The sequence below is a fragment of the Taudactylus pleione genome, unplaced genomic scaffold, assembly GCF_031769625.1.
Source record: "Taudactylus pleione unplaced genomic scaffold, aTauple2 ptg000592l, whole genome shotgun sequence".
NCBI lineage: Eukaryota > Metazoa > Chordata > Amphibia > Anura > Myobatrachidae > Taudactylus > Taudactylus pleione.
In genome coordinates, this window is record NW_028284994.1 from 4,695,813 (window position 1) to 4,767,901 (window position 72,089).

The window sequence follows — 72,089 nt, forward strand, 5'->3', positions numbered from 1 at the left end:
AGTGGCTCTAGGAGTCAGTAATTGGATGCTATACTGAGTACACACACTGGTGATCCAGATGCAGGACTGGAGCAGGAGAATGACACTAGGGGTAAATTTACTAAAGGTCGATTTGCTGCTCGATTTGAGAAGTGATTTAGCACTTCGCAAATCGACTCAAATCGAATGCAGTGAAAAACGTTTTTTCACTGCATTTACTATGATGCGATTTGTTTTGTGATTTGCAAAACAAATTCGATTTGAGTCAGTTTTGAAGAGTGATTTGCAGTTTCAGTTGGCATGTTCATGTCCAAATCAAATGGCAAATCACCCTTCAAAAAGAACTTCAAATCCCCGACACACGAACTGCTTCATGCTTTCACTTTCAGCATGAGCAGTTCATTCTCACACATATACATGCAGACATCAGTGATATGCCTGCATGTATCTGGCTGTTAAAAGTGTGTAAAAAGTTCCAAAAAAAAAAGTGAAGTCACTGCCCAAAATAGAACCAGCCCCAGACTGCTGAAACCCAGGTCTGGTTGACTAAGTACAGGGATAAATGATGTAGGGTCTCCCTGTACTCAGTACAACCAGCACTGGGCTATGGGAAGCAGGGCTGGTTCTAGATTTACAGGGAAAAATTTGAGTAGGGTCTCCCTGTAAATCACAGAACCAGCCCTGGACCCTTTCTAATGGGTGACTGATGCCACAGCCAAGGGAGCCCTATCACCAGGCCCCCCAGCCACAGCATCAGCCCTGACAACAAGTTAGCCAAGGCCATCAATCCCTGGGGAGTTGTAGACCCTTCAAAAAAAGGGGTCACCATCTCCAGTGCACTTCTAGCCAAGGCTGAGAGCCCAGGTCTATCCCTGCCATACCTGGGTGGTGGGTGGCATGTTGATTGTGTTAGTGTTGTGTAAAATTAGAAGTGATAAAACATTGGACCTCATTCAGAGTCTCTCGCAAGCGTCCACATGCTCGTACATCGCCAATGTTAACAGACCACGCATGCGTGTGCTTCGTTTTCCGCATGTGCGTATGAGTCCTTGCGATCACAAAATCCATCGCTTGTATGGCTTGCGAGCTGGAGGTGACTCCCAATAGTTGATTGATAGGAAAGGCCATTTGTGGGTGGTAACAGGGGAAGGTGCTTGTGAACGGGGGGACTGGTGCTGCAAATGCAGGTGTGTCAGGTCACGAAGGACATGCCATTTAAAGGATGTGCATAATTTACAAAGTAGCATCATTGTACATGTCACATGAATGTATTTTAGCCAGCACTGATCACAGTGCTTGCGGCAGGCTAAGGCAACCCCAAGGGCTGCGAGCAGCTCTGATGGCTCTCGATGGTCCCGATTAATCCTTCATTTCCTGGAGATGATGTCTGTTGCAAGTGGCAAGGCGGTGTCTTTAGACACTTGCGAGCGCACTTTGCAGTTAGAACATAGTGGGTATTGTTACGAGACGCAGTGTGAGCACTTCATTATAATATCTGGCAAAAAACCCGACCATCACATTCAGGAATAATAGGAATGATTTCTCCTTCCCAAATGAAGCACAACGATGCGGCTTCCTCCTTTGAAGCTTCATGTCTGCACGTTCATTGGCTGAGAGAGGTTAGGCCCCACCTCTGAGCCAATGAACGGCTCCTCCATTGTATTCAATGGTAGGAGACTAAAGTTTATACTGTGGCTCCCACCATTGAGTACAATGGAGGAGCCATTCATTGGCTGAAAGGCGGGGCCTGACCTCTCTCAGCCAATGAATGCACAGACACAGAGCTTCAAAGGAGAAGCCGCATCTGTGTGCTTTATTCGGGAAGGAGTAATCATTCTGGTTAGAATTATTTCTCCTTAGTGCGAGGGTCTGGTTTTTTGTTTTATTATTTTAACCAATGGATTCCTACTGGACAAGGGGACTACTGGAGGTAATATAGGTGAGTATGTGTGAGTGTGTTTGTATGTATGCATTAAAGTTATACTGTGTAAGGTGTGTGTGTGTTTCTTTCAACATTTCTTTACAGGTGAACTACAGGTCCCAGTGGGCCCTTAATGTCCCGCATGCTGGTACTTGTGGTTCCCCAAGTACAAGCATGTGGGGGAGGCTTGCTGGGACCTGCAGTTCTACTGTAAAGACAATGTTTTATAACTTCTAATTTTACACAACACTCACAAAATCAACCTGCCACCCAGGGATGGCTGGAGGGGATAGACCAGGGCTATCTGTCTAGGCTAGGGGTGCCCTGGAGAAGGAGACCCCTTTTTTTGAAGGGGTCTCCAACTCCCCAGGGATCCCTGGCCTGGGCTGACTTGTGGTCATGCCTGATGCTGCGGCTGGGGGTCCCGGTGATAGGGCTCCCCTTGCTGTGGCATCAGTTCTCCATCAGAAAGGGTCCAGGGCTGGTTCTGTGATTTACAAGGAGACCATACTCTCATTTTTTCCTGTAAATCCAGAACCAGCCCTGCTTCCCATAGCCCAGTGCTGGTTGTACTGAGTACAGGGAAACCCTTTGTCATTTTTTTCCTGTACTTAGTCAACCAGAACTAAGTTTCAGCAGTCCAGGGCTGGTTCTGATTTGGGGGGGGTTCCTCAAGTAATTTGTTTTCTAACTTTAACTGTTTAATTACTTTTTACAGCCAGATACATGCAGGTATCTCACTGATGTCTGCATGTATCTGTGTCAATTCGACCTGCTCATGCTCAAATTGAAAGCATGAAGCAGGTCTATTCTATTGGGGATTTGAAGTTCAATTTGAAGTCTGATTTTGAGTTCGATTTCAAATCGAATGATAGTAAATAAGGGTTTTGTGTGTTGGGCTATGTAAAAGTACCAATATTTGTATGATGGTCGATTTGAGGCCGATTTGACTCAAAATTTGATTTGAAGTCTGATTTTACATTCGATTTGGTTTTAGTAAATACCAAAAAGCAAAATCGAATCCAAATCGAATGAAAATCACACCTCAAATCCCTCAAAATGCAAAATCAATTATTTAGTAAATTTACCCATAGGAGTCTGTACACAAATGCTGTACTGAGTACACACACTGGTGATCCAGATGCAGATTAGCAATGAAGTTATAACTAGAGTCTCAGCACAAAGACAGCTGCTTAAATAATCACTGGATAAGTCTGATGCTGGTTAGTGCTAAAGTTGTTTAACTGGTGTTTAGCATACAGACAATGACTAAATAAATCACTTGAGAAGTCAGCTGCTGATTAGCACTGGAAGGAGTCACTGGAAATAAATATTATAAAGTCTGGAGCGAATCCAAACACTATTATATAACACTGTTAGGAAAGAAAGTCAAAACTGGGAAGCTGCAACAGCTAGTATTCACTGGAAGTAGCGAAGTTGAACAGCACCTTCCTATTCCTGGAGCCAGACTAAATATCCTAAGGTGACGGTCCTTTGGTGGATAGTGTCAACTGACAGAAACCATTGCTACCTTTGGGTGGAGGGCTGATCAGACTATGTAGACAATCATGGCTGTGTCCATGATGGTAACCACAGGAACCGAATCACAGAGAAACACATTCATGTCCTAGCAGACCCCAGGCATAATCCTCAGCTCATCACTTGCCACAGAACCTGTTGTCTGACTGCTCATGAGGTCAGGGGAAACATGCACTGAGGTTCAAAATGGCCAATCCCAGGCCACAACCGGACACCTACCTCTACTTACCATGATTTTTGCAAATGCTTCAGGTAGCTTAACAATTCTAAGAATTTGAGTAAAAATTATTCCACACATAAAGTAAGAGATAAATTTGTTGGATCTTTGCCCAGGCATGACAATGGCCTTCCTCTTATCATGGCCAAGAGCTGCTTCCACTGGTACCTGACATTAGTGCTGGAGTCATATTAACAAATAGCCCCCTCAACCTTTGGCTCTTTCTCAGTATCATCCTTAATTTATATGCCATCACCTATATTTGTGCAGCTCATCCCCAGATTTGCAGAGGGAGCTGAAATGGTGATGGTAGCTTTTCTGCAAGTACAACAGGAAGGCCAGGCTCACACATAGCACTCGTGGACACACTAAAACTCTCCTCATGGATTTGTGACATTTCTGCTTCTAAAACCGTTTGTTTTACTGCCTTAGTGGTTTTAATTGTTTTACAACTTTTCTACACTCAGAGTGAGAAGTTATTGCAATGTCATGATTGGCAGAGGAAGAAATCCTGACTGACAATTGTAGAACCACCACTTCTAAATAAAGGCCAAGGCCTCAGTCTTTCCTTGCCACTGCGTGTGTTGAATGGCAGAGTGGCAAATTTGTGTTTCTATGCACTACACTTTCCCTTTATTGGATGTGTTTTTTTTTTCTTTAGCACTGTACAGTATATTGTTTTTTTATTTTACATACTTTGAATTAGACCCTCTATGCCTTTGAGCTTTAGCTTTAGTAGATTATATTGAAGGACTAGTGTCATCATCATGACTTGTGGCAGCAGCAGCAGCAACAGTATTTGGTTGGTCTTCTTTAAACTGAACATTATTCATTTTTCAATTTCATAGATCACTACATGGATTATATATGCATGTAAAGAAAGTGCACTAGGGTAAAGTACACCAAACAGTACTAAAAATAGTTTATAATTTAATTTATTTTGTTTTTTTGATGTCGCTGCTCAATTCAAACTGCGTAGAGCCATAGGGCTTATACAGTATATGCATGTGAACAAAGCATATTAGGGCATAGCGCACCAAACAGTACAAACAATATAATTTAATTAATTTTTTTTATTTTCATTTTTTGATTTTGCTGCTCCAAAAAACTGCATGGAGTCACAAGGCTTTTATATGAATATGGACAAAGTGCACTAGGATAAAGTGCACCAAACAGTACAAACAATAGAATTTTATTTATTTTTTCATATTTAGATTTCTTCATGTTGCAGATCAATTCAAACTGTGTGGAGCTACAGGGCTTATATATACAAATGGCAAAGTGCATGAAACAGCACCAAAAAGTACAAACAATGGAACTCAGAATGAATATATATATATATATATATATATATATATATATATATATATTATTCTTAATGAAATAGCTCAATTCAAATTGCATGTAGTCATAGGGCTTATATATGCATGAGAACATATTTACTGAAAGACACAGCACAGCCAGTTTACAACAGAGTACAGCATAAAGCAGCATGTACCACCTAAAGGTTTTGACTAAGAGCATCACAGCCATTTGTAAGTTTGGACAAAGCACAGCTTATATAGCTGAGCACTGTGCAGCATACAGCAGTTTGCCCAACTATACACATTAACTAAGAGCAGCACAACCACGTGTGAGTCTGGACATACTGTAGCATTTCCTATATAGCAGAGTACAGGGCAGCATACAGAAACATATTTAACTTGCCTGATGTATAACTTGGATGGACATTTACATACATATCTTTGACACTAACATGACACTCCCACAAGACAGGGCAGGTCCATGGTCTCATCTTGTCACCACCCCAAAATGCCAAATATTACATAAATACAGATGCAGCTAAATTCTGTCTGTCTTAGAAGAGGACATACATAAGGAAATATGTCTTCCCATGTGCTGTATTGCAAAAACTCCCCATATCATAGGTGATGAGGTTATCTACCCACTTTGGGTGGACTCCGACATCAGTTGGAAGTAACATGAAATTATGGGGGCAGGAACTACAGAACATACTGATAGGACTTTTATATATTAAATATAACAGGCATTAATGATTCCAGCATACACCAAACATTCTATTACAATCACAGATATGCATGTATTAATAAAATATTTATGTTAATGAAACACTCCAACCATATATTCTTCACACAGAATCTAAATCCTTAATATGGGGTATTTCCAACTATATATACATCTACAATGACATTAGTATAAAAAAAAATGGTTATTTCTGATAAATTCAATTAAATATTATTGTCACTGCAACATTAAAAAATGCATTGAGATAATTTACGTTCTGATCTTACAAATCCTCCAAGTGTTATTAAAGAGCTAAAACAAGATGTTGTAAATTTAAACTACTTATTACAGAAATGGAACTATTATTGCTTCAAATGATAAACTTACATTAAATAGAACAAATTATGTGATGTATTAATATAAAAACATCTCAATCCACACTTGAAAACAGAATATTTTTAATACATTATATTCTGATTTATATGGTGTTTTATTCACAAAACCATGTTTGGTAGTAACTAAAGATGTGTGGGTTAGATTTCCAGATAACTGACTACAGACAAATTTAGGGGTTCTGATTCTAAGTTTGGAACTCAGATTTTAAACCAAAGTAAAGTTTTGGATTGCATGTAAACAGGTCAAAATTACATAAATTTGGGTTTGTTTTTTTAAATACAGATCCAAAACCAAAACATTTGAGAGTGGTTTGAAAACCCCAAATCCAAAGATAAATCAAGATCCAAAACCAAAACATAGGGGTCGGCATATATATATATATATATATATATATATATATATATACTGTATATATATATATACACACACCTATATATATACACACACACATATATATATATATATATATATATATATACAGTTTATATACTTACTGCATTAGTGATTGACTCAAAGCAGCAGCTGGGCATTCGCAACCAGTTACTAAGTGCCCGAGTGAAGAGTAGATGAAATTATATGTAAAGATAAGCACAGGAGAATAGAGGTCTCTACTCGTGAGAGCTTATATTCTAAAGGGTTGGGACAGACAAACAGGTGTGACACATATGGGTATAGACAGGAAGCAAGGAGCAAGTAGCAGCAGGTTAGGATGAGAGCTGGAAATCTGATGAAGTAGTGGGTTTTGACAGCCCATTTGAAAATTTTTAGAGTGGTGGAGAGTCTGATTGAAAGAGGGTAAGTGTTCCAGAGGTAAGCACAAAATGTTGTAGACATGAGTGAGAGGAAGTAATCAGTTGGCAGGAGAGGCAATGAGCATTCTTTGAGCGATGTGGGTGGGCAGGAGTGTGAAGGGAGATGAGATGAGAGATGTAAACGAGAGAGAAATGGGTGAGGGCTTTGTAAATGAGTATAAGAACCTTGAAATGAGCTCTGAAGGGGAAGGGAGCCAGAGGAGGGCTTGTAGGAGAGGGGAAGCAGATGTAAAATGTTTTGAGAGAAAGATGACCTGAGCTGCAGCATTAAGGACAGATTGGTTTGGAGAGAGGTGGAAGTCAGGTAGGCCAGATAAAGTGAGATTAAAGTAGAATAATGTGGAGATGACCAGCTAGTGGATAAGGATGTTAGTAAAATCCTGAGTGAGAAACAGTCTGATTTTCGAAATAATTTTGAGACGGAAATTGCGGACTGCAAGAAGTGATAAAGGTGTAGTTTGAAGGAGAGGGAAGAGTCCAGGATAACTCCAAGACAGCACACTTTAGGGCTATAGGAGATAGTTGTGCCATCAATTGATAATTAGATTGTGGGAAGTGAGGTTACTTGGGAGTGTAGGAAGATGATCAGCTCAGTCTTAGACACATTCATTTTAAGAAAGCACTGGGACAAACAGGAAGTGATAGCAGACAGACAGTTGGAGATACGAGTAATGAGAAAGATCAGGGGAGGAAAGGTAGATCTGACTATCATCAGCATAGAGATGATACTGGATTTCAAAGGAGCTGATGAGTTCACATAGAGAGAATGTATAGAGGAAAAATAGGAGAAGTCAAAGAACAGAGGCTTGGGGAACACCTACTGTAAGTGGAAGTATGGGGAGTCATGACAGGAGACATATAATGAACAATCAGAGAGGTAGAATAACAGCCAGAAGAGAGCAGTGTCATGTAGACCAAGGGGAAAAAGGATTTTCAGGAGGATAGGATGGTACACATTGTCAAAAGAAGCAAAGAGATCAAGGAGTATATACTAATTGTGAATTAGGAAACCTTAAAATACTATGAGATCTTTATTTGATACAATGCAATTGGCTTGACTGGTCAATATATATATTTAGTAACAATTTCACTTAAGGTTTACAACAGCATACTAACTAGAGTTGTGAATGGATCCCTTAGTTTTAATTTTTGGTTTTGGTTTTATTTCTGAATTTTCATTGTATTTAGGTTTTTCAAAACAACACTCAAATGTTTTATTTGTGGATTTTTAAAAAAACATGTATAAGAACAGCTAAAATAAAAAAGAAGAGACAAGAACACATTCCTCATACTTAAGATAATAATTGTTACATGGTACTAGCAGTCACCAACCATTAGTATGGAGTTGGATGTTTTTGTCCACTTGCTTCACCAAAGTGTCCTCAATTCCATACAGTTTTTCTATCAAAATATGTTTGCCTAATATTAAAGTTGTTTGTGGTTTCTAAATAAGGAATACAAAAATAAAAGTACAACACTTACATGTGAGATATCTCTAAATGAGAATTTGTCGGACCTGTCTTCCCCTCTGTTTTCATCACATAACATAGAAAGCTGACCCTAGACTCATCACTGTGATCCTGATTCAGAGGTGGATGGTGATCCAGCTATTACTGTGTCTTTGTATGCAGGGTGACTGCATTTTTATGCTAATGTCACAGGTGATCTGATTTTTACAGATCATTTGCTGCTTCACAAATCTACTAATTTGCATAAAATATTGTTCCTTGTGAACCATTAGACACACATCAGTCACACTTTAGCCCTTTGTTTGCTCAGGATGTTTGTCAGAACATGACTACAAGTGCCAGTGCAACTGCATAAAAAGATGGAGTAGCCATGACCTACTCATGTCTGACTAACCACCTACCTGTCACCAACCTGGAAAGCTTGTTTCCAATTCATGCTACTTCCCTCAGTGGTACCCATTTGGATGCAAGCACATTGCAACTTAGATGCATGATCAGAATGAAAACATCAGCTGACTGTGACTGAAAAAGCCACTGCATCTGCCTCTGAATCAGGCCTTGTGCTGATATAGCACCTTGGTCCAGCCAAGGACTGTCAAGAGCAATGACGAGCCAATATAAAGGGAGGGAGCATGTCTAAATTACAGGCTGTGAAGGGGGAATATTTTTACCCCTAATCCAGGAGACAGATTCAGGGAGCAGGTGATAAGTGTGATTGTACACCCCCTGTAACACTTGCAGGGAGAGAAAGGAGGCTTCTGCTTCAGTGCTCAGAGGCAGCAGCCTCCCTGGAATCTCCTGAGCAGCAGCAGTAGTCTCATCATTCTTCCAGCCAAATATGCTGCTGAAAAAGGCCCCCAACAGGCCTCTTTAGGCTGTCCTGGATAATTAGTACCTGCTCCCCCTCTTGGTGCCCCTGGTTTAGCCAACTTTGCAGCAGAAATATAGTATGCAGCATACAACAACTTACTACAACTTCTGACACATTTTCATGTAAGTAAGGCAGCTCCCCACCAGATTTATCCAAACACTTGAACCTGCTTTTCAGAAGTCCCAAGGTTCACTCTACCAAACTCTTAGTGGATATGTGTGCCTCAGTATATTTCAGTGTGTGAGCTTCTGTGGATCCAACAAAGGTCTCTTAACCCTAGAGTAACATCAAAATCCTGCCTCATCTAAAAATATCCTGGCATTTTTCCATTCTCAACCCTCTCATAAAGAGATAACTGATTCAAGTTATAGGCATCATAGTAGGATCTTGGGAAACCGATGTCCAAACTCATTATTTTGAGCTCTAGGTCTCTAACTATCTGCACATTGAAGGAGCAGTAATAGTAATGATTCATGTAACCTCCAGCCTCTATTATAGGTTTCTCAGTGCAATATTAGTGCAATTTAAGTTGTCCAAGGCCTTGTTAATTCCAAAGATCCTATAGAAGGCTACCTTAAGCTTCTGCCACTCAGTTTCCTCACTGTTAAAAGTGGCCAGCATGAGTTGTCAATCTCTATCAACCCGGTGACCTCTTCTACCACTTCCGCCTTCCTTACGGGAACATTTCTGGCTGTTGCTAGGTGATCTGGATGCTGGATGACATCATGTGTTACTGGGAACATGGGATGATCTTCCTTGGTGGTAATTTGTTTCAATACCTTTTTTATGCCTTGCAGCTTCCTCGCTGCCTTGCCGGCTATAGCATCTCCATGCATGTACTTCAGGTTCCTGTTGTGGAGATTCAGCCAGTGATTTGCCTACACTGACTGTAGCATCATTTACCTATCACTGTCTCAGCCACATCATTGCTAACCAAAGCCGCATCTGGAGCAAGCCAGGCCACATCAATTACCTACGGTTGTCTCAGCCGCATCACAGCTAACCATGCCGCACCTCGGCCACGCCAGGCCATATAATTTACCTCCGGCTGCCTCAGCCGCATCACAGCAATCCAAGCCACACCTCAGCCAAGCCAGGTTGTATAATTTACCTCCGGCAGTCTCCAGCACATCATTACTAACCAAGCTGCACCTTGGCCCACTATCTGCACTGGGGCCCTCAAGGCCATAATATTTATACACCACCTCCTCTGCTCTCCAAACCACATCTCGGCTCATTTGCTACACCAGGGCCTTCAAGGCCATCATCCATCTACACCACCTTCTCGGTTCTTAAAGCCACATCTCGGCTCGCTAGCCACACCACCACTGTCATAACCACATCCAGGCTCACAAGCCACATGGGGGCTCTTATAGCCAAACTCAGACTTCTCACTCACTCCATTGGTTCAGTGTCACATAAAACCTTTTGGAACTTCTGGATAACTGTGTAAGCCTCAACTATCCAGAGTTTAAGTCCATGCGGCCACCTAAGTACCGGTGAACATACTCAGTTCTATGGGAATAGAAGGTGACTGTTATTGGCAGAATACCTCACCTCAATGGTTCAAGAGGTCTTACACGGTGATTCCTAGGAGACCGTAATAATCACATGGAAAGGAGATATGTGTATGCAACATTCTTAATAGTTGAATTAAATACCTAGAAATTGTTGCTTTCATAATGCTTAAGACTCTTGAGCTCATAAACTGAAAGGAGTCTGTGGCCAGAAAGTGAGGGGCACACCTTATTTTTTGCAGCCCAGACATTGAATTATTTCTCTCCGCTTTAGCTTCAAAATCATCTACCAAATGCACATAGAGATTCAGCAGGTTGGTACCATTCAAAATAAACATTTGTGCAATCTCCTGATTAGAGAGGGAGTTCAGGACCAACCAAAATATGAAGACAGGCCTAGTGCACTAACAATTGTTTCAGTGTATTGAACCTCCAGGCACGTGCACAATGCGCCCCACCTTTAAAAAATGTGAACATTCAGTAACCTAGTGATGAGTGTGATAAGCAAACAATAACCCCTACATTGCAGAAATATTAAGTCCAGGGTTGGGGTAGATTTCTCCATTCCTAGGTGTGATAACAAGTGTCCCATTTTGAAATTATGTATCTCTTTAGTAGTTATTATCTATGAAAACTTGCACTGCAAATATACCATTATGTCCAGTGCATAAAGCAGGCGAGGGAACGATCCTCTTCCTTCCTTCATGCAGTTACATCCTTTTTGAAAGATAGGAGTCCTAGAGACTATAGGACTTACAGTAACTAAACATTGCAATTATTTTACATTAGTAGAAAAAGGCATTAATTTGTTTATTTGCTCATAATAAAATCATTTGTTTCTGACTATTTATGTTCTATGCTGGCTTACTAGAGGAAACTGAATGGACAGAAGTTGATGTGTAGAAAAACCTCACACATACATTTAGTTAGTTTCTGAGAACATGGTAACATATACAGTATTTAGAGTAACAAGTGCAACTAGTCAGAATAGTGGTTTATATGCCCACAGGTTAATATACAGATCCATACCTCCTCTCCCAGAGAAATGAAATATTGTGTATGTTACTATATAGTCACTATAAAATATAATTTATGTACATTTTTTTTTTACAAAAATGTTTTTGGGATTATTTGCTAGTTGTGTATTACACCTCAGTATTGATAGCAACACATATAACTGAACAAGTGCCCTGACAAAATATGTAGGTTAGAAGTGTGTTGCTACTCTACACTTGTTTTCAAGATTGGTATTAGGACACTTTGGGGTCTATACACTAAGCAATGTGTCACAGCTGCTGACACTTGGGACTCCTGGGAGGAGTCAGGCCTACTAGGCACAATAAACTGGGGTGGTTTTAGGAATGACCTTTACATGAGATCTCGGTAGCACAGAATAAAAGTAAATAGAATTTATTCACATGAGAATTATAATAGCAATGTCTCACATAAAGTCTCAACAACACAGAGGTTCACATAAGCAATAATGAGTATAGGAGAAAACCCCCATATATATATATAAACAATCTTTAACACAGAGTAGCTAATATGGTAGGGAACCCCGAGTCCAGTATGAGGCTAACACCTCTGGATGGTATAGAGGAGCTTTACGATGGTGGAACCCTGTAGTGATGGAGATCCGGAGCAGAGTGAGCCCTGTGATGCGGTGAAAGATGGAGCAGGGCTGAGCCCTGTGATGCTGTGAGGTTGAAGCAGGGTTGAGCCCTGTGATGTGATGAAAGACAGAGCAGGGTTGAGCCCTGTGATGCGATGAGGTCTAAGCAGGGTTGAGCCCTGTGATGCGGTGAGGTTCTGGAACAGGGTTGAGACCTGCGGTGTAACCAGAATCCGGAGCGGGGCTGAGCCCCACGATGCAATGAAGTTTGAAGCAGGCTTGAGCCCTTGAAGCGGTGTGATTCCGGAACAGGGTTGAGCACAGCGGGCTGACTAGAATCTGGAATGGGGTTGAGCCCCGCAATGCGGTGATGATAACTGTAACTGTGCAGTTGACAACTGTAATGAAGATGGGTTCGATGTCCACAGGAGTAAGAGACAACAGACAAAGTAAATAGTGCAGCAAAAGGTGAAACCACAGCAGTGGAGCAGAAAGCATGGGCTATGCTGCGCTCTGTAGTGCGGCTGGTAACTGGCATCAGAAGTTTAGCTGGAACATGAGTGGAGATATAGCAAAGTCCACAACAACCCACAGGCACAGCAGGATCTGGCAGGGGTCCAAGAAAGACCTGAAAGTAACATTGCACAGACACTGAGACACAGGCCCTCATTCAGAGCAGGTCACAAGAAGCGATCGCTCTCTCTGAATGAGGGCGGCCGCTTCCTTTTTTTTAGTGTGGCCTCCTGGTCATTAGCTAAGCTGTGGGTGGTAACCCACAGCTGATCATGCAGGAAACTCTCCACTGACATCACTGATGATGTCAGTGCGGCCACCCACAAAATGGTAGGCGTTCCTTAAGGAACGCCTCTGTTTTTGAAACCACCCCCCCAGCCCACTTACAAAACGGGGCGAGCTGTCGATCAACATTGACAGCCACCCCTTTTGTAGAGAGCTCCGGAGCGAGAGAGTTTCTCTCTCACTCCGGGGCTTGTGCACGCGCAGTGATAACAGTTGACCTGGTTGTGAGCGCATCGGCACTTGCGACCGGGTCTGAATGAGACCCACAGTTAGTAACAGGCTTTATACTAGAGGTCTGTGATCCATAGGAAGTTCAGAACATGTGACCCAAATGAATCAGGTTTGAAATAATGAGCAATCTAGGAATCCCACAACCTGACAACACCTTGGAAACAGATGATCGCCTTAACTCTCTATCCCCTGTATATGAAGAATGCCAGCAAGCAGGATAGCTCCTCCAATGACAACAAATTAACTTTGGAAAAAGTAATCTATCTTTATGTACTGAAATAGTCGCAGTCCTGACACAGTGTTAAGAGACAGAGTGAAAAGTGATAAGGTGCCAACCAATCAGCTCCCAACTGCCATCTCACAGGCTGTGTTTGAATAATGACAGTTGGGAGATGATTGGCTGGTACCTTATCACTTTTAACTCTGTCTCCTAACACTGCTTAGTAAATAGACCCCTTTGATTCAATATGGATCACAACTGCGATCATAGTTGCAATTATACATGCAGTCTCATTGCAAATATATTCTAATCACTGCAATCACAATGCAATAGTAGCCAATCATCAGGACACTCCTTACACGCATTCATAATACTTAGCAAGCCTGTGAAAGCATTGGGAACATCAAGTACCATCGACTCACTTGCACAAACCTTTCTCAGAGATTTCTAAACCCCTCACACACTATAAATGCTCAAGCTGCGTATGGCATTGCAGTGGCTAATTTATGCACGCCCCTGTAATGGTGTTCAAACGCACTGGCACACCTGCATTTTGCTGACTATCCCCCTGGCACCACCCCAAATGCTCGATTCCTGTCAATAACAATGTAAAGGGTCTGCATAGTGACTGTGATCACAGTCCGATTGCAGTGAGGAGTTTGCGCATGTGCATTTCGATGCATTTTGGCCGATTGCATGCGTAAGCGCTGTTGAGATCCTTGCAGAGTCAAGCCCTCTATCCTGAATATTAGATGCATTTTGAAAGGCAGGTTTATTGAGGGGCTAGTAAGCGGTCACTCTGTCAGGGTACAGTATCTAAACTTGGACTTGTTACTAGAGTTACAGATAAACTTAAGATAGTGATTTATGTAGTAGTTAAAATAGTACACTACTTTTAATTGCTTATGATCTAAAGTATATGTTTCACATTTATTTCTGAGTGTTTGATGAATAAAAATTGTTGACATCTGCAGAGTTAATTGGTTGGAAGTGATTCAGTATTCACCTAATACAATCTCTATCCAGGATCCAAGGAATAAATCAGAATATTGATATGTTCAGTGCCATTTCTATAATGGCTGCAGGTTGTTGCACATGAGCCTCTGAGTTCAGGGGGTCCACACTGCTCAGCATGCACCCATGTTGTTCAATACTTAAATCTTTGGAGTCTGTGTTGGCAGCAGAGTCACTGCACAAATCACTAGGAAAATGGTGACACAGCCATTTTCCAGGAGATCTGCACTTGCACAGTAGACACTGGCACAGCAACAAAGTCTACATCTATGCACTATAACCACTAGCTAAAAAGGAGTGAGCATGGGTGGATGCTGTACACAGGCCCCATCCCTATTTAATACACCCATGTTGTACAATACTTACCTCTTTGGAGTCTATGTTGGCAGCAGCAATACTTCACAAATCACTGGGAAAATGGCAGAGCAGACATTTTCCCAAAGACCTGCACATGCAGAAGACCCCATGCATGCAGAGTAGACACTGGCACAGCAACAAAGTCTGCATCTATGCACTTCCACCACTAGCTAGAAAGGAGTAAGCATGGATGGAGACTGTACACAGGCTGCATCCTTATTTAATACTCTTCTGGATAAGTTATTATAAACAATACTATCTGGTACAGTCAATGACACCGAGAAGAGGGGCCTGGTGGGGGTCCAGATCTGGTGCCAACCCCCCTCCCTTCATCCCTCCTCCCTCGCAGCACCCCAGCACACAGCATGTGCTGGGATGCAGTGGGAGATTGCTCATGGCTGCTAAGCAGCAGCCACAGCAATCCCCTATACCTGAGGGAGCGATCACACTGATCGCGACCCCCCTGGCTTTGTGCCGGGCTGAGGGACTCACAGCAAACCCTCCCCTGCAAGCAGTGGCACTGCAAAATGTTTTTCTCTAGAGGGTGTGGCCAGACCTCCCACAATTTGGCCATGCCCCCTCTTTACCATGGCCTGGTGGTGCTCTCTATGCCCCTGGGTACAGTAAACAGTTATATAGAAATTTGTTTTGCAATCACCGCAGGGAACCTTCTCTTTCTCTCTAGTCAATGCATGAAACTTTACCAAGATAGCATCAGAATTTTCTGGTAGCCACCCCACTGTTCTTTAGCCTGCAATTATACATACTGACTGCCTTGGATACTTGTTTTTGAATGTTGGTTGTTGTTGCTTCTTTTAGTCTGATGCTTCATTTTGTTATGTCTGCTTATTTATTCATAAATTGTTACACCTCATATCACTAATGACAAATTACAATAGATGCAGACTATTATAGAATACATTAGGAAAGAGTTTTACTATTTGATAGGGCATTTACATTTTGTTGTTGGTTGAAAAAAATATAACTGAAATAGATATTTGCATAAAGTAGGACCGATACTGCATGGATCGCTCTAATTTATACTGTTTTCCTGTATATTACATTTTACATTTGATGATAAACTGATTTTGTTTTGATTTTTGTGAATGTGTAAAATGTGCAATTTTGAAAAGTGTGTGACTCATGTACATTTGTTATATTTTGAAGGAATTATCCTAACTTTTATTTTTCAATTATTAATTTATAAATTTACTCAGTAAAGATATACTGTACTTTTTATAACATTAACATTCCAAAGTCCTTTGTGAGTGTAATACTGATTCCCGTGTTCAATTAGCCGTGATAAGTCATTTCGCCAGGCGGAAACTTATCACCCTATTCACTTCCAAAGACTTTTTGCGTACACGGAAAGTCAATGGATTGGAAACGGCAAAAATGTTTTGCCTATGAATAAGGGTCGAAAAGAAGTGCAGAATTGTGTTTTTGGGGTGCACACTTTAGAAAAACCGCTTGTACCCTTTGGACAGTCCCCCAAAGGTAATCTGCATCAAAAAAAGTAAAAAAAAAAATCTTCGGAACACCTCAAAAAAGTACTTTCGTTTTGGGGGCACAAAAAATAAAAGAGGGGGGTAAAATTTAAAAACTAGCAAAATAGACTCCAGGTGGGTCCCCACGTATTCCCCAGTGCTTTTTTTGATTGCAGGTGCTTGCGGAAGGTGGATTTTTCATGATTTTTAAAACTTTACTTTATCAACTTTAAAATATGCTAGCACCCATTTTCTGGCACCCCAATTTTGCTGGGACTTGTTATTTCCTCACAAAAAAAAACTTCTAAATGCTTTTCTTCACCGCTTATGCAAACACGTTAAACATCACCTATTGAGACCATTTAAGTACCCCAAATACCTTCAGCAGTGCAATTCTGGGGTATCCATAGTGAACCCCCTTGTCAGTGTTTCTTTTGTGGGGTGTCAGTCTGATTTCCCCAAACCTACAGCACTTTCGCTTGTTTAAGTTTCACCGTGATCCATTTTCGCGTCCTTTAGAACTGAATAGGGTGAAAAGCGGTCGCGTGCACGAAAAGTCTCTTCACCAAAAACATGCGATTTAGGGGAGGCAAAAATTACCCGACTTATCGTGGCTAATTGAATACGGGCCTAAGTTGTTTAAGTCATCAATATTGTCAATTGAAAAACATTCAGAAATAATAGACATTATAAATATAATAATGTACTTTACTAGCATAATATCTGCAAAAAAGTAAATAAGTCAAACAGAATTAAGCAAACATTTTTCATTTTTTTTTTCACAAGAACATAATCTTACATACATTAAATGTTAATTAATAATTTATTAAAGATTAGCAGGTCATATTAAAATACATTGTTTTATTTTTTTAAGCACAAGCGTTCTTTTGTGTTCATTTCAGGTCTCATTAGGATATTGTAGCATTTAGGGAAAAATATACAGCCTAAAACCCCAATGCATGAGGCTAATATAGCAAACACCTCTACAATAACCATATGTTTCCCATTACTGCTCAGATAGGCTGGGATGGCACAGACCCAAACACTGCAGCCAACCAGCATGCTGAATGTGATGTACTTGGCCTCATTATAGATGCCAGGTAATGTCCTCACCATGAAAGCCAGAACAAAACTCACAGCTGCCAGGAACCCCATGTAACCCAACATGAAATAAAAGGCTAACACAGAACCCTCATTACATTGGATGATGATAGTACCATGATATGTGTCCATGTTAAACTCCTGAAATGGAGGGGAAACTGACAACCAGATAACACCATTCAGAACCTGGACAGATGAGCAGATCAGCACTAAAGCATTTGGTAATTTAACTCCCAGCCATTTTCTCCAGTAGCTTCTGGGTTTTGTGGCCTTAAAAGCGATGCAAACTGTGATAGTCTTGGCCAGGACTGAGGACACTGCAATAGTAAATATGATTCCAAAGGAGAGTTGGCGCAGCATGCAGGTTATATCCACTGGGCGACCAAGGAAAAGAAATACACAGAGTAAACTCAACATAAGAGAGATGAGGATAATAAAGCTGAGGTTCCTATTATTAGCTCTGACAATTGGTTTATTCCGATTTGAATAAAATAGTCCAATTATGAAGACAATTATCACAGAAAATAATAGAACAGTGACATAAAACACTGAGGTTATAGGATCCACTTCATATGATAGAAACTCCTGAGCCTTGGCAATGCATTTGTTCTTTGCGTCATTAGGCAATTCATTATCAGCGCATTTCACACAACCTTCATTATCTGTGGGAAAATGTGACATCAATGTAATATTGTGCAGAAATGATACTCTCACTGTAACTCTCTCCATTTTATCTTACTTTATCTACATTTATCTCTACCTTGTATAGTAAACTTGGCAAATTAGGGGACATGGGTGGTAAACTTTGTTAACAAACTATCCATAAGAAAGATGAATACACTTTTTATTATAATGGTAAACATTAGTTTAATTATTTTATTTATTATTTAACTTGAATATTCACATGCATATTTACACTAGTTGTTTTACATGTATTATTTTATATAATTGTTTTTCATATAAGAAGACACTTCACCATCAGTGTATATTATAACTAATTATTAAAATTGTTACTATTTTCACACTAATTAGAGGTAAGGGTATTTTATTTATTTATTTCCTATTTTATTTATTCGTGTTTTCATATATATCTTATTTTATCACAATTTTTTATATCAGTATATGTTATTAGAAAGATCTATACAAATGTATAGTAAATTAAAAATTCTAATAAAATTTTTATTAAAATTATTCCTATAATTCACATTTGTGTATTGTGTTTAGCGCTACATACTGTACCGCTAAGTAAAGATAGTGTAATGGTTAGCATTACTGCCTGACAGCACTGAGGTCATGGGTTTGATTCCCACTACAGTCCAAACTGTGTGGAGTTTGCATATTCTCCCTGTGCTTGTGTGGGTTTCTTCCATGTACTCCGGTTTCCTCCCACACTCCAAAAATATACTGGTAGGTTAATTGGCTTCCCACAAAATTGACAGTAGTGTGTATGTTAGTGAGCAAATATAGATGGTAAGCTCCACTGGGGTAGGGACTGATGTGAATAGTAAGATATTCTCTGTAAAGTGTTGTGGAATATGTGTGCACTATATAAACAACTAACAATAATTTGGACTTTTTTTTATTATTAACTATGTATTAGAGAATTTTGATGACTATATCAGAGCTAGTTATAACATTTAACTAGCAGATATATTAAGAAAAAGGCGACATCTGAATGACACACATTTAAGTTTATATTTCTTCTCCCTTCAATTTTGAGAGTAATATTATTGGTTTATGGTTTTTATCTGTAATTATTAGCTACAGCTAAAATGTATTAGGGCAAGGTACAGTGTTTATACAAGAGACAGGGAAGATAACTGTGCCCTACTGTTGCAATAGTGATGGTTTAGTATAACAATCTATTTGCATCATATTTTAATAAACAAAAAAATTGTAAAGGAATTGAGAATGTTAGTTTACCAAATGAGCTGATATGATAGACATTACTCTGAAATTAAAACTTTCTTCTAAATTCCAAATTTGAAACCTGAACATAGATGGGGGTGTTATATGTAGACCATATACTAGATGCAGCTTAACACTGCCAATCACTTTTACTGTTACAGTGATGAGTTTGTGCACTATCCATATGACACCATATGGGTACCCGTAATAAAAATGCATGGAAATGCCTGAAAATGATTGTTATGAAGGTTAATAAAACTGCAGGAACAAAAACAGGCCCACATAATGTGGTTTTAACTGTTTATATAATTTTTGGGAAAAAATACAGATCCAAAACTAAAAAAACAAAACACCAAGGATAAAAATCAAATACCAGATCCAGATCAAAAACACAAGGAAATACAGGTCCAAAACCAACACACAGGGGTCGGCAAACATCCCTACTTTAGAGTTAAGGTTCATACATGTAACAATTTTTTTTTAACGATTTGTCGATAAAGTCGTTATCATTAAATTGTTCTAAAAAAATTGTTCAGTTTATGAGTTATAACGATGAACGATAATCACAAATGCGCTCTCCCATTTGAAGTTTGTAGTTTTCGTTCATCATCCATTTCAGACTGTCCAACATGTTTGATTATCATTAAGCGAAGGAACATTATTTGTTCATCTTTCAAAAAATCGTTCACTACACTAAAAAAAATTGTTCACTTTTTCAAGGGAAAATCTGACAGAAAATCTGAAAGATAATCTTTGGTTACAAAATCGTTTTGTGTATATGCACCTTTAATTGCATTATCTGTATTTTCCGATACAGTCATTGGCATCTATCCAGCACAAGCAGTTTGTAAATTGTCACTTTTCTAATGCTAAATTTGCACTGTGAGAAACAAGTGCATGCTTTTGATAATTGTTTTGAGCCTATCTGGGTATAATTGAAAATAAGGGATGATGTTTAACAATATGACTTACAGAATAAATACCAATTTTGAATGGGAATGAAATATGAATATTTATTATAATTTATTCTGTGACACAAACTGTACTTTCATCTATTGGTCATCACTGGCAGAGTAAGTCTCTCATTTTGTGTCCAATACCTAAGGGCAAATTTACTAAAGTGAGAGTTTTTAGAAGTGAGTTTTAGAATAGATTTTGCCCATAGCAACCATTCAGATTCTAGCTGTTATCTTCAAGAAGGTGCTAGTTAAATGTTAAGTAAAATCTGAATGGTTGCTATAACTACATCTCTTCTAAAACTCACATCTAAAATCTCTCACTTTAGTAAAGTGCTGCAATATGAGGGGGCAATCAGTTGGAGGCGGAGCCAATATGATGTGATTCCATTAAAATTGTGTAATTTGGCTCCACCCTTACCCAATTGACCCATGATCCATGACATTTTACCACAAGGGGGCAGAGCTTAATAATATGGTGCCTTCCTGCAAGGTCCCATCCCCATGTATGTATGTATGTATGTATATATATGTGTGCGTGTGTAATGCATGTGTTACACATGCATGTGTGGTGTTTATATGCATTTTTCTGTGTGAATATATGTATGTACAGTAAGTGTATAAATACGTGGTGTATATATATATATATATATATATACATACACACACACACATGGAACCTGCACACCTGCCCAAGTACATCCACTCCCTGGTCTGCCTGCTTTTATGATTTTAATACAATTATATTGGTAGGGATCTCCACATGGTTGTTTACACCACACCCTAGGTATGGCGAAGCTCACTACAAAAGGGGCAGCTGTCAATGTTGATCGATAGATCACCACCACTTTGTAGGCGGGGTGAGGGGGTGGCTACACAAACGGAGGTGTTCCTGACGGAATGCCTACCTTTTTGTGGGTGGCCGCACTGACATCAGCAGTGATGTCAGTGGGGAGATTCATGCTCGATCAGAGCAGGAAGCTCCCTGGGGCTTGCGGTTGCTGAAAATCAACCTTAGGGTCTCGTCGCAAGCCCTGATGGCTGCGATGGTCTAGATCATCCCAACCATAAACCTGGTCAGTCGCTAAAGCTGTGGGTGGTAACCCACAGTTTAGCTAGCAAATAGGAGGCTGCACTTAAAATTACAAGCAGCCGCCCTCATTCAGAATGAGTGGTCGCTTCTTGTGACTGCCTCTGAATGAGGGCCAATATGGCTACATGATAAAACTTGGTGTATTTTAATTATGTATTTATTACAATTGTATGTCATATTTACACTTTAATATTTTGCTGCCCTTCAGTGTAGGGGTTTCTTTCCCACACATATATTGATCAACATTTTGCAGATGCACTTTATAGTACATATATTAACTTTTATATGTAGTCTATCATATTAGTGGTATTTTACTTTGACTTCATTAAAAGTTATATTTTTTTATAGGATGTACTAAGAAGAGTGCCTCATTATAGAGGTGCTTGTTTACTTCTTGTGTCTAGATACTGTATTACTCTAGGGAGCACCACCAAAATTGTTTATAGGGCACACCTAGGCTCGTCATATGTAATATTGTTGTTATGACAACTGGAGCAATGTTGCTTCTTTCCCCTTTTCCCTACAGATGTGTCCACATACACCTTTCTGAAAACTGTGCCATGACTCTCAATTTGGCATTACATCAATTCTCATATATCGTCGTGCCGTGCTATCTGTGGTGCAGCAAAGGTGCAATTCATACTTTCACCACTGGGTGGCCAGTGAATCATGTAATGTAGCACTTAATAGTGTTCAACCTATGTAGCAAAGATACAGTAGTGGTCTCCTTCGGATTTTAATTAGAGGGCAAACAAGGAGTTTTGAGGAGTGTTTATGTTAAGGTGCAATATGCATTTGCATCTAAATCACTGTACTAGCCGCTGAAACACTGTACTAGCACCAAACAAACTCACTAGGAAACTGTCATCAGTTCCTCAAAAGACTAATTCTGTACTTCCCATTCACCAGTATTGTGGTGTAGTGGTAAAGTCACTGCACATCACACTTGACAGATAGGGTTTGAATCCCAGTGTAAACATTTATTTTTTGCTCCAATAATAAATTTATATAATTCAATAATATAATAATATCAATAATATTATTGTAATAACAATAAAACTTTTTATAATAATATCATATTTCATGTGGGGATCGGAGTCAGTGAGGACGGCATGAAGGTGTAGTGATTTCTTAGTGTAGAAATTTCCCCCTGAAAATATGGCTCGATATTTCATATACAGTACTGGTTCTAGATATACATTATAATTAAAAAACTGGCCATCAGTAATTTACAGTATGTTAATGTCCTTTTTCAGATTAACCCATTGCTTGTCTCAACTCCTAGGGTGGAGGAGGAATTCATTTGTAAAGGCTGCACATTTTCCACAGACAACAAATCAAGTTTTCATTAGCCCTCCCCCTGTGTTTTGTTTTGTTACTACTCATTAATGTTGCCCTTTTTGTATTGAGACACTTTTGTACTTTTAGCCCATCCCTTCATCCCAAAATAGTACTCATTTTCCATGGTTATATTGTACATTGTTTGACCAGTAATGTAGCTAGAAGAAGTATACACAGTATGTGAGTTGCTCTCTCTCTCTCTCTCTCTCTCTCTCTCTCTCACTCTCTCTCTCTCTCTCATGTGTGCCACCCCTCGTGTTTTGGTTTTGGATTTTTTCTTAAAAAATCATAAAAACCGTTAAAATCACATCAAATGGCCATGTTTTTGTTCCTACAGTATTATTAACCTCAATAACATTTATTTACAGTCATTTCCAATCAATTTTGACCACCTCACAATATTATATTTTTCATCTTGTTAAGGCCAAAAGGTTGCATCCAGCTAGCTGGCTGACTAAGCTAAGTAACACAGTGGGCGACACTAACATGTGGCAGTTCAGCTTCCAACTTCCAACATGGATACAGTGTGTTATACAGTGTGGGTTGGATACACCAATAGTGCTCTTACTACGACAGCAGTGTCGGAAGAGCAGGGTTGAAGATGGTGTCCTCAGTATATGGAATTGCAGTGTTATGGTGCTGGCAGTATCCTCAGTGCAGGGTACTGGCATTGTAAGCAGAGCGGAGGTGCCAGTGTTGTCTTTAGTGCAGGTTTGTTGGCTGTGTCAGCAGTGCAGAGTTGCTGACGGTGTCATCAGTACATGGAATGGCAGTGCTGTGGTGCTGGCAGTATCCTCAGTGTAGAGTATTGGCAATGGAGGCAGTGCCAGTGGTGTCTTTAGTGCAGGTTTGCTGGCTGTGTCAGCAGTGCAGGGGTTTCTGACGGTGTCTTCAGTACATGGAATGGCAGTGCTGCTGTGCTGGCAGTGTCCTCAGTGAAGGGTATTGGCGATGTCGGTAGTGCTGGGGTACCAATGGTATCATCAGTGCAGGTTTGCTGGCTGTGTCGGCAGGGCAGGGGTTGCTGACCGTGTCCTCAGTACATGGAATGGCAGTGCTGTGGTGCTGGCAGTATCCACAGTGCAGGGTACTGGCGGTGTAAGCAGAGTGGGGGTGCAAGTGGTATCTTTGGTGCAGGTTTGCTGGCTGAAACAGCAGTGCAGGGGTTACTGATGGTGTCCTCAGTACATGGAATGGCAGTGCAGGGGTGCTGGCAGTGTCCTCAGTGAAGGGTACTGGCAATGTCGGCAGTGCCAGTGGTGTCTTTAGTGCATGTTTGCTGGCTGTGTCAGCAGAGCAGGGGTTGCTGACAGTGTCCTTAGTACATGGAATGGCAGTGTTGCAGTGCTGGTAGTGTCCTCAGTGAAGGGTACTGGTGATGTCGGCAGTGCTGGGGTGCCAGTGGTTTCTTCGCTGCAGGTTTGCTGACTGTGTTGGCAGTGCAGGGGTGTTCTCAATGCAGGCTTACGGTGGTGTCGGCAGAGCAGGGGAGTTAGCAGTGTCCTCGGTGCATGTGTGCGACAGTGTCGGGAGTGCAGTGGTGCTGGTGGTGTACTCAGTATGGGAGTGCCAGCAGTGTCGGCAGTGTGGGGGTCACTAATGGTGTCCTCAGTACATGGGGCAGCAGTGCAGGGGTGCTGGTAGTGTCAGCAGTGGTGGTGTCAGCAGCGGGGGATGCTGCCAGTGGGGTGCCGGCTGTGTCAGCAGAAAGGGTGCAGGCGGTGTCATGATGGGCGCCATCTTCTTTTGCTTCCTGTGTGCATATTAAATGGGCTTATATGCATTAGCAGCTTTATCATTGTACTAGCCGCTGAAACACTGTACTAGCAGAAAAAACCTGTCACTAGGAAATGGTCATCAGTTCCTGAAAAGACAGATTCTGTACTTCCCATCCACCAGTATTGTGGTGTAGTGGTAAAGTCACTGCACATCAAACTTGGCAGTTAGGGTTTGAATCCCAGTGTAAACATTTGTTTGCTTGCTCCACAAAAAAATTGTATAATTCAATAATATCAATAATATTATTGTAATAATATTAAAACTTTTTAGAATAATATCATATTTCATCTAGAGGCTGTGAACACTGTGTACACTATGTGGGGATCTAAGTCAGTGAGGACGGCGTGTGTGTAGTAATTTCTTAGTGTAGAAATTTCCCCCTGAAAATATGGCTCGGTATTTTATATACAGTACTGGTTCTAGATATACATTATAATTTAAAAACTGGCCATCAGTAATTTACAGTGTGTTCATGTCCTTTTTCAGAATAACCCTGCCCATTGTTTGTCTCAACACAGAGGGGGAGGGAGGAGGAATTCTTTTGTAAAGGCTGCACTTTTTACACAGACAACAAATCAAGTTTTCATTAGCCCTCCCCCTATTGTGTTGATACTACTCATTAATGTTGCCCTTTGTTTATTGATACACTTTGTACTTTCGATCCCTCCCATCCTCCCAAAATAGTACTCATTTTCCATGGTTGTATTGTACATTCATTGACAAGTAATGTAGCTCAATGTTTTATTTTCCACTTTGATATTACAGTAAAGTATAAACAGTATGCCAGTTGCTATATATATATATATATATATATATATATATATATATATATATATATATATATATATATATACATTTACACTATCATCGTATGATGAAAGGAAGACACTCTCCAGACTTGGCTTTGAGTTTGCAATATTAATCAGTTTAATAGGACATACCAAATTAATTTGCCAACGTTTCGGTTCATTAAGAACCTTTGTCACGGCATCTCAGTATATGTTAACATCAGCAAGTTTTAACTGAAATTGGGGTACATAATAACAACATCAGCATCTGGTCTAACAGGCCCTATATTATTTACCCAATATGAGTTTTACTGGGGAAAGAATGTAATAAAGCCTATACATGCAATGACTGGTACACAAATCTATACATACACAGATATACATATGAATAGACATGCACGTCTCTATAGTGACAGAAGAGAGGATACTATATACATGTATTTAGACTATTGCTGCCAGAGTATACACTCATCATTTGCATAACACCACTAGTACCAAGTTGCTAGGTGAGATAACATTAGCCTGTGAGGGAATGGTGGTAATACATATAATATACAATTGTAGTATTTATATGGGAGCTTGACTGCCTAGAGGCAGTATATGCATCTGCCAATGCATGGCTGCTATAAACTAGTTGCTGGTGGATTGTAGCTAAACAGACTGAAAGTGGTGTATGTATGTGCCAGTGTATTGCTACCATTAACTGGTAGCGTCTTACCTGTTGATCCATAGGTCAGGTGAGGTATGTCTTTTCTCTGAGCATCCTTGCCATCACTGCGTGTCAGTTTAAATAGCGCTCACCCGGAAGTGCGTCATGCGCATGCCCAGGAGTGCTGGCGCGATCACATGCGGTGCTGGTTTAATCTATTTGAGACCGGGTGCTTTCCTATGCGCTGTGTCTGCTAGTAAACGGAACACTTCGCCAGGATCTAAATATGCAAATATAGGTCTATTGGCTCTTAATGAATTTACCGGAATCGGGGCATCCAAGTGCCGTTACCGGAAGTGGGGCAGTGTGCTGCGGGGGCCGGAAGTGGGGCTGGAAGTCTTTCGGCCACAGCCTGATTGACAGGTTGAAGTGTTTTGGAGGTGGAGCGGGGATTTTCCCTGGCAGCGTTCCCGGAAAAAGGCCTGTGTTGCCTCATTTTTCAAGGAGGAGCAAGGGCAGAGTCTGTATGGGTGCACGCAGACTTTCTGACCTTGCAAGCTGCCAGGACCCGGCCAGGCTGTGGGAAGCTTTATCTCCCTTAGCCTGGCCTAAGGAACATCGGCAACCATCAGTCGCAATTGTTCTTATGGTGACACCAGGCTGTGGCCTCAGTCGCAGAGCTGAGATCATGCAAATGCAGAAAGGAGGTGTGTATGTATGTCTGTGTATGCGATACCTCCTTCTGCATTAACATTTTAAATGAACAGAATTGCACAGTCACTTGTGTGTGCTTATGTGCGGCTCTGCAATTCCATCCAGGCCCTTTGTGTCCTTATATTTACCTCAAAATGATGAGAACAAAAGGAAACAATCAAAGGCCCCCATTTATTAATGAGTTTTATCACCAAAATGAGTGTTACATTTCACTGTGTATGATAAATGTTGCTCTTGCCAATCAGCTCCCAACTGTCACTTTTCTAACAGTTGACAGTTGGGAGCTGATTGGCTGGAGCACCATTTATCATACACAGTGAAATGTTTCACTCGTTCTGGTGATAAAACTCGTTAATAAATGAGACCCATAGTGTAGTATTTTAAAATTATTGGTGATCCACCCAATGTGAGAGATTATTTATATCTGAAAAATAGGTGTTGATAGAACAGTCCCATCCTCCTGATATTCAAGGTACATACCTCTTGATATATTTAAAGCAAACACCTCTTATTACCCCTTCAGGTTTTAAGGTTACCATATAATTTTCTTCACATAAAGAGGATTCAACAGCATACAGTAGATTTCAATAAAATCCTTTATTGCAACTCCAACAGATGATTTCCAGATGATATTTCATGTACTAACATAAAAGTAAATAGAGATACAGTACATACAGTGCATCCGGAAAGTATTCACAGCACGTCACTTTTTTCACATTTTGTTATGTTACAGCCTTATTCCAAAATGCAATAAATTAAATTTTCTCCTCAAAATTCTACAATAAAATACTCCATAAAGACAATTGTTCAAATTTAATTAAAAAAAAAACTAAAAATTCAAATGTACATAAGTATTCACAGCCTTTGCTCAATATTTTGTTGATGCACTTTTGACTGCAATTACAAGTCAAGTCTTTTTGAATATGATGCCACAAGCTTGGCACACCTATCTTTGGGCAGTTTCGCCCATTCCTCTTTGCAGCACCTCTCAAGCTCCATCAGGTTGGATGGGAAACGTCGATGCACAGACATTTTCAGATCTCTCCAGAGATGTTAAATCGGATTCAAGTCTGGGCTCTGGCTGGGCCACTCAAGGACATTCACAGAGTTGTCCTGATGCCACTCCTTTGATATCTTGGCTGTGTGTTTAGGGTCATTGTCCTGCTAAAAGATTAACCGTCGCCCCAGTCTGAGGTCAAGAGTGCTCTGGAGCTGGTTTTCATCCAGGATGTCTCTGTACACTGCTGTATTAATTTTTCCCTCTATTCTGACTAGTCTCCCAGTTCCTGCTGCTGAAAAACATCCCACAGCATGATGCTGCCACCACCATGCTTCACTGTAGGGATGGCATTGGCCTGGCAATGAGCGGTGCCTGGTTTCCTCCAAATAGAATGCGTGGCATTCTTGCCAAAGAGTTCAATATTTGTCTCTCATGGTCTGAGAGTCCTTCAGGGGCATTTTGGCAAATTCCAGGTGGGCTGCCATGTGCTTTATACTAAGGAGTGGCTTCCATCTGGCCACTCTACCATACAGGCCTGATTGGTGGATAGCTGCAAAGATGGTTGTCTTTCTGGAAGGTTCTTGTCTCTCCACAGAGGAATGCTGTAGCTTTGACAGAGTGACCATCGGTTTCTTGGTCACCTCCCTGATTAGGGCCCTTCTCCCCCGATCGCTCAGTTTAGATGGACGGCCAACTCTAGGAAGAGTCCTGGTGGTTCCAAACTTCTTCCATTTACAGATGATGGAGGCCACTGTGCTCATTGGGACCTTCTAAGCAGCAGATATTTTTCTGTACCCTTCACCAGATTTGTGCCTTGAGACAATCCTGTCTCGGAGATCTACAAACAAATCCTTGGACTTCATGCTTGTTTTGTTCTCTGATATGCACTGTCAAGTGAGGGACCTTATATAGACAGGTATATGCCTTTCAAAATCATGTCCAGTCAAATGAATTTACCACAGGTGGACTCCAATTAAACTGTAGGAACATCTCAAGGATGATCAGTGGAAAGAGGATGCAGGTGAGCTCAATTTTGAGCTTCATGACAAAGGCCATGAATACTTATGTATATGAGATATCTTAGTGTTTTTTTTTTTAAATTAAATTTGCAAAAATCTCTAAAAAACTTTTTACATGTTGTCATTATGGGGTATTGTGTGTAGAATTTTGAGGACAAAAATGAATTTATTTCATTTTGAAGTAAGTCTGTAACATAACAAAATGTGGAAAAAGTGATGCACTGTGAATACTTTCCAGATGCACTGTAGCATAATACTGCTTCAAACAGCTATTTTATTAAAAATATTACAGTTAAAAAACAGGAGCTCTATATTTAATAACAAGTCCTGAAAAAAAAAAAAAACACTAAGACTTGTTTGAATGAGGATGCCTACCATCCCACTGCCAGGGACCACCCCCACTCCGCCTCCAAAATACCACAGCCTGTCAATCAGGCTGCAGCCGGGAGACACTGCAAGTGGACTCAGAGCCAGAGGGCTGCACATGCGCAGTCCTCCCACCATCAGAGATGTGCCCTAGCCATTGGGTTAGCATACATCTCTGAATCTGGCCCAAAGAGCGCCATTCCAAGGGGGTGATATACAGTATGTGGAACTATACATACTGTAAGCCCTCATAAATTAAATATAAAATAAGTATGATTTCAGAAGTTTATTGGTGTTTTATATGTTTAAGCTCCTACAGGTACATTAAAAAATAGAAAAATTGGTTAACATCGATGTTCCAGAACCAATGTTTAGGTCTGAACAATGTTTTGTAATCAACATTAAAAACTGTACAGTAATTTCAATGTTGTCTTTCTATGTCCTATCCAAAGTGCACACACTCCAAGCAGTTCTCCCCCTCCCCCTATCCCTGATAACAGCATCACTGGCTCTGTGTGCCCCCCTCCCCCACCCATAACAGTGTACAGGGCAGTTTCTAGGGTCTGAGGCTCCCAGTGCGAGCAGTCAAAATGCGCCCGCCCCCGCAAAGCAGTAATATTGTGGAGTGGGCGTGGCATCATCGTGAGGGGGTGTGGTATCACAGTAAGGGAGCGTGATCTAGAAAGACCACAGAATGACAGCCACCGTGACTACTGAGTACAGGGGTGTCTAACCTGTCAGAGGCAAAGCGCTGAAAAATATATGTAGCTAAAGAAAAGATAGACAGCATGCGCGCGCCTGAGGCGCGAGCTCAAAAAATGGGTTGTGGCCTAGCTGTCACAAGCCCACGCCGCATTTCTGTGTGCATGCCTGTGGTGTGACATTTGCAGAAGTAAGACCTTGCATCACACCCGGTTTTAGTCTCGTTGGGAGGGAGCCCAGCCAGATCCACATATAATACACTGCAACAAACCACTTCCACATAAAATATATTGGAAGAGCCAGAGGCACATAAACTACGTTTTAAAACCACATCCACCTCAAATACATGATTAAATCCAGAACCACATAAAACGAGAGAGAGAGAAGAGAGAAGAGAGAAGAGAGAAGAGAGAAGAGAGAAGAGAGAGAGAGAGAGAGAGAGAGAGAGAGAGAGAGAGAGATATGCACCCACCATCGCGTTTTGATTTTGGATCTGGATCTCCCCTGGTTTTGGATCTGAATCTGATTTTGGATTTTTTTCCTTGGGTTTTGTGTTTTGGTTTTGGATCTGGATATTTTCTTAAAATATCATAAAAACAGTTAAAATCACAATATGGGCATGTTTTTGTTCCTACTGTATTATTAACCTCAATAACATTTATTTACAGTCATTTCCAATCAATTTTGACCACCTCACAATATTATATTTTTCATCTTGTTAAGGCCAAAAGGTTGCATCCAGCTAGCTATCTGACTAAGCTAAGTAACACAGTGGGCGACACTAACATGTGGCAGTTCATCTTCCAATTTCCAACATGGATACAGTGTGTTATACAGTGTGGGTTGGATACACCAATAGTGCTCTTACTTTGACAGCAGTGTTGGCATAGTAGGGTTGCTGATGGTGTCCTCAGTACATGGAATGGCAGTGCATTGGTGTTGGTAGTGTCCTCAGAGAAGGGTACTGATGATGTTGGAAGTGCCAGTGTTGTCTTTAGTGCAGGTTTGCTGGCTGCATCGGCATTGTAGGGGTTGCTGATGGTGTCCTCAGCATGTGGTTTGGCCATGCTGCGGTGCTGACAGTGTCCTCAGTGCAGGGTACCAGCGATGTTGGCAGTGCAGGGGTGCCAGCAGTGTCCTCAGTGCAGGTTTGCTGACTGTGTTGGCAGTACAGGGATGTTCTTAATGCAGGGTGCTGGTGATGTTGGCAGAGCGGGGGTGCCAGTAGTGTCCTCAGTGTAGATTTGCTGGCTGTGTCGGCAGTGCAGGGGTTGCTGGCAATGTCATCAGTACATGGAATGGCAGTGCTGTGGTGCTCGCAGTGTCCTCAGTGAAGGGTACCAGCAATGTTAGCAGTGCTAGGATGCCAGCAGTGTCCTCACTGCTGGTTTGCAGACTGTGTTGGCAGGGTAGGGGTGTTCTCAATGCAGGGTGATGGCAATTTTGGCAGAGCAGGTGTGCCATCGGTGTCCTCAGTGCATGAATGCTGACAGTGTCAGCAGTGCAGGGGTGCTGGTGGGGTCCACAGTGTGGGAGTGCTGGCAGTGTGGGGGTTGCTGACTATGTCCTCAGTACATGGGGCAGCAGTGCAGGAGTGTCGGCAGTTGTGGTGTCAGCAGCGGGGGATGCTGCCAGTGGGGTGCCGGCAGTGTAGGCAGCGGGGGTGCAGGGCAGCGGGGGATGGTGGGCACCATCTTCTTTTGATACCTGTGTGAATATTAAATGGGCTTAATGCTGATTGGCTGAGAGCCATGATGGAAGGCTCTCTCAGCCAATCAGTGTTAAGCCCACTCAATACAAATCCTCATGACCCCACAACTTCGCGACCCAAGAGTGGGATCACAAGATTTTGCATCAGGTTAGGGATCTGGGGCAGGTGCCCGTGTTTGACCGCACTGGTAAAACATCCCAAGAGTTGTCTCTGATTAGGGGGTCCTTAGCTCCTCAGTGATCTCCAGCCTGGGCTGATTAGTGGTCAGGTTTAATGCTTTGACTGGGGGGCCCAGTGAAAGTGCTCCCCTGGCTGTGGCATTAGCTTCCTCACTAGAAAAAGTCTGGTGCTGGTTCTGAATAATACAGGGGGACCCTACTCATTTTTCCCCCTGTATTTCCAAAATCAGATCAGTGCCCAGTGCTAGTTGAGCACTGTCCCTATGTTGTTTGTCCCCCATATTCTTGCTACCAGAGCTGGTTCTGACTGGTTTGTCCCCTGTATTTAATCAAAACCAGCACTGGGTCACTAAAAGCTCAGGGCTCTTTTGTGGAGGGGGGGCATGCCATTTTTATTTATTTGTTTTCACAGGTTTTTTTTTTACCACAGCAACACAGATGGGTCTCTCTGATCCCTTCTATGCTCTGTGTCAATGACCCAGATGCATGTTGCATGGATCTCTTGGTCCATGCATGCATCTATGTCATTGAAATACATAGCCACAAAGAGGGGTCTCACTGATCCCATCCGTGCTTCTGTGTCAATGTACAAAAGTGTCTCATGAAAATGTGGTTTGTTGTCTGTGAAAAATGTGCAGCATTTACAAAATGAATTCCTCCCCCCTCGCGTCTGTGTTGAGAAAAGCAAAGAGTTTACCTGGAGAAGTACATATACATATAGTATATTACTGATGGTCAGTTTTTGAACTATACTATATATATATTTAATCCTCAAAATTGATTTTTGGAGAAAAAAATAGGTTTACACTGAGATTCAAACCTTAATTTCCTGGTGTGATGTGCAGTCACCTTACCACTACGCTATAACACCTACAGGCAAATACTGAACTCTTTAACCTCTTACAAAGTGAAAATGAACTGAAACTGACAGCTTCTGTTCTAGATCCAGCTAGAAATATAGCAATAGTTTTTTTTTAGTATATGAAATATGGTTCTATATTTCCAAGTGCTATTTTCTATTCTGTAGGACTTTTTACTGTATATGTAGTCAAAGTATGCATGCCTGTTTGGCACTGCAATGGGAAGCAGCTTACTGTATTGGATCTTCCTCTCCTGCTTTCTACAACCGCAGTATACTTTTCTAAAAATGCCACCTGCTGTCTGAAAAGTGGTACTACACTATATTTCAGCATCCTTACACATGTCCCAATATGTATATCTTGGCAGGGCTGGTTATCTGATGCCATGAATGGCAGGCCATGGCTCAATTTTCACAAAGGTGTATGTGGACACATCTTTAGTTTGAATGTAAATTAACCTACCCCAGGATGAATATAACACTTTAATACATTTACTGTGTCTTAATTAACAGGAAGTGTTCTCCAAGATGCAGATAAAGAAAACATCATCATAATCCAGGATTGCAGTTATTACTATACATAAATATTAAATCAATAGGATTTTAACAAGACATACTTAAACTAAGCTACCCCAGGGCTGTACTAGCCCACAGGGGTACAGGGGAAATCCCCAGTGGGCCCTACTGCCTGACGGCCCCATGCCTCCTCTATTAGTAGAGCAAGGTCATGGATGAATTTGGGTGCCTGGTTTGTTTCTAGGGACAATAAACCAAAATTAGTCCTCCTACCAATCTAAGTGGGTGGTCCTGGCACACCCCTGTCCCCTCCTTTAAAAAATGGACCCTATTCTTTGCATATGCTCTCTAATGAAGGGTAAAGTCCCTCTGTTGTGTCTGGCCACATCTCCTCTGGTGCCTGGACACACCCCTTAAGCTTGGGCTCCTACCACTGCATTATCTGGTTGGCCCTTCCTGCTCCAGTCTGACACTGAGCTACCCTGCCATCCCACTATGGAATTTAAATACTTAATCAATTCCACCATAAAGGAGGCAGCAAAAGCCAAATTAATCAACAAGAAACAAGATACATTTCTTGTGGTACCATATCCAAAGAGACCATTTATTTATACCTTGCCAAAAATACATAAAATGTATCTAAGCCTCCAACACGACCGATCACTTTGGTCATTGGCTCACTTAACCAAACATTGGCACAATTTATATACTTGTGTATTCAACCTAGTGTAGTCTGAACATTTAGCTATTTAAATTATACCATAGATTTTCTCCTTCTGGTTTTGGAACATCTACTATGAAAACATCTGATACAGTAAACAACAATAGAATGGTGAAGGAATATTTTAATGACAATGTACAAATTAGAATGTCACACAGTCTCTGAGTATTGGGAGGAAAAAAATAGGATCCCCTTTTACAAACTAGCATTGGTGTACAGCAGCTAAGAGTTTAACACAGCCAGGAACCTAGTGAGCAATTGGTATAGGAGGCTACTTCCTCAAAATGTTGAAAAATGCTCATCAAAATGAACTATAAATTCTATAAGGAAGACCTTTGCTGTCTATAACAACACAGACTTATTAAATGGTAGATGCCAATTTGTATTCTGTTGTGTGGGCCATAACAAACCATGCACTTAGGGCCTGATTCAGAGCCATTTGCTGTTTGCAAGTGCTTGCTCTGAATCAGGGCAGGGATTTATTTATTTTTTTGGGCCTCCAGGCCGTTCGGTAAGCAGTGGGTGACCACCCACAGCTTTTGCGAGCGGCCTGGCAATGGTCGCGATTATTGCAACCATCAGGCTTGCAAGGAGACCCTGTGGTAGGGTCTCATCTCTTGCAAGCCTGATTGTAATACCTGCTCTAATAGAGCAGGAAGTCCACTACTGACATCACTCGTGATGTCAGTAGGGCCGCCCACAAATGCCAGGTGTTCCTAAGGAAATGCCTGCATTTGTGCAGCCCCCCCTCTCCCCCTACAAAATGGGGTGAGCTGTCAATCAACATCGACAGCGGCCACATCTTGTAGCAAGACCCATTGCGACAGAGCTGCCATCACAGTACAGGTCTCGCCGGAGGCGGTGCATGCACAGTCGGGGACCACTGACCCGCTTGCGAGCGCTGTGCAATCATGAGTGGGTCGGAATCAGGCCCTTAATCCACAAATGTGACACTCCCTGTCACTGAAGTGCTGTTTTTTTTTAAAAATGCAACATAAGGATGGGTGAGAGATCCCAATGACCACTTTTCATTTTGGTATTTTCTCACCTTGCTCTACTGGCATAAAGACTAAGGCCCTCATTCAGAGCCGCTCGTTAGCGGCAGTACGCTCGTTCCGAGCGATGTTTGCACATCTGCGCATGCGTACGGTTTTTAGTACGCATGCGCGAACCAGTCAGTGCGGCCGAAAATCGTTTGTACGCTATATAGCGAGTGCCTGCTATTTTGAGTGACAGAATGAGGCGTATGTGGGTGGTAACAGGGGAAGGTGCTTGAAAATGGGGAGTGGAGATCCGAACGCAGGCGTGCTTAAAGGTCAAAATGGGCATTTTATGGGTGTGTATATTTAAAACAGCAGCGTCATTGACCACGTCACTGGGTTATTTTAGAGCCAGAACTGCTCGCAAATTTGTGGTAGCAAACACCAACCACAAGAATAGCGAGCAGTTCATACGCTGGTCGATGTACTCGATTAATCTAATAAATAGCGGACATGACGTCGGATGCGAGCGGCCAGGGGGCGTTTTTAACAAATAAACGAGCGTATGTTTTGCTCGCTCGTTCAGACTTAGAGGTGTGAACAGACTGCAATGTGCGAACGGATCATTTGAATAGCCACCCCTTGTTTTTAAACGAGCGACCACAAATAGCGAACGGCTCTGAATCAGGCCCTAAGTCAGTTACTCCATCTCCTGAAGGCTGTGATTTGCTGTTTGGAGATGTGTGTTGGTAATTGTAGAAGCCATTTTGGAATAAGAATCCATTTTATATGCCATGTATGCATGGAGGGTGGGTGCACAGGACAGGATGGAGTTAATTCATTGTACATACCCTGTCATATGTGCACAGAAAAGCATATGTACATATATGGTAAGGTATGCGATTCCAATGTTTAAACAGAGCTATAGTCTCACTGCATATAATGAATACCAGATGTGTTAGACGGAACTTATAATTGTGGGCTGCTCTGTTAAAATAAAAAAAGGAGAGATGGAGATGCTTGGGGTACATACAGTTGTGTCCTGTGTCTCCTTCTTTACTCACTTGACTATATGTAGCCTTTAGCAAACAAGACTCAGAGGGTGACCAATAAAGGACTAATTCACTGGCCATAGCTAGTGAGGAAATTTTACATAATATATTTTTTCTACTAGGCTTTTACTTTTAGTTCATTATTAATGAAAAATTCTATAGGATTGCATAGTTTAGTAAACTGCTGTCCTGTCTACCACTGCTGTGCCAGTTTTCATAGATGCTCTACATTTTTTTAAACTGCCATATGTTTTTGTTGATTCTCTGTAGCTTAGATTAGCTAGCCAGCTCACTGCAGCCTTTGGCCAATATTGGTAAAAATTATATTTTGAGCTGTATGGTAGTGAATATTGTCTGGAAATGACTAGAAATTAATGATTTTGAGGTCAATATTATGGTAGGAAAATAAAACAGGGCCAAATTGCATGATTTTAGCTGTTTTTATACATTTTTAAAGAAATCCATCCAAACCCACCCCCCAATAAATATGACAGATATAAAATCAAACCCAAAACTTTAAGGTCAATGCACATCTCTATGAGAAAGCTAGGGCTTTTGTCCCTTGGCAAGAATGGCTGGGCATAATTTGTGGAAATGATGGCTGTTGGCAATTTAATGGACTTTAGTGAAAGATTGCTGCTCCTGGGTGTGTTTGAAGGGTTGGGAGGCTTGGTTCTGATTACATTGGTGTGACATCAGTTTTGCACATTGTTGTCTGTGTTGCATTTTGGCTGTGTAATTAAGCAATTTCCTTTTTTGCATTTTTCGTTTGTTCTTTTCTTTCATGTGCCATGTCATTATGTGATTGTCTCAAAAGAATCATCATCAGTAGATACAGTATATGATGCATGTGGTGTGTGCAAATCAAATAATGGAGGCATTCTTTCTGTCACAACCTTATCAATGTGTTTTTGTAAGTAGGACATTGTCAGTACTGGGGACTTAGAGACTCAAGTACTTACTGTACTCACTGATAGTATGAGAGGTTTGCATACTACATATAAGTCCTCATCATTGATAGAATAAGCAACACAGTAATATAACAGTTGGTGTTATCTGAAATCAAGGACTGAGAGTAGAACTTATGGTAGATACTGGATTGCTATCAGATTGGATCCTTACTTGAGGATATGCTGGTATTAGAGTGAGACCAGACTTGGAGAATGCACTTAAGCTGCAGACTTAAAGAATATACTAGAGTTGGAGTGGAACCAGACTTGAAGACTATACTGGAGCTGGATTCATCAGGGAGACTAGCACAACCAGCATGGGAGATAGTAACAGAGCATGTGTCAGTGATGAAGTTCAGGTACTAAATGCTGTGAGGAGAGAGGCTTTATACCCTGTGCATCACTGGGATTGGATGCGGCCATCAAGTGGCCCCTGACCTGTAACCCTATTGGAGACTTAGTTGTCAGCTGACAAGAATCAACATGGCAATGCCCAGTGTCCATGGCTGGCGGGACCCATACCAAGAGAGTACAGCATGACCCTAAAGGTTAGCACAGTTCCTGACAGATTTTGCTTGGTCTGCTGCATTTGTCTTGTGATCACTACTAGGTTGTGGAGCAAACAGGTAAATCCTTTTGTTACCACATGTTGTCAATCTTAATTTCTGATATCCTTTTCAAACCTCAGTTTGGTAATTCAGCCAAAATTCATCTCGATGTGGAGGGTTTTGTGCTGTTTCAAACCGAACTTTTTTGTTTCTTGTGTTTGTTGGGCATAGCAGGCATTAACTGGCTGGTTAACTTGCTGTGGTGAAGGGACAGCACCATTAGTGGATAAGTGAATCAAGGCGAGAGATGGTTGCTTGTTATTTGATGGAGGTGTGGTCACAATTCTAGTGGGAATACCTTTTGTGTGGGGAATATACTTGCACATCTCAGGCTGCATATTGTGAACACTGGATAGTGCAGCTGATGGGTACATTTCCAATTTATTTAAATAAATGTGACAAATAAGTTGACTACAATTCTCTGTTTCATTATTTCTTATTTTAGTATGGTGTTAATTAAGTATGATGTTAAGTATTTAAGGTTGGCAGTATTTATCTAAGGTTTAGGGCAATTACCAAGGGGCAGAATATTCAGCCAACAGTCAGTGTAGGGGAAGTCTTAGAATCCCAAAAATATAATCCTGTATGATATAACTGATTCCAAACTAATGTACAGTATATCCTTTTCCAATACAAACCCCTTACATAAGCTGGAGCAGTCATGCTTAGAACTACAGTAAATGAGGGATCTAAAAATTCAAACAAACCTTATATTTTCCAGTGTAAATTAATGTCTAACACATTGTTTAGAATTTTATTTGATGAAAATCCACAAGTGTTTCTTTGGAATGGGCGTAGCCCGTGAAACCCTGGAATGGGAACAGCGCACTCTGGGTCACGAAGACCTGGAGTGCGCTGCTAGCCGGCCGATTGGTCCGGCTTCAGTGGCACTTGGAGATGACGTCATCTCCAAGCGTCCACTTTCAATCCGCAAAAGCTGGGTCTATGCAGACCCGACTGCGGTGTGAGCGGCGCTGACTCGCGAATATCCCGAGTCAGCGCCAGCAAAATTCCGGGTCTGATCCGGATAGGAACTTTGTTCCAACTCCGGGTCAGACCCGGAATTTAGGTGGAAAAGGGGTATAACACTGCACCTTCGATCTGGGTTACTCCCAGGTCAGCCTTGTTCACACTGAACCTGGATCTGCCCTGCTAAACCTGTGAGGTCATAAAAAGTAGGAGGTGACTGCTCCACAACCACCAATCAGCTCATTTTAGGCATGACCCAGGTCAGATAACCCGGGTTGCACATTTTACACTGCACCATTACCCGGGTCCATCCTGGGTCCAACCCTGGTAGCTACCTGGGTTGGATTGCCGGGTCACTTGACCTTGGTTTTTTTTCAGGGACCCTTTTACACTGAGCTGCGACCCGGGTAGACCCAGCAAAAACCCAGGTTTTTGCTCTGGTGTAAAAGGGGTATAATTGTGTAAAATAGCACTGATAGCAATTAAATTAAAATCACTTGTGACATGCACATAATCATTCCACATAAATCTTAGTGCATCAGCAATTGTCCTGATGGAAAAGAGGGAGATATCTCTCCTATAGTTGGTATAGATCTGTCTGTATAAGCTCTTATCCTTCTGCATATTATCGGGTAAGAGTCTTTTCATGCACTGTGAATACCTTTAGTAAAAGTATGCTCTCCCCACATAAGTTCAAATTGTAGAAGTAGCAGAGCAAAGCAGTCTGCCTGTGTTCAAAAGCAGTCCTGTGAGACCACGATGTGGTGAATAAAAAGTGGCCTCTCTCACACTGGATGTTTCCCTTTGTGTATCGGAGACTCCTGGTAGATTAATGCAATCTTTTTCCAACCACACTGGATAGTAATGCAAGTGGGTGAACAGGTAAGTACACTGGAAGGTAGATGAAACACAGGCAGGGTCACAAGTGGATTTTAAAACCACATGAATGTCGGCATATTTCTCTCCACCAGGGAGATTTATCAAGATTCTGCTTATGTAGGGAGTTGATTACTTAATCTTTGACATGTGTGTCACATATTTACTTCATTAATTTAATACATTTGTGTGTTCATTTCATCACATATACATTTACCAGTTAAATTACAAACTCATAGAGAAGCCTTGAATCTCATTATTTCATAACATCAATTGATAAATAAATAATAAAAATGATATAAATTCCTTTCTTTATTTTATTAATCTATCCCAATTTATTAATTTATTTTCCAATTTCTGCTATGTATAAAAAACATTCCCCAGTATAAAACAAATAGCTACCCCACATAAATAAAATGTATTGTATATATTTAAAAAGGTATGCAAGATATAAAGATTTTGTATCTATAAACACCAATTGAATGCATGGCTGAATAAATATAATCCTCTATATCTTATTTGAGGGCTAAAAAATGAAAAGAAGAAATCTGCACACTCTGGACCTCATTCAGAGCCGCTCGTAAGCGGCAGCTCGTTCGCTCTGAGCGATGTTCACAAAACTGTGCATGCGTATGGGTCGTAATGCACATGCACTAACCAGTCATTGTGGTCGGAAATCGTGTGCTCGTAAAACAGCGAGGGGCTGCTAATTTGAGTGACAGAATGAGGCGTTTGTGGGAGGTAACAGGGGAAGGTGCTTGAAAACGGGGGAGTGGAGTTCCGAACGCAGGCATGCCAAACGGTCAAAACGCCATTTTATGGGAGTGCATAATTAACAAAGCAGCGTCATCGACCATGTCACTTGGTTGTCTTTTAGCCTGAACTGCTCGGAGTGATAGCGGGAAGTAAATCCTACCACAAGCACTGTGAGCAGTGCAGATGCCTTTCGATGTTCCTGATTAATCAAATAAAAAGCGGAGATGATGTATGATGCGAACAGCAAAGGGGCATCTTTACAAAATAGCGAGCACATTTTTCAGATGCTCGCACAGACATAGAGGCATCAACAGACCGCAAAGAGCGAGCGCTCAATTTAAGAATCCGGCCCCTTTTAAGAACGAGCATCCGCAAATAGCGTCCGGCTCTGAATCAGGCCCTCTGTTCTCCCATTCTCTTCTTAACCCAAGTCAGTCCTGCTTAGCTTGCCTAACTATTCTTCTATACTGTACATTCATAAATTTGCCCTAGTATAATACATATCATAATCACAGATAAAATAAATAATTTATATCTGTGGAGGTATACAAGCATAAATCTGCACATGATATATACAAACTAAATATACTATTATAATTTAATGAGGACAAAAGCTGCATACACACAACAATTTTGTTACCAATTATTTTATGATTGATTTTATGAACAATTTTCTGTCAGATTATCTGTCAGATTTTTTAAAGTGTAATGATTGATTTTTTGAACTGCAAACAATTTTTGTAACTTCCTTTAATGAAAATTGTTCAGTTGGTCTGTCAGAATGAACTACAAACTACAAATGGGAATGCACATGAACAATAATCGTTCATCGTTATAACTCAGAAACTGAATGATTTTTTCAACGATTAAATGATAACGACATCATTATAGTTAAATCGTTCAAAAAATCGTTACGTGTGTATGCACCTTAAGACATAAAATATATAAAAAGTTATATATATACATAAAATTGAAACATCAATCAACCTTCAGGTCTCACATTCCCATCTTAACCGAAGTCAATCATGCTTAGCTTATCCAAAGATCCCTCTAAAGTCCCACTCATCCATTGATTTAACAGACCACTCGATCATATTCATAAAAATCCTAAAGAGTTCTTCATACTATCTATTAGCCAAATTGGTTAGAAGTATCCTGAAGAAATACTCTTCAAAAGTCTATAACATCCACTTGTGACCCTGCCTGTGATTTATGTACCTGCCTGTGTAATTACCTGTTCACCCACTTGTGCTACTATCCAGTGTGGTTGGAAAAAGATTGCATGAATCTACCTGGAGTCTGCTATACACAAAGGGAATCATCCAGTGTGAGAGCGGCCAATTTTCATTCACCACACTGTGCTCTCCAAGGACTGCTTTTGAACACAGGCAGACGGTTTTGCTCTGCTTCTTCTACAAATTTGAACTTATGTGGTGAGAGCATACTTTAACTACTAAAGCCATTCACAGTGCATGAAAAGACTTTAACTGATAATATGCAGATGGATTAGACCTTATAGAAAACAATATATACCGACTAAAGGATGGATACAGTATCTCCCTCTTTTCCATCAGGACATTTTCTGATGCACTAAGATTTATGTGGAATGATTATGTGTATGTCACAATTGATTTAAATTTAATTGCTACCAGTGATATTTTACACAATTACTGAGTGTTTTAGAGACGTGTTTTTTGTTTTATTATTTATAATATCTATTTTTTACTTCTATCTAATGTAGGTTGTGAATAAATGTGTTTTTTTATATTTAGAGGTGCCTTGATCATTGATTAATTTCAAACAAACAATATAAATGAGATATTTTCTATACACAATATAGGTAACTGATATCTGACGGCGCTATGACAATAACACATGAGTCTGAACCCAAAGAATAAAGTCAATGGTCCTACTAAATGTACCAAGATATCCTATTCATAAATAGGTGTTATCTGTTGGTGGAGGGCTGAATTTCCTAAGTATATTATGGGTCTTCAGTTGTGTGGCTAGTGATCGTCACTGCAAAGAACGATGCCGCTGGTATGTATCTCAAAGAAAATGTAGAGAAAAAGCAGAAGATAGCATAATCTCCTTTAGACCTTAAATAACATATATACCACAAATGTGTGCTCCAATAAAACCAAAACAAATAATGAAATGGGTGTGTAATTACCAAATAGGCTTTCAGAACCTTAATGAAGTTCTGATATAGCATAGTGGGATAGATATAAGGTGCTCCCTGAAACCTCACCGATGTCAATGGTAACAGGATAGGAATCCAGATATTCAAGACACTTTATATTCCTCCAATCATATCACTGGTGATATCAATTCCCAAAGATAGTGTTGTCAATGTTTATCTCAAAAGAATATGGGATAAAAGTGGGAAATAGCATAATCTCCTTGTATTCACAAGTTTCACAGAACACAAACAAGACATAAACATAACTCCATAAATGAAAAGAAATGAACACAATTACCAGATAGGCTTTCAGAACCTAATGTAGTTTTGAAAAAGCATTGTGGGAGTTATAAGGTACTCCCTGGGACCTTCACGGATACTGATGGTGACAGAGTCCAAACTGCTTCTGCGGCAAATTCCAGATAAAGAGCCAATGCGTTTCTACCCCTTTCCTGGGGTCTTTGTCAATGCAAGGTAAGCAAGTGAATGCAGTTTCAAGTTGTCCCTTCTTAAATACTGCTATCCACCAATCAGAAAAACACATAAATCAATCCTAAACTAGACACAGATCTGCTATCTAAACAAAATCCCACCCTCTTACTCCCAGTGTCCAAACAGAGATCAGGTGTGTGTGCACCTAGATGCAACAAATTATCAGCCCATTGCATCATTATGTCCCAATCAAAAGACCCTTCTCTGCATGTAGTCCAGAATTGCCTCTGATGCCGTCACTCTTCCCAAGCATCCTTGTTGTCAAGGTAATATCTGCCTATGCGTCATCAGTATCTCTGTTGTGAAGGAGCATGGCCGATCAGGTGACTGCCCACGTAGATGTGCACGTCACTAGCATCCTTGTTGTCATGGTACCCAGCCTGTCACATGACCACCAGCCTTAGTCTATATAGGTCGAACATCCAGACCTTTGAAGGTTTGACTTCCCGAACATATACGCAATATTAAAAGAGGTCAGATTAGTCATGCGTTATCTAATCATTTTAAATTGACTCAGAGCCGGCCCTAACCAATTTGGTGCCCTAGGCAAGATTTTGGCTGGTGCCCCCTTGCAGATAATCCCACCACACTACACTCTACAGACACTCTCCCCCACCTCTTCAAACATGATACTCAGTTTTCACTTACCGTTACCTCTTCCTTTTTTCTCTGCTTTCTTTCTTTAGGAGTCTGGCAGAGTACATAAAATTGTAATTCATTTGCCCCCATTTTGACATATTTATTACATCTCCCTCTCTCTCTCTATAGATAGATATATAGCTACATGTACACACACCCACACATATATACAGCACACACACTGATCCAGTTGCTGCCCACCTCACAGCACCACATACTACCTCTTCATTGCCCGCCTCACAGAACAGCACCCGTCTCAACACAGCAGCCCTGGCATCATCCAGGACCCTTTTCCCAGCACAGCACCCCTGGGCTCATCCAGCACCCCACATCCTGAACAGTACCCCATGCCTCATTATGCACCCCTTATCAAGCAGTCAGAACCCTTATTCAGAGTGGTAGTTGACAGATCCTCTTCAGTATTGTACCCTGATGTTGTCCAGTACTGCCAAAAGTCATTCACTACTATCCACGTAAGCATACAGTGGGAATATAAACATGTGGTGAGCAAAGCGAGCCACTGTGCCCGAAGCATGGCGAGCATGGACAAATTTCTTCTTTTTGTAGACTGTATGGGCATGGAACTTCAAACATCACTGCATGTCATTTCCAGGTACAAATATTGTAGGGGATCTATACACTCCCCATTCAGCACAGAAAAAGGAATCCTAAATATGAGAGGAACAGTCAGCACCTCTCAGTCATCCATCAGCACCCTTCTACCAGTTGAGAGCTCAGCTGACTTACTTACAGCCCCATTATCAATTATTATTATTATTGCCAGTTATTTATAGAGCACACACATCAGTCCCTGCCCCAGTGGAGCTCACAATCTATATTCCCTATCATGCTCACACACACACATACACACTGGGGTTCATATGTGTTGGGAGCCAATTAACCTACCAGTATTTTTATGGAGTGTGGGAGGAAACCGGAGCACCAGGAGGAAACCCACTCAAGCACAGGAGAATATACAAACTCCACACAGGTAGGGCCATGGTGGGAAGTGAACCCATGACCTCAGTGCTGTGAGGCAGTAATGCTAACCACTACACTGTCTGTCTGATGTATAACCCCTATAGCGCTTGCTAAAAATGTTATGTCATTCTTTCTGTATTTAACAAACAGCAGTAATCTAAGATCACTGCTGATTGTCACTGCATCATTCTCGCCATCTTTAGATCTTTAGATGGCGAGAGCGATGTGGTCTCCATTGCCGGCAATGAGGATACAGCGCTGCCTTTCTGGCTTCAGCGAAGCCTTCCAGGCACTACCGGGTCCCTTCTGGGTTAAGTGGCATGCACATGCGCAGACAGACCGTCGCACATGCACATTACACAGAAGCCCATCGCTGGAAGCCTAATGCGGAGCGGAGGATGTGGCCGACAAGGAAGACTTTGCTGCAACTCACCGCAGGGGCATTTTCGTTTGTGCCACTGCTACTCTAAATATAAAAATGGTGTTTAGCTTTGTTAATAAATGGGGCCCTTATACCGGCTACACACTAGACTTTTTGTCATCCAATGTGGCGGATCGGACGACATATTGTCCTCATCGGCCAGTGTGTACTCGCTATGCCACTGAATATAGCATGCGCCAGTGCATCGACAGCAGCATAGCCCCCACTGATATCGTCAGTGGGGGCTATGCTGTGGAATGCAACATGGCCCCGCCGTCGCTCAGTCGCTCCCGGCACCGGCAAGTGTGTATGCACTTGCCGATATTGGGATCCCTGCTGGCTCCCACTGGTAGCGATATCGCGCTGGGTACACATCGTTAAGTGTGTACCCAGCTTTAGACTCACTCTCTTTAGGGCCAGGGAGTCAGTCGCACCCACCCCTGCTTGTTTTTCCAGCTGGCCCATCCCTGCTAGACTTGGTGGGTGCTGGGCAAGGGATGGAGGCGGAGCTGTGAAATGTTAAAAGCGGCTGCAGTTGGGCATGCACAGCATGCCCTCCCATGTCAATTTTACTTGCCACAGCCCAGTGGTGGAACTAATGAGTGGTGGCTTCACAGCACATAGGGTATCAGTAGTGCCACATAATGCAGAGTGCAACTCAGATGTGACATATAATGCAGAGTGCAACTCAGAGGTGCCATATAATGCAGAGTGCAACTCAGAGGTGCCATATAATGCAGAGTGCAACTCAGAGTTGCCATATAATGCAGAGTGCAATTCAGAGGTTCCATATAATGCAGAGTGCAAGGCAGAGGTGCCATATAATGCAGAGTGCAACTCAGAGGTGCCATAAAATGCAGAGTGCAATTCAGAGGTTCCATATAATGCAGAGTGCAATGCAGAGGTGCCATATAATGCAGATTGCAATGCAGATGTGCCATATAATGCAGAGAGTGTCACAGTGAGCGCCTTATAATCCAAAGGTGCCATTTAATGCACAGAGTGTCACAGTTAGTGGCATATAATATAGAGTGTTGCAGTGAGCACCATATAACACATAGAGTTGCATAGAGCACCATATAATGCAGAGAGTGTCACAGTGAGCGGTATATAATATAGAGAGCATCGCAGTGAGCGCCAAATAACACGAGTGCCACATAATGCAGAGAGACCTGCAGTGATATAATAGAGAACATCACTGACTCTCATGTAACTTATAGCACAGACAGGGCCTGTTCTAGACATTGTGGATCTCAGGGCGAAAGTTCCCAGTTGTGCCCCCGCCCCCCCAAAAAAAAAGAAATAAAATTTTTTAGATAACATAACATTATGCCACACGCAGTAATGCCCATTATAACACATTATGCCACATGCAGTAATGCCCTTTATAGCACATTATCCCACATGCAGTAAGGCCCTTTATAACACATTATGCCACATGCAGTATTGCCCTTTATAACACATTATGCTATATGCAGTAATAACCTGTATAACACATTGTGCCACACACAGTAATTACCTTTATAATACATTATCCCCAATTCAAATTACACCACACAATAGTCCCTTCTGTTATGACACAAAGTGGTGCCCCTTTTACATAATGCCAAAATTAGTGTACCTTATACACAAGGCCCACAGTATTAGTGCCCCTAATACAATGCCTACAGTAGTAGTGCCCCTTATACAATGCCCACAGCAGTGGTGCCCCTTACACAATGGCCCCAGTAGTGGTGCCCCCCATGCAGTGCCCCCTTAGTAGTACCCCCAGTGGTAATGCCCCCAGTAGTAGTGACCCCTATGGTAGTTCCCCCAGTAGTAAAGTTCCACAGTAGTAATCCCCCAATTAGTAATGCCCCCTATAGTAGTGCCCACAGTTGTAATGCCCCCATTAGTAATGCTCCCCAGTAGTAATGCCCCATTAGTAGTGCCCACAGTAGTAAAGCCCCCAGCAGTAATGTCCCTTATAGTAGTTCCCCCAGTAGTAATGCCCCCTATAGTAGTGCCCATAATAGTTGAGCCCCCATTAGTAATGCTCCCCAGTAGTAATCCCCCTATTAGTAATGCCCCCTATAGTAGAGCCCCCATTAGTAGAGACCCCATTAGTAATGCTCCCCAGTATTAATCCCCCCATTAATAATGTCCCCGATTGTAGTCCCCCCTTTAGTAATGCTCCCCAGTAGTACTGCCCCCATTAGTAATGCCCCTTATAGTAGTGCCCACTGTAGTAATGTCCCCAGTGGTAGTGCACCCATTAGTAATGCCCCCAGAAATAATGTCCCCTGTATTTGTGCCCACTAGTAGTAATGCCCCCTATAGTTGTCCCCCAGTAGAAATGCCCCTATAATCATGCCCCCAGTGCTTCCGACTGAAAAAAAAACACACAATACTTACCTATAGCCCCGTTCCAGCTTCCGCTGCCGCTGCCGTCCGGTCCAACCGCGGCTCCTCGGATCTATGGGAGAAACGTCATGACATGGGAGAAACATCCCTCCCATAGTACTGCCATTGGCTGGAGCTCAGGAGTGAGCTCCGGCATTCGGCTGCCGCTGCAGGGAGGGAGCCAGGTGCCTGCTGATAAAAAATATCAGTGGGCGCCCAGAAAATGCAGCCTCCCAGTGGCGGCGGCAGCGGTGGCTGGGTGGGGAGGTTTGGGACCAATGTATTTACTTTTTTTTTTTCTTCTAGGTTTTTTTTGGGGGGGGACTCAGTGGCGCCCTCTATGTGTCGGCGCTCCAGGCGATGGCCCTGTTAGCCCGCACCTAGAACCATCACTGAGCACAAATAATGTGAAAAAAACCCTCACACACACATAGAATACAGCACCCACCCCACATACGCAACATTAATACACCACCCCACTCACACACTACTACACCACCCCACCCCACCCCTCCCACAGACACACACACACACAACATTAATACACCTCCCCACTCACACACTACATTAATACACCCCCTCCCCATTGCATACAGATACCACCCCCATATGACACTGGAACTTACCTCTCCTGGAAGAGGATGTGTTGTCCCTGCTGGAGCTTGTCTCCACTCTCCATGGCACATAATGAAAGGAGAGACTGTGACACAGAGGGCTAGACAAGAAAGGGGCGGGACCCGTTGTTAGGGGGCGGAGTCTAGGCAGGGAAGGAGAGTGCAGGTAGAATAGAGTGGACGGAGAGGAGGGGGCGGGGACTCGGGGGAGTGGTTGGGTCTCAGGCAGTCTAGTGTGACAGCCTGGTCATGTACAGTGAGAAGGCACCCCCCTCAGTCCTCCTCCTTCCTCAGTACGGCCCCAGGCCAGCCGCAGGCAGCGCAAAGAGAGTACTGTAATAATGAGTCAGTGTAACTCATTAATAGTACTGCTGGCTGCGGGCTCTGCTGCCGAGTGGCAGGATGCTCCTAATGCATTGCAAATGCCCTAGGCATTTGCCTGTCATGCTTATGCCTAGGGCCGGCTCTGAATTGACTCATAATTATTCGATCACTGGGATTAAGAGATTTGCAGGGATAATTTTGGTAAAAGGGAATTGGAGAAGGAGGGATGTGGCACGACAGCTGGCAAAAAAAAGAAATGCAATGTATTTATGAATATAACACTCTACATCCTGGGGGATTGAATATTGATTTTGAGCTTAAATGGTTTTTATAACAACAATGTTATTTGTGGTTTTATTAGCATTTTAATTGTATTTTAATTTGTCTTTTATCTTTTATTCGGATATGTGCAATTGCGGGAACTATGGCCCTCATTCAGAGCCGTACGCTCTGAGCAGAGCGCATGCTCTGAATGAGCGCTGCCCTCCATAATTATGGAGCATCCTCCTGGACGCTCGTATAGCTGTGGGTCACCACCCACAGCCTATACGAGCGTGCAGTTTGATGGCCGTGATGGTCGTGACCATCTTGACCATCGCTACTGCGAGCCAGAGCCTGCGGTTGAGGTTTTCAACCGCAAGGCCCAGAGTGATTTTGGCTCTATCAGAGCCAAAATCACTCCCACTGACATCACGCCCACTCCCGATTGACAGCACGCCCCCGGCACGCCCACCAAAGGGGGCGTGCTGTCAATCAACATCGGCAGCATGCCCCTTTGATCAGACACAATGAGCGAAGGAAAGTCCTTCGCTCGTCGCGTCTGGCGCATGCGCACGACGGAGCTCCCTCCGTCGTGCGCATGCTCAGTGCAGACCATCGACCCACTTGCGAGCAGACAGCCGCTCGCGAGTGGTTCTGAATCAGGCCCTATGTTCTGAAGACTGCTTTGGGACACACCATCTTGGAAATATTCACTTTATTGCAAACAAGTTGGATGCAAATTCATATCACCTTCATTGAGATCCTATACTTATGCTGGCAGTCATGTGACTGGCTGGGTACCAAGACTACAAGAATGCTAGTGATGTGTACATCTACGTGGGCAGTCACCTGATCAGCCGCGCTCCATGACAACAGAGATACCGATGACGCATAGGGAGATAGGAGAGCTCTCATATTGCCTTGACAACGAGGATGCTTGGGAAGAGTCGCTGTGTCAGAGGCAGTTCCCGACTACATGGGAAGTAGGGTGTCGTGATTGGGACCCAAATGATGTAATTGGCTGATCATTTGATGCATACAGGTGCACACAGACCTGATTTCTGTTTGGACACTGGGAGGATGAGGGAGGGATTTTGATTAGATAGCAGATCTGTGTCTAGTTTAGGATTGATTTTTGTGTTTTTCTGATTGGTGGATAGCAGTATTTAAGAAGGGACAACTTGAAACTGCATTCACTTACTTAGCTTGCCTTGACAAAGACCCCAGGAAAGGGGTAGAAACGCATTGGCTCTTTATCTGGAATTTGCCGCAGAAGCAGTTTGGACTCTGTCACCATCAGTATCCGTGAAGGTCCCAGGGAGTACCTTATAACTCCCACTGTTTCAGAACTCCATTAGGTTCTGAAAGCCTATCTGGTAATTGTGTTTATTTCTTTTCATTTCTGGATTTATGTTTATGTCCTGTTTGTGTTCTGTGAAACTCATGAATAAAAGGAGATTATGCTATTTCCCGCTTTTCTCCCATATTCTTTTGAGATAAACATTGACAACACTATCTTCGGGAATGGATTTCAGCAGTGATATGATTGGAGGAATATAAAGTGTATTGAATATCTGGATTCCTATCCTGTTACCATTGGCATTGGTGAGGTTTCAGGGAGCACCTTATAAGTATCCCACTACGCTATATCAGAACTTCATTAAGGTTCTGAAAGCCAATTTGGTAATTACACTCCCATGTCATTATTTGTTTAGATTTTATTGGAGCACACATTTGTGGTATATATGTTATTTAATGTCTAAAGGAGATTATGCTATGTTCTGCTTTGTTTCTCTACATTTTCTTTGAGATACATACCAGTGGCATCGTTCTTTGAAGTGGCGATCACTAGTGACACTAGTGTCACTAGACCCATAATATACTTTGTAAATTCAGCCCTCCACCAACAGATAACACCTATTTATGAATAGGATATCTTGGTACATTGAGAAGGACCATTGACTTTATTCTTTGGGTTCAGACTCATGTATTATTGTCAAATCACCATCAGATATCAGTTACCGATATTGTGTATAGAAGGTATAGAAGTTTGAAGTTGTGGGGACAACTTCTTTGGTAATTTGATTAGTTGGCAGCTAGAGCGCACTGGGTTACAAACTTTTCTTTATATATGAGATATTATATTTTATAGTGCAGTCCTAATTTGTAGTTTTTTGTTGGAAACTTAAACACTTAGCTTGTTAGAGCTTGAAACATTTACCCATACCAAAATCCCAATAGCCTTCTATGAGAATTTAATTTGTGTTCAAAATTAAGAGAGACAACAGAATTTGCCTCCAATGTATACTGTGATACCCAAACAATACGTAAGGTGAAGCAGAATTAACTCAATAAGATACAGGATCCCAGGATCAAGGCAGCCCAACAGCTCAGGTTTTAGATGATCCATGGTTGAGCACAGGTGGTTAAATCAAATTGACTGAGTCACTAATTATGTCAACTGTGGTCTAGCATAGATATCCTTAAAACCTGGACTGTTAAGGTGCCTTGAGTACTGAGGGAGCTCTTCAGACCCGCTCAAAAGGCTGTGTTTGCTTAAAGCTGACCAATTGTTGCAAACTGCGCAAGCATCAAGGAAGCAAGCACATGCGTGAACCAGTCACTGTGATAGAGAGATGATCGCTAACAGCACATATCCAGCCCACTAGTTTGAGTGACAAAACGTGCCATTTGTGGGTGGTGACAGGGGAAGGACAAATCTAACGGGGGTATGGATGTGCGACTGGAGGCATGTCAGTGCATCATAACACCATTATAATGGTGTGCACAAATTAGATGCAGTGTCAGCATACACGTCACTGAACTGTCTTAAAAACAGAGGTCCTTGCGTCCAGCTAGGGTCTACCTCAAGCACTGCGAGTGGGTTCGATGTCAGCCAATTGTACCAATGTTTTCATAGACTCCCTGGAGATGATGTAAGCAAGTAGGCATCCCATGTCCAGGCCGGTTGGACATCCAACTTCACACAGCGATCACACATTAAGACATAGTGGACATCCTATGTCTTAGCGTGTGCTCGCAGCATTTGCCTACTGGGCATCCTTACAGTTGCAAGTGAGCACAGCTTATCATCTGGGTCTGAATTGGGCCCTGAGTTTAGTAACCTCTGCGATAAGGCCTTAATAAATATGCCTATGGGTTATCCAACATGCAGGAGTTATAATAATCTCTATTGAACAACACAAGTTTCTGTGTTTCATGCTGTCTTCTTATATGAAAACACCCATCAATATTGGCAAGAAGATACTATAAATCTTTAAAACAATAACTTGTTAAAAAAAGCATTTTGCTAGATGCCTATGGCTGTCTAAAGACTTGTGTGTATATAATTATCTTCCCATCATTTGTACTTGCTTTGAAAAATAAAATTTATACAGATACCATTGGATATTTCTCCCTCTGAGCACGGCACACAGTCATAGCAACAGGCCTGATGTTTTACATTTGGGGCTTTTCTGAATCCATTATGACATTTTTCAGAACATCGAGCTCGAGGCATCTATGAAAATAAAAAAAATAAAAGTTAAGTTGGATTAATAGCCTTTTATTATTCCTGACAATTTTTCAATAGTGTAACCAATCTTTTGTGAAAATATTTGTTAGTCAATTTTGACAGAAAAATCATAACTTTTTCAATTAATAATTATGCCAACTACAAATAGAATGATATACTGTACAGTACTGTAGAGACAATATTTTCCATGTGACTTGGTATGTGGTAAAATGTGATGCTTGACTTTGCTTTTCTTTAAATGAAGTTTCTACCTATTACCAATTTGGAGATATTTAAGAGTAACAAAGTTGACATTGAAGACTATGGACATAATTCACATGACACATTGTATATGGCTGCATCTAGGCATTTGGTGCACACTTTGCTTGTGTCCTGGGCTGCATGCACATGACTCAGAGTGGAACTTATTTCAGCCATTTCCCTGTAGATGATAAATCTGCATTTTATTGGGTTACAACAATGGGAATGAATGCAAGAGAAGCATTTTGTTTGTGTGTTAGGAAGTGTCATGGGCATGTAGCCAGAGTTACTATTCTAAGCTAGGCATAAGCATTGTAGATGCCAAATACAGAGGGATCTCCTGCACATAGCATGGGGAAGGTGCTATTGCTGATGACAGATCTCCTGTACCTGGTATGGGGAAGGTGTTATTGCTGATTATAGATATCCTGTACCTAGTATGGGGAAGGTGCTATTGCTGATGACAGATCTCCTGCACCTAGTATGGGGAAGATGTTATTGCTGATGACAGATCTCCTGTACCTAGTATGGGGAAGGTCTTATTGCTGATGACAGATCTCCTGCACCTATTATGGGGAAGGTGTTATTGCTGATGACAGATCTCCTGTACCTAGTATGGGGAAGGTGCTATTGCTGATGACAGATCTCCTGTACCTAGTATGGAGAAGGTGCTATTGCTGATGATAGATCTCCCGCACCTTGCATGGGAAGGTGCTATTGCTGATGACAGATCTCCTGAACCTAGTATGGGGAAGGTGTTATTGCTGATGATAGATATCCTGTACCTAGTATGGGGAAGGTGCTATTGCTGATGACAGATCTCCTGCACCTAGTATGGGGAAGGTGTTATTGCTGATGATAGATCTCCTGTACCTAGTATGGGGATGGTGCTATAGCTGATGACAGATCTACTGCACCTATTATGGGGAAGGTGCTATTGCTGATGACAGATCTCCTGTACCTAGTATGGGGAAGGTGTTATTGCTGATGACAGATCTCCTGTACCTGGTATGGGAAAGGTTCTATTGGTGATGACAGATCTCCTGTACCTAGCATGGGGAATGTGTAATTGCTGATGATAGATCTCCTGTACCTAGTATGGGGAAGGTGTTATTGCTGATGACAGATCTCCTGTACCTAGTATGGGGAAGGTGCTATAGCTGATGACAGATCTACTGCACCTATTATGGGGAAGGTGCTATTGCTTATGACAGATCTCCTGTACCTAGTATTGGGAAGGTGTTATTGCTGATGACAGATCTCCTGTACCTGGTATGGGGAAGGTACTATTGGTGATGACAGATCTCCTGTACCTAGCATGGGGAATGTGTAATTGCTGATGATAGATCTCCTGTACCTAGTATGGGGAAGGTGTTATTGCTGATGACAGATCTCCTGAACCTAGTATGGGGAAGGTGTTATTGCTGATAACAGTAATGACAGATGCTCTTGTGAATGGAAGTGGAAGTGTTATATTATAAAATATGCCTACTACTTGTCGACTTTGGCCCATTTTACTTTTATGTAGTTACGTATGCATGTACTTATTTTCATAAAAATAGTATATTATAGAGATATACACAGACCCCCGTGTTTTGGTTTTGGTTCTAATTTATCATTGTGCTTTGATTTTGGTTCTAGCAAATCCACTATCGAGTGTTTTTATTTTGGATATGGATTTTTTTAAACAAATGATGAAAACAGCTAAAATCATGTGATTGGGCCTGTTTTTGTCCCTACGGTAATATTAACCTCAATAGCATTAATCTCCATTTTGAACACTCCACAGACCACAATACTTATCTTTACCATTCTTTGGCAAAGGCTGCTGCGAGCTAGCCAGCTGACTAAGCTAAGTGAATGCAGTTGCACAAACTCATGGCAGGTCATCCATAAAAATGGCAAATCATTTGTTTGTGGGTACATAATTGGGCTTATTATTAGCACTGTTCCATCTAAAATGAGTGATCTGAAAATTAAAACTAATGCAATTTTCTAGGATGTAACCTGCAAACTGTGAACACTTTGATTATTTATTAAACATTTAATTCTTTGAACCAACCAGTTCCTACAAATGAAAGTCCTGTATAATTGGTAATTTTTGACAAATTGCATCTACCTTTTGGAAGAGTATAGACAGCTGTACATGGTTTTCTGTCATCTGCCTATACATATAGAACAAATTGTCTTTTAATTGTCACCGTATTTATTAAAAAGGAATATCATTGTTAAATACACTATGTGTTTGTTATTTTTATTTATCTTTGATTAGGGGAGAAAAGCCTGACTTGTATTGGAGTTTGTGTAGATTTTAATTGTCTACATTATTTCTATAATACTGTAGTCATAGTTATAGGTGAAGTCGATTAAATGATTGCATTGCTTGGACTACACCCTTCTCCCATTTTTTCATCCAGTCCCTGGGTGCAAGATGCGGTTGTCTTTTTCCCCCCCTTTTTATTTATTAATTATATTTGTGTGCTTCTATTAGTAACCTTTGCTGTTGGTCTTTTCCCCTACCCTCTTTATCCACTTTATACCCAGGATTATATTTTTTTTTTGGAAGGAGAGGGGAGAACTGAGAAAAAAACAATGAAAATCTCTAGACTTTAAGTCCATTGTTTTCCTAAATGTAAACTACAATTTGTACCATTGACTCTTGGCTGTCATTAGTGCTGAAAGCTGAGGAATATTAGACCATTTGAGATAGTGAATAGCTTTGTAGCTTTTTGCTTTTTGTTATTTGTTTTTTTGTTTTTCCACTTTTTTTTCTAAAAAGGAAAAAATATTAAGTTCAAACTGTTGAAGTGTTCAAGTTGCTTTGTTGCAATAAATCTAAATGTGTACAAAAAAAAATCTATTAAAAATTATAACTATTTAGAGACCAAAAAAAGATGGCATTGTCAGCTACAAATAAAGTACTATAATATATGATGCCTGTCAAATACACAATCTAGGCAAGGATATTCACAGTTTAATGAACCAATCACTTCATTGACAGGGACTGCCACTCGGGGCTAAAGTGTTTGGTTTGTTTGCCCCCCCAAAGCAAGCTACCAATTGGCTTACAGTGGCAAAGAGCATAATGTTATGGTCCAGTCTGGTTTCATTTCCCCCAGTGTTCACTGCAGAAGGAGAATTAATGCTGCTGCAGCTGCACAAAGTTGGAAGCAGCACTCATCCTAGTTTACCTACAGGTATCACATCTGACGTTCCTTTGCACTTGAGCACGAGGTGTTTTCATTGCTGTGATTGAAGACACAAGGTTTAAATAACTGTTATATGTTTGTCTCTATCTAATTGAAGTAAGCTTTGCTGTAAGCATCAAGTCTCTTTCTGAGTATGCACTACTGAATTTTTGAGACATGTTTGGATGCCTTTACCAGTTGAATAATAAGACAAATAGCTATTTACCTCTATATTGGATTCTGGACCTAACCTTGCAATAAACATTTGGTTTTTTGAATCTACTACACTATAAGACTTATCTGTATTTTTTTATGGCATGGTGGAGAGAACAATCTAAAAAGACTTGAACACTTTGGATTCCATTTAAGTGAATCAAGGAGGGTAATATTATATATATCCCACATTTATATCCTCTCAGTGGAGCTCGATATCATTGTATGCTTGTTTGTTGATTATTTATTACTTAAACTTGCGTGGTTGCCAAAATTGAGTTATCGAATTGCATGATCTTGATAACCCTTTGGTCCTGGCAAAGCAAATAAAGAACTTAATCTACAGTTCCAGAACTTTGTTTCCTATCTTTATTTTCTTTCTCTAGCTGCTTTTCCAGTATATTTATTAAGGGAATCACATGATTCAGTCTGGCTGTGTCTAAACTCCTTTCATTAGTTACTACTTTAAATTGTTTCAGTATATTGCATAAAACAGAGAGTAAACTCCAGCATGCTGGACTAATGTACATTTCCCCTCCTCTCCCTATGTCATGGCTTGTTGTACAGTATAGGTATGAATGGTGTGTTAAGACAAAATGTGTGTCAAGGATAAGTGCGCTATAGCAGCCCAACAGTATCTAATGGTGTAGTGGTATCAACTATCTAACCCACAAATAATAACAATATTAAATATATCACCAAAATGATTCTGCAGGGCGCTCTAATGGAAAACTTCTCTCCCAAATATCTCACTCTGGTTCTTTTCTTTTCAATATCACTCAAAGAAAAGAGAGACATATTCCATAGTGTGATACAGTTAACATAAAATAACACGGTCTTATATATGTAGAGATGGATCCCCTACCAAATATGGTGGTCTACAAACAAGGTAGACAGACAGTCATGAGTCAGGATAATCTTTTCTGTATAGATGTAATCCCCTCTTAACACTCTTCATTTCAATGTATTCGTTCCATATGCGATCAATAAAATTTAAAGAGAAAAATCTCCATAATGTAACACTGTTTTTAATAACAATTTAAAATACAAATCACAAATTACATGAAAAACAGAGAAAAGATGGCCTCTCACCAAATGTCCATGTCTACCAAAGTTGTAACAGAAGACAAAAAAGGCAAGTATAAGAAAGTCCACAGAGCATCCCAGGTGTGCTCTCAAATCCTGGTGTAGGTGCCACAGTCCTCTTAAAATAGGTCTCTCTCACCAACTTGTTTCGATACTTGAAGTGTGTATCTTTTTCAAGGCATACAGAGAGACTGTGCTGGATGGGTTTAAATACCCCTCCTGAAAACAAGCATACAAAATCTAATGCCAGACATGGATCTACTAACTTCTAAATCCTAACTTTATCCCCTGATTTCCTCCAGTCCATTTAGGGTCAGAACACCGTTTCCACTCACTCCAATTTCCCGCTGCCCAGATAGTAATTGCTGGACTTCATATTCATCTGTTTCCGTCTGTCGACAAATACGTACTTCCGGCGAGACCGAATGTATGTCACGCGGTGCTTAGGGATGACTACTTCCTCCTAAGTCTCAAGCGCATGGCTATGCTTTCAATTTACGGATAACACACGGACAGTTCCGTCAGATGGTATAAGATCCAGCTATGCTGTATTTGCGGTGGCCATTTTATTGTAGATTCAAATCGGTTTTTACATGCAGTGGCCAACTTGATGTAGCACTTTGACGACCATTATATTATGAGCTCCCACGGAAACTATACTTGCAGTGGCCATTTTGTTGACGATATTCCTGATTTTCCATAAATAAAAATGTCTAAGAAACACAGTAGATATAATACCAATCCCATCAGTAAAAACCATCACATCAGTAAAAAACCATGACATTATAAAAACATTATAAAAACCATTTTACTTCAAAGTCTTTGTTAAGACCCATAGGGATAAGTGTTTTAAAATCATAGATAAAAAGCATCTCTTCTTGTGCCAATTTACATGAAGTGTCTTTAATTCAGGACCCCGGCATTATCTTTTTCAAACCATAAAAATTCTTTATGTTTCTGACATTACATTGATGTGTATCTTTGAAGTGGGCTGAAAGTGCATGTGTGTCTAAACCTTTTTAATATTTCGCAAATGTTCGCTTATTCTAACTTTTAAAGGTCTACTTGTTCTACCGATATAGAATTTCTTACATGTACATTCAATCCCATAAATTACATCTTGGGAGTGACAGCTGATAAAATCCCTAATATGATGAACCTTGTTGTTGATTTCCACGTCTACTTTTTTATTCCCAAAATTATTTGTTATGTTTTTACACCCTATGCATGTTCCACATCTAAAGAAGCCTTCCAAAACCACAATATTCTTTTTGGGTGAAGGTGGACAGAGGCTTCTAACTAACTTGGATTTCAGATTAGGTGCTTTCCTAAAGATACATCCTGGATTATTGGGTATCTCATCTCCTATTATCGGATCTTTTTTCAAGAGATGTCAATGACGTTTTAATATTTTCTTAACTTGTTGATGTTGAGCGGTATAATCAGTGACAAAAGTCCACTTCATAATATCAGAGGGCCTGATTCAGAGCCGGACACTCTGACCAGAGCGCTCGCTCTGAATCAGGGCCCTCCTCCATTAAAAAGGAGCGTCCTCCTAGATGCTAGTATAGCTGTGGGTGACCACCTACAGGATATACGAGCATCCAAAAAGATGGTCGCGATGGTCTTGACCATCGTGACCATCGGACTTGCGAGGGAAACCCTGTGGTCGGGTTTCCCAGCCACAAGCCCTGGAGTGATTTTGGCTCTATCAGAGCCAAAATCACTCCCACTGACATCACTAGTGATGTCAGTGGGGCTGGCTTCAGACGGTAGGCATTCCCATGGGAACGCCTCCGTCTGGCAGGCACGCCCCCGGCATGCCCACCAAAGGGGGCATGCTGTCAATCAACATCAACAACACGCCCCCTTTGGTGCAAGACCCGGAGCGATGGGAAGCCCGTCGCTCGCCGGGTCCCGTGCATGTGCACGATGGAGCTCCCTCCTTCGTGCGACTGCGCAGTGGGGAACATCGACCCACTTGCGAGCGTACTGCCGCTCGCAAGTGGGTCTGAATGACACCCAGAATCTTTTCTATTTTTATTGGAGTTTTGAACTTTATCTATCAAACTTTCTCTATCCATGAGTGAAACTTGATCTAATGACAAAGCGACTTTATCTTTGTCATATACACACTTAACGAATCTCTCACTCATATCTGTCACTTGTGAAATAAATACTTTCTGGTCAGAACAATTCATCTTAAGGCATTTAAATTGTCCCATAGGGATGGTATTCAACCAATTAATATGATGACAGCTTTTAAAATCAATATAAGCTTGTGAGTCTGTAGTTTTAATATCATTTTTTGTCTTCATTTGATTATTTTCAATATAGATGTTGAGATCCAGAAAATTTACACTTTCATTACTGATATTAAAATTTAAACTAATGTTTCTATCATTCTCATTAAGAAAGATGCAAAATTGATTTAAAAGCTCCTGATCGCCCTTCCAGATAAATAAAATATTGTCTATGTATCTATACCCGGACACTAGGTTCGCCCCGTATGGGTTATTATTCCAAATAAATTATTTTTCCCACTGACCCATAAAAATATTAGCGTAACTAAGGGTGAACCTAGTGCCCATGGCAGTACCTCTTCTCTGGATAAAAAATTAATCTTTAAATATAAAATAATTATTAAAAAGAATAAAACCTATCCCTTCCAATAAAAACTCCAGTAAATCTTGTTGTAAAGAAGATTCTATTAAAACTTTTTCAATTGAATCAATACCCTGTTTATGATCAATGATGGTATATAATGCAGTAACATCTGCTGTTACTAAGAATTGATCATTATTCCATGTTATGGTATCTAAAATTTTAAGGACATCTCTAGTGTCTTTGAGATGTGAACGATTATTCAAAACCAGTGGTTGAAGATATAAATCTATCATCTCCGAGAGTGGTGCTGTAAGGGAATCCACCCCCAATATAATTGGTCATCCAGGAGGGTGGAGGGGGTCCTTACGGACTTTCGGTAAGATGTATATCGTAGGAATCACTGGGGTGTCATTAAATAGAAACTTACATTCCTTATCATTAAGAGTTCCTTTTTTGTTATATTTATCGATGAGATTTTTTAATTGTAACATGAACTTTTTTGTCAGATCACCTCTCATCTTTCGATAAGTTTCTTTATCCACCAACTGATTATATATTTCGGTCTCATAATCTTTCAAATCTAAAAGCACCACACCTCCTCCCTTATCTGCTGGCTTAATAATTAAATTCTTATCCTTATTAAGGGATTTAATTGCTTTTCTTTCTTTAAAAGTTAAATTAAAATGAATTTTCTTCGTATCCAATTTCTCTATGTCTTCCTTTATTAGGCTATTGAAAGTTTCTAGAAAATTCCCTTTTAGATGTGATGGATCAAAACCTGATTTAGGCTGGAAATGTGAATGATCTGAATCATCTTGTATTTCATTGTCTGACTTATTTTTAAAAAACTTTCTAAAACTCAATTTTCTTAAAAATTTCTGAACATCAATAAAAACATCAAAAGGATCGGCTTTAGATGATGGGGCAAATTTCAATCCTTTTTCTAATAAAGATCGCTCTTCATCCAAAAGAATATGTGAGCTGAGATTAAAGATCTTAACATTATCTAGGACTTCTTGTCCCCTTTCTATAACATCCATATTACCGGTCTTTCACCCATTTTTCTTTATCTTTTTCTTATTTTTTCATATTTTATTTTTGTTGCTGTTATTTCTTTTTTTATTACCCCCTCTCTTACCCTGACATCGTTTTAATAAAATTGGGGGATCTTCCCCCTTCTTTCTAAAAAAGGCGACGAATAACTGCCAACATCTAATGGGGAGAAACGGTTGTTATTTTCTAGCCAATGGTGTTTTGACCCACGTGGTGTATTATTTTCTTTTTCAAAATGCCATTGTTTCTCTCTCCTAGGTACTCTCCTCCAATCTGGTATAAAAACTTCAGTTTCTGGGGGAGATCTAATCCCAAAATTGTGTTTGTTTCTATTTTGTAAACTAATATCATCATAGTCTACCCTGTTCCAACTTTCTCATATCTCCTACCCTTTGTTTGATATTGCTCTCTAAATTGAAACTTCTTAATGGGATGTGTTCTATCAAACATTTTTTCCCCTTATGTACTCTTTTTTGGGGGGAATATCTCCAGTTGTCCTGTAATACAGGGACACTGACCATTCTTTCCTCAAGATCAACCTGAGGTTTTTGATCTCTATGGAATTTGGAGTTCTTTCTATCTATTAATTCTTTTTCTAATCTTTCAATTTCCTTTCTATGATCTTTTCTAGTTCCTTAAAATAAGTTTGATCTGAGAAAGGCATTACTAACCTCCTAAATTCCTTAATTTCTTCATCTAAGTGTATGAGGTCCCTTTTTTTCTCCTCTATAATAAGAGACAGAAGTTCTCTTGAACACCTCTCTAAAATGATTTGCCATCTCTCTTTAAAATGTTCTGTAGCAGTGGTGAAACTGGAGGTTTTATGAATTCTCAGACCCTTAGGGATCATTTCATTAGACATATATTTGTCTAAAGTGGCCAATTCCCACCATATTTTCATCAACTTTATTAATGTATTTTCTAATTTATACATCAGATCTTCCAAATGTATATCGGCCACATTAGTATTTATTTTCGGGTTAAAATATAATTTAATATTTTCACCCTCTCTCTCTTGAACATAGTTAGCAGCACTTTACTGATCCACTAGGTGAAAAAAGCAAAGTAAGACAAAATGTGTGTCAAGGATAAGTGCGCTATAGCAGCCCAACAGTATCTAATGGTGTAGTGGTATCACCTAACTAACCCACAAATAATAACAATATGAAAGATATCACCAAAATGATTCCACAGGGCACTCTAATGGAAAACTTCTCTCCCAAATATCTGACTCTGGTTCTTTTCTTTTCAATATTATTGAAGCAGTTTCACCACTGCTACAGAACATTTTAAAGAGAGGTGGCAAATCATTTTAGAGAGGTGTTCAAGAGAACTTCTGTTTCTTATTATAGAGGAGAGAAAAAGGGACCTCACACTTAGATGAAGAAATTAATGAATTTAGGAGGTTAGTAATGCTTTTCTCAAATCAAACTTATTTTAAGGGACAAGAAAAGATCATAGAAAGGAAAATTGAAAGATTAGAAAAAGAATTAATAGATAGAAAGACCTCCAAATTCCTTAGAGATCAAAAACCTCAGGTTGATCTTGAGTAAAGAAAGGTCAGTGTCCCTGTATTACAGGACAATTGGAGATATTCCCCCCAAAAAAGAGTACATCGATGGAAAAAATTGTTTGATAGAACACATCCCATTAAGAAGTTTCAATTTAGAGAGTAATATCCAACAAAGGGTAGGAGATATGAGAAAAGTTGGAACAGGGTAGACTATGATGATATTAGTTTACAATATAGAAACAAACACAATTTTGGGATTAGATCTCCCCCACAAACTGATGTTTTTATACCAGATTGGAGGAGAGTACCTAGTAGAGAGAAACAACGGCATTTTGAAATAGAAAATAATATACCATGTGGGTCAAAACACCATTTGGAAGAAAATAACAACCGTTTCTCCCCATTAGATGTTGACAGTTATTCGTCGCCTTTTTTAGAAAGAAGGGGGAAGATCCCCCAATTTTATTTTAATGATGTCAGGGTAAGAGAGGGGGTAATAAAAACAGAAATAACAACAACAAAAATAAAATACGAAAAAATAAGAAAAAGATAAAGAAAAATGGGTGAAAGACCGGTAATATGGATGTTATAGAAAGGGGACAAGAAGTCCTAGATAATGTTAAGATTTTTAATCTCAGCTCACATATTCTTTTGGAAGAAGAGCGATCTTTATTAGAAAAAGGATTGAAATTTGCCCCATCATCTAAAGCCAATCCTTTTGATGTTTTTATTGATGTTCAGAAATTTTTAAGAAAATTGACTTTAAGAAAGTTTTTTAAAAATAAGTCAGACAATGAAATACAAGATGATTCAGATCATTCATATTTCAAGCCTACATCAGGTTTTGATCCATCACATCTAAAAGGGATTTTTCTAGAAACTTTCAATAGTCTAATAAAGGAAGACATAGAGAAATTGGATACGAAGAAAATTCATTTTAATTTAACTTTTAAAGAAAGAAAAGCAATTAAATCCCTTAATAAGGATAATAATTTAATTATTAAGCCAGCAGATAAGGGAGGAGGTGTGGTGCTTTTAGATTTGAAAGATTATGAGACCGAAATATATAATCAGTTGGGGGATAAAGAAACTTATCGAAAGATGAGAGGTGATCTGACAAAAAAGTTCATGTTGCAATTAAAAAATCTCATCGATAAATATAACAAAAAAGGAACTCTTAATGATAAGGAATGTAAGTTTCTATTTAAAGAGACCCCAGTGATTCCTACGATATACATCTTACCGAAAGTCCGTAAGGACCCCCTCCACCCTCCTGGATGACCAATTATATTGGGGGTGGATTCCCTTACAGCACCACTCTCGGAGATGATAGATTCATATCTTCAACCACTGGTTTTGAATAATCGTTCACATCTCAAAGACACTAGAGATGTCCTTAAAATTTTAGATACCATAACGTGGAATAATGATCAATTCTTAGTAACAGCAGATGTTACTGCATTATATACCTTCATTGATCATAAACAGGGTATTGATTCAATTGAAAAAGTTTTAATAGAATCTTCTTTACAACAAGATTTACAGGAGTTTTTATTGGAAGGGATAGGTTTTATTCTTTTTAATAATTATTTTATATTTAAAGATGAATTTTTCATCCAGAGAAGAGGTACTGCCATGGGTACTTGGTTCACCCTTAGTTACGCTAATATTTTTATGGGTCAGTGGGAAAAATAATTTATTTGGAATAATAACCCATACGGGGCGAACCTAGTGTCCTGGCATAGATACATAGACAATATTTTATTTATCTGGAAGGGTGATCAGGAGCTATTAAATCAATTTTGCATCTTTCTTAATGAGAATGATTGAAAACATTAGTTTAAATTTTAATATCAGTAATGAAAGTGTAAATTTTCTGGATCTCAACATTTATATTGAAAATAATCAAATGAAGACAAAAAATTATATTAAAACTACAGACTCACAAGCTTATATTGATTTTAAAATCTGTCATCATATTAATTGGTTGAATACCATCCCTATGGAGCAATTTAAATGTCTTAAGAGGATTTGTTCTGACCTAAAAGTATTTATTTCACAAGCGACAGATATGAGTGAGAAATTCGTTAAGTGTGGATATGACAAAGATAAAGTCACTTTGTCATTAGATCAAGTTACACTTATGGATAGAGAAAGTTTGATAGATAAAGTTCAAAACTCCAATAAAAATAGAAAAGATTCTGATATTACGAAGTGGGCTTTTGTCACTGATTATACCGCTCAACATCAACAAGTTAAGAAAATATTAAAACGTCATAGGCATCTCTTGAAAAAAGATCCGATAATAGGAGATGAGATACCCAATAATCCAGTATGTATCTTTAGAAAAGCACCTAACCTGAAATCCAAGTTAGTTAGAAGCCTCTGTCCACCTTCACCCAAAAAGAATATTGTGGTTTCGGAAGGCTTCTTTAGATGTGGAACTTGCATAGGGTGTAAAAACACACCAAATAATTTTGGGAATAAAAAAGTAGATGTCGAAATCAACAACAAGGTTCATCATATTAGGGATTTTATCACCTGTCACTCCCATGAAGTAATTTATGGAATTGAATGTGCATGTAAGAAATTCTATATTGGTAGAACAAGTAGACCTTTAAAAGTTAGAATAAGCGAACATTTGCGAAATATTAAAAAAGGTTTAGACACACATGCACTTTCAGCCCACTTCAAAGATACACATCAATTTAATGTCAGAAACATAAAGAATTTTTATGGTTTGAAAAAGATAATGCCGGGGTCCAGAATTAAAGACACTTCATGTAAATTGGCACAAGAAGAGATGCATTTTATTTAAGATTTTAAAACGCTTATCCCTATGGGTCTTAACAAAGACTTTGAAGTAAAATGGTTTTTATAATGTTTTTATAATGTCATGGTTTTTTACTGATGTGATGGTTTTTACCGATGGGATTGGTATTATATCTACTGTGTTTCTTAGACATTTTTTTTTCCACATATGTATATATGGAAAATCAGGAATATCGTCAACAAAATGGCCACTGCAAGTATAGTTTCTGTGGGAGCTCATAATATAATGGTCATCAAAGTGCTACATCAAGTTGGCCACTGCAAGTAAAAACCGATTTGAATCTACAATAAAATGGCCACCGCAAATACAGCATAGCTGGATGTTATACCATCTGATGGAACTGTCCGTGTGTTATCCGGAAGTTGTAAGCTTAGCCATGCGCTTGAGACTTAGGAGGAAGTAGTCATCCCTAAGCGCCGCGTGACATACATTCAGTCTCGCCGGAAGTACGTATTTGTCGACAGACGGAAACAGATGAATATGAAGTCCAGCAATTACTATCTGGGCAGCGGGAAATTGGAGTGAGTGGAAACGGTGTTCTGACCCTAAATGGACTGGAGGAAATCAGGGGTTAAAGTTAGGATTTAGAAGTTAGTAGATCCATGTCTGGCATTAGGTTTTGTATGCATGTTTTCGGGAGGGGTATTTAAACCCATCCAGCACAGTCTCTCTGTATGCCTTGAAAAAGATACACACTTCAAGTATCAAAATAAGTTGGTGAGAGAGACCTATTTTAAGAGGACTGTGGCACCTACACCAGGATTTGAGAGCACACCTGGGACGCTCTGTGGACTTTCTTCTTGCTTCAGTTGGTGGCAGGGCAAATTCAACTGTTCTTGCAGCCTTAGCTATCTTCTACTCTCAGTTGCTAAATGTCAAAAATGTCGACAATTGTTATTGGCCACAGACAGCATTTCTTGTATGCTCCTGTAACGTAATACAAAAAATGCTGAATCACTAAGTTTATTGCGTTGATAAAAAATGTGATGTGCTCACATTCACCCAGTTGTGATGTCATCACAAAGTTACTTGTGTTATCAGAAATAACAAATACTGAGGAGAGTCCTAGTGTGGTATGTTATTTAGCAAAGACATTCCTGAGTTTTTCAAACAGGTTGACACTGTTATGCCTCTTAGTGAAGCCTAAAGGCAATACACACACCCAGTGGGCTGGTACAGTCATATAATCTTTAATTTTGCTTAAATGCTCCTTCCTCCCCATCTACCCCATCTGTGTCACCCCTGTTTGTCTTCCCCTCCCTTTTAGAATGTAAGCTCTTATGAGCAGGGCCCTCTACCCTCTTGTGCTTCTCCCTACTTTAGTTTCATCTACTTCTTACTCACCACTAGGGCACATAGCACTTGGTTGCTAATGCTCTGTTGCTTATCTGGGTGTTATGGTCGCTAATGTAGCAATATATGTTATCCATGTGCTGGTCCTGAATTGTATTGTTCTGTAAGTCAGTTGTCTACAAATTGTTTATGCACTTTGTAAGGTGCTGCAGAACATTTGTGGCACCATATAAATAAATGATAATAATAATAATAATAATAATAATAATAATAATAATAATAATAATAATAATAATAATAATAATAATAATTAAATAATAATAATTTTAACAATAAAGCATGTCCACAAATCTGTTATTAATTTGATACTGGATACTTTGGCATCTTCTAGGCCAAGACCAATTTTTCTTATTGTCCAGCACAGACACAAAATTTGTGTAATTGAGATTAAATTTGGTATCAGCACATAGGACCTTCATTAACTGTCTAAACCAGATGCATTGATGATGGATATTGGATGCAGATCTATTGCTAGCATAGCCATCTTGGCAGTGGCATAACTAGGGTATTTGGAGGCCAGGGCAAATTTTAAAATGGTCCCCCCCTAATATGCGTGCGCCTTCTGCGTGTGTGGCAAAATAGAAGGGCATGGTCACAAAGGGCGGGGTCACTTGACAATGGGGCATGTCACCAGGACACATAAACCCTTTCTTGTCACTTTTAACATTCTTTTCAATAATCACCTTAACCCCTGTAGAGCTCCTTATACAGTCCGCCCTATTTAGTTTCCCCAGTAATGGTCCCTCTTATGCAGGCCCCCAGTAGTGCCCCTTGTACAGTACCTCCTGTCATGGTGCCCCTTGTGCAGCTCCCCATTAGTTCCCCTTATAAAGTACCCCCAGCAGTGGTCCCCCTTGTGCAGCTCCCCATTAGTTCCCCTTATACAGTGCCCCCAGTAGTGGTCCCACTTATGGATTTCCCCCGTTGTGCCCCTTATACAGTGCTCCAAGTAGTAATCCCCCTTATGCAGCCCCCAGTAGTGGTCCCCACTCTCCAGTGCCCCTTGTAGTGGTCCTCCCTATTTTGTGCCCCCAGTGCAGTGTCCCTTGTGCCTCCATTAGTAAGCCCCTTATATAGTGCCCCCAGTAGTAGACCCCCCTTATGCAGTGCCTATTATATAGTCCCTCCAGTAGCAGTCCCCCCATGCAGTGCCCCCAGTAGTAGTCTCCCCCTCTGCAGTGCCCTTTATATAGTGCCCCCAGTAGTAGTCTCCCCAGTAGTGGTACCTGATGGAGTGCCCCAGTAGTAGTCCCCCCAATTAGTGCCCCCAGTAGTGGTCCCCCCAATTTCTGCCCCCAGTAGTAGTCCCCCCAATTAGTACCCCCTGTAGAGGTCCCCACAATTACTGCCCCCAGTATAGTTCCCCCCAATTACTGCCCCAAGTAGTAGTCTCCCCAATTACTGCCCCCAGTAGGGGTTCCCCCCAGTGGTGCCCCCAATTACTGCCCCAAGTAGAGATTCCCCCAGTGGATCCACGTTCCTGCTCTGGCTCTTGGCTCCTGGCTCATGGCGCTGCAAAATCTGCACGTCAGCCCTCCCTGGCTGGCACGCTCTGTATTATGGGAGAGACATCATGACATCATGATGTCTCTCCCATAACCCACTGCAGGAGTCGGATGAAAGCCTGGCTCTTGCAGTGGGCAATGCAGCAGCCAATGAGAGTCTATCTGACTCTCATTGGCTGCTGTTTAACACACACATCTCTGCCAGCTCCGCAGCAGCAGCCAGTGAGACACAGCTTGAGCCCACATGCCACCCTCCTCCTGGCACTAATGGGCAAGCACTCAGGGGGAGGGAAGGGGCTCAGCTGTGCAGCACAGGACCGGCGATGGTAGCTTAGCACCGGTCCTGTGTAAATGTGCAGCACTGACCGCACTCACTGCAGTCGGCGCTACACTGGCTAACTAGGGCAGGCCGATAGTGTGGCCAGTGGCACCCCCCGCACCACCAGTCCCATGGCACCAAGGGCACACACCCTGCTCGCCCTGCCCTAGTTACGCCACTACATCTTGGCTTCAGTGATCTATTGTGCAACTGGATGGCAGCTTTCTTCCTTGGTTCCTTTTACAAATTATTGTTTCACTGTCAATTGTTGTTTGAAACTACTATTCTTCTTAGTCCCCTTCCAGAATGAAGATTCACACACAGCAGCAGCAGCAGCAGCAGCCATAGAACAAATGATTCTTCTTGGAAATCCTGGATAGGGAGGAGTCAGTTAGCTTTTGCAAATTGGATGCAGGGATACTTTTGTTCATTAATGAGGAGATTGATGATGAAGGTGTTAGCTGTGGAGATTGCATGTGCTGGGACCTATCCATGCTGCTGGTAGCTCATGCTGGTCTGCTTGTTATTATCTTACAGAATATTTAAAATTTTCACAAGTTATTTGCATGATCTTGCAGCGAATGATGTGACAAAGAGAAATTTCCTAGATGGTTAAGTTCTCTACCTCTATTTTGTACAGCTTCAGAAACAGCACAGATGACTTGACAAATTTTCTCAGGATTTGAGTAAAAATAATTCCACATGAAAGAAATAGCATTTTGTACTTATGCCCAGGATTGACAAAGGCTTTCTTCTTATCGTTGGCAAGAATTGCTGCCACTAATGGCTGATATACTGTATGTTTACATAAACAACATCTTCATCATCAACATCCTCATTAGTGTCAGATGCTCAAACATCCCCCTTATCATGTTGCACTTCAACTGTAGCAAACTTCATTTTTAAGTCACCATTACTTTTACTGCTGCTCATCCCCATATTTGCAGAGGGTGTAGAAATGGTGATAGGAGGTTTCTTTTTGAGTAAACCCAAACCAGGTTAAACTGCTGGGAGAGACGCAACTGCAGACACCGGGTGCTAAAAGAGTCTAACGGGACCTAGTGCACGACTGCAGCAAACATGTACAAGGAGACATTTGTAAAGTAAATCCAGGGTTTCATGCCCCAAAAACAAAAACTGACCTTTAGTAAACTTATTGGTGAGAGAGTTTGTTCCAGATGGGTGCACTGCAAAAAAATCTTGGAGGCATTAATGGGAAGATGTGGTTAGAGTAGATTTGTGGCAGCAGTCACAGGATAAATGGAGAGAATGGGAGGGAATATGAACTGATATAGGAGATTGTACTGAACAGTAGGTTTGAGAAGAGTGATTAAGGTCTTTATGTCAATAAGATATATTTTGCAGTAGAAATAAAACTCCAAAAGTCCTTAACATTGATATTTATATGTGAGGGGCAGTATAATCACATCGCTGTTAGAAAATTGCTGCTATGGCTCTGTGACTGTGTATTTGTAGCACAAATCATACACTGGAAGAAAGAATTTCCTAATTGAAAGATCCAATTGTTTACTAATATTTTATTTCTATTGTGTGCAGGCTAGCTTAATTTTTTTGTAGCAACAAGCTTCAAAAATTAAGATGCTAATGTCATTAGCATCTAGAAATAAGATCCCGCAATTTATCATTCATAATACTTATGGTGGCGTCTAGTTGACAATAACATTTAGCACATGAGGGGTACCGTGGAGCTGACTCTAAGTTGGAAGCAAAGCAAAAAAAGAGTACAGTAATTGCATCTTTATAATCCCTGTTGCAATGCTTAGGGGTAGAAATACTGTACTTCTTTTGTATGCAGGATAATCACTTTCTGTTTTGTATGTATTAAATTCCACAAATGTTGGACAGATTTATTTTTACACTGCAAATATGATTTTTAGTTTTGGTGCTCCCCACCCAAATCTTAATATCTCTACACATTTTACATCTGTGCTGCCTAGATGGTTTTTTACATGGTGCCCCAGTAAGTGTATCTGAGTTATGGCTATATAGGTCATACAATGGGAGGTAATAATAGTAAATTTAACATTTACAGTATGAATTTGAGACAAATGGTTTGATTTTAGGTGAATCTGATATGACTGGGTTTCCTTGGTCCATGTTGAATCAAATTGGCATCAAGTTCCTCCTGGTAAAATCAGATCTAAAAATAAAGCAAAGTGTATTTTTTCCAGAAATCTAAAATGTTGCATGTTTTGGATCTTATAAAATCTGCTCCCTCCTGGTCTTAAGCAATAGTGAGTGACAAAGTGTTAGGACTTGGGCTGCCAGATCACAGCAAAGGCCCCAGACAGGCGTGCTCTACCTGTCTAGGTTCCGGTGCTCTGTCCTGCATGCCCGCCCACCCCCACAGCTGTAAGCTGGAACATTTCTAGTGCTTCCAGAGAGGTTAGTGTTCAGCTCTGCTATAAGCCATTTGTGCTCACCCCACTTACCTGTTGTTGTCTACACAGCATGACTCTGCTCTGCTGTTTCCATGCTGGCTTCTCCTGTCCATGGGTGCAGCAATCTTGGTTTGATCACCTGCATCTGCAACTACCAATCCTAACTCAGCTCTTGGGACAGCTGAGAGTAATTGTCCAACCAGCATTGGGTATATAAATCCTTCCTGAACTCTCAGTCAGTGTCTGTGCAGCTTCTCCTAAATGTTTCCTTTTGGCTCCTGTCGGATCTACGTTTGTTCCAGACCTAGTGAACTTTTGCTGTTGTTTGTACTCTAAACCCAGTTCAGTGTTTCTAAAGCAAGCTTCCAAGCCATTATTATATTGAGCATAGTTCAGCATTTTGCTCCAGAATTTGCTATTAAATTACTGAGTCTGACTCAGTGGGATTCTGCCTCAGCTACTTGGGATCAACCCAGTGTTTAAAGTGTGAAGACTTCAGTATCAGCAGTACTCTATATTTCTCAGTAACAGTACAGGCCTCCTGCATTTGTCTAGATGAATTACCTCATGATCTCTGACTATGGACTCCTGCTGTTTTCCTCTGAGTTCAAGTACTAAACATCTGAACCAAAGTCTTCTTGCTATCATCAAAACCTCAAGTAGTATATTTTGTCATTTCATCACCTAATAAAGTTCTGGGCTTTATCCTGACCACCTTGTATCTAGTTCCTGCTACTACTCAGTCTACCTTCATCTATTGTTCCTGTGACCTGTCTTCCTAGCTCTGTGCCGACCTATGAGGAAGCCTCATCTCAGACCTCCTCTGTTCACACTGACGGTAGTCCAGCCAGCAAAGCCTGCTCAGTCACAGGTAGCCAGATTCCCTAGAGTCATGAAACAAAGTGAGACATAATCTGGGCAAAATAGATAGAAATAGTAATGTAGAAACAAAAAAACCTTCAAATTACATAGTTTTACCTGTTTTGACCATTTTATTGAAATCCTGATCCATAATCAAAATCAAAACCAAAGCCAAAATTAAAGTTGGCCTTCAACCAAAGTCAAAATACAGGAGTTCTCACACCTCTTTGTTATAGCTATAAGCATTGTGTAATGATTATATATAAAGTTATACATTTCTTTTACAGGTAAAAGAAAAGGATAAATGTTAAAACCTAAGAGACTGATTAAGAGCTGGACACAATTCCTGTCATGGCTGCATCTTTGTATACATTGGAATAGAGAAGATATGAAAATGATGCAGCCACTGTCTTTCATACAGAGACACCCAACACTGCATCTTAAATCTATTGCCTGCGGAAAAAGGATGTAGCATCGGTCGTACATTGGGTGCACAATCCAAGTCCTAAGTAACCCTATGGTGTATCTGAATGTCTGTCAGAGCTAAGACACAGCCAGTATAGCTACATAATGGTATAATACAGAAATGGTCTCCACATGCCTGCATGTTACTCGCTGCCCCCCAATATACTACCTCCAAATGTTCACTGTCTGTCATTCAATTTGTGTCCAAATCCTCACTATGATCACCGTCTTATATCCATCATTGCATACGCTCATTGTGATTTAGATGCATGTGCAGTACAGAAAACATTGTCTATTTACCCTTGTGCCCACCCCTGAATCTGCTGATAGGTTACATTGTTACTGTTTTATCCCCATATGGCTGTACAGTGTAACATACCTTTCCATTTCTCCAGTGTATTAACTGTTGGGCTATATTTAGTTTGTTATCCTGAAATATTCCAATCCTTTCACCATGTACAAGATGCATGTTTTCATGTGTAATGGTTAGCCAATTTTGAAAGAGTAATAAAGAAAAAGATTCTCCATTGTCATTAAAAAATACTTTGTTACCATAATGATC

General features: G+C 40.7%; 1 protein-coding gene across 1 annotated transcript; it reads right to left on the reverse strand.

The window, feature by feature from the left end:
- Positions 1–17,326: 17,326 nt before the first annotated feature.
- LOC148481218 (vomeronasal type-2 receptor 26-like) lies at positions 17,327–60,263 on the reverse strand. Its single transcript, XM_088453824.1, has 2 exons — positions 59,651–60,263; positions 17,327–18,228 (listed from the first exon to the last, which is right to left on the reverse strand). The coding sequence occupies exons 1-2, from the start codon at positions 60,261–60,263 to the stop codon at positions 17,327–17,329; spliced, it is 1,515 nt and encodes a 504-aa protein (XP_088309950.1).
- Positions 60,264–72,089: the final 11,826 nt, after the last annotated feature.

What these genes read in the sequence shown, in the direction of transcription:
- LOC148481218 (XM_088453824.1), bottom strand. Translation starts at nt 60,263, where the DNA reads ATGGATGTTATAGAAAGGGGACAAGAAGTCCTAGATAATGTTAAGATC. An exon ending in AACTCTTAATGATAAGGAAT is followed by an intron (nt 18,229 to 59,650) that starts GTAAGTTTCTAT and finishes ATTTTCCCACAG; the next exon opens with ATAATGAAGGTTGTGTGAAA.